The sequence below is a fragment of the Gadus chalcogrammus genome, chromosome 7 (genome assembly GCF_026213295.1).
Source record: "Gadus chalcogrammus isolate NIFS_2021 chromosome 7, NIFS_Gcha_1.0, whole genome shotgun sequence".
Lineage (NCBI taxonomy): Eukaryota > Metazoa > Chordata > Actinopteri > Gadiformes > Gadidae > Gadus > Gadus chalcogrammus.
In genome coordinates, this window is record NC_079418.1 from 28,896,263 (window position 1) to 28,951,262 (window position 55,000).

The window sequence follows — 55,000 nt, forward strand, 5'->3', positions numbered from 1 at the left end:
TCCTAACCTATTTGCTTACTCAGGCTTCTGTTTATGATCAGCAGAGCTCTGGACTCAATATTTCGACCATGTTTAAACAATGAATGCTTTGAATGTTTGGATTTTATATTTGACAGTAAAAGGACACGATATTGAATGTGAAAGAGTCTGTTGTCATTGGCGCAATTATTCTTTTTACAAAACATTATTGCCAACAGTTTCCCATTGGATCCTTCCTTTATGAACATAAACTTCATAAACTCTGTCTCACTTATAAAAACATAAGACCTGAGTAACTCAGGTGTCCACCTCCCCAGAAAATAATACTATACTTGCTTATACAGCACACTTTTACAACATGCTTTGGCAGTCAGAGTGAACAAATGAATAAAACACAAATACGCAAATAGAATCAAATATACAATGTAATAAAAAAAGACAATATGAGATTGGGACATATGGATGCTCCTCCTTCCTTCCTTGCGTGTCCCTGGATGTTCCTCTGAGCTCCTGGCACACTGGCCGGGTATAATCCCTCTGGCCTGCCCCTACTCCAGCCCCTCCACCCCCTCCACCCTGCAGAGCCTGCCTGCCTTGGCACCCCTCCAGCGAGGAGAATCCTGAGCTGACCCCCACCCAGCCCGGCTGCTATCAGGCTGACGGAGCAGGCTCTCCTAGAACCACCCACAGGATCAGAATGCACACACACACCTCACCAGACAGCCTGAGAGGTTCTGGCTCCTCTTCTGTTGACCCCGAAGACCAACGGAGCCGGGGTTGACCTCGGATCGCCTTGAGGCTGGCTGTCCTTTGCGTGTTTCACTCTTATTGTTTAAATGTCACCGCAGCCCAGGATCATCTGTTCCTGTTAAGCTCGGCGACCGTTCCACGACCCATCATGAAGTGTGTTCCCTCAACCAACCAACCAATCAACCAATCAACCAATCAACCAATCAACCAATCAACCAATCAATCAATCAATCAATCAATCAATCAATCAATCAATCAAAACCTTTATTAATTCAGGGAAAAATACGCATTGACATAATCTACATCTCTCCCTCTCTCTCTCTCTCTCTGTCTCTCTCTCTCTCTCTCTCTCTCTCTCTCTCTCTCTCTCTCTCTCCCTCTCTCTCTCTCTCTCTCTCTCTCTCCATCTGTCTATCTCTCTCTTATTTGGGTGTGTATATATGTAAAAAATGATATATTCCCCCCCCCCCCCCCCCCCCCCCCCCCTCCCCTTTTCATTACAGTCCTTCTCTGACCTAGTTTTTCCGAAACAACACACTTTTTCTGAGTGTGGCGTTTCCACAGGCTGCCAGTCAGTAATCCTGTAAGCCGGTAGCCCGGTACTAGCTGGCGCTGCTGTGCTCTGCGTGTGACATTTGATCCAGCTGTCTCAGCCCACCTCCTGTTGTCCTTCCCCAATGTCTGTCTGCTCCTCTTTTGTCCATCATCCTGTCTGATTTTCCTTTCTCATGGCCTCCGACCCCTGCAACGGGTTTCTGAGAAGGTGCTGTCCTCACTTCTGTGGAGCTCATCCACTTCCTGTCATGTGATCCAAGGCCTAATTTTTCCCGCTCTTATATATTGGCTAAATCTTTAAGGGTTGTTTGCAGGTTCTGTTCAATGGTATCGGTGTAGCTTTCGCACCAACCGACAGCGTGCAGTATTCCTGCATCCAGTTTGTAATTTTTATGCTTCATTTCAGGGCAGTCAATGGATATGTACCATCATGTCGCTGATCCCCCAACATTCAGCACATTAATAAACATTAAGCGATGAGATCTCATTCAAACTGTCGCGCAATACCGGACAGCATTGTTCCTGCAACGGCGGCTGCTTGTTCTTTAGTCTCATTTGTGAGATGCTTTAAATAAAGACAAGTAAAAACAAGGAAATATTAAAAAATTAACACCCATCTTTTCATCATGGCATACGTTTCTGTGCCCTATTTAAACATATTTAATCAGATATCGGGAGGTCAAAGCAGGAGAGAAAAGAAAAAGAATGTGTTATGTAACCATCCTTCCCTCATCGCTGTTCTTGCTCGCTATAAAGCCTCTAGGCGGGGCCGGCCAAAGCAGAAAGCTCTTGGCCAGCGGTCTTATCTCGTTAGGGCGTTATACTGTCCTGTGTCAACAGTGTCCTGGTGGAATTAAGAGGGTTAGCGACTCCTGAGTCCTGCTCTTTGCTTCGCTGTGCAGCCTGAACACGGGCCAGCTCGACAAACCAGATGACGTCCGCGTCCATGCACCGGCCTTTGCCTCCTGTCCTCTTTGTTCTGTACCTGATATTCTTCTTCTTCATGTTCTGCGTCCTTTCTTTTTACTCCATCACCGCCAGGCTGAAGTAGACAGCCGTCCGCTAAACCAGTTGACCCAGAGGTCGGCTCCGAACGGGGGGCCGTCCTAAGAAGATCCACGGGCTTCCGCTTCCACCGAGCGGAGAAGAAGCCTGACCGACCGCTGAGCCGATTTTGGACCCGATTTTGGACACTTTTGGGCGGCAGGGTGTGACACCTCCCTCCCTCTTTGTGAGCCTGCTCTGTCTCTCCACCCCTTTTGAGGTTGAGCCATGGGGAACCACGGCTCTAACCTGGACGATATCCTGGCGGAGGACATGCACCACTGGTACAACAAGTTCATGAGGGAGTCTCCGTCAGGGCTCATCACCCTGTTCGAGCTGAAGGCCATCCTGGGGCTCAAGCGCATGACTGAAGACGCCAACGGCTACGTGGACCAGGTGTTCATGACCTTCGACATGGACGGGGTGCGTACAGTAAACCCCTCACATGCACGTGCACATGTGAGGGCACATGCATTGAGTGCATTTGTATGCATTGTGTTTTCTGTGGTAAAGAAAAAGCCATTGACCATAGACCATAGACCTAAAAAGCCATAGACCATAGTTTTACCACAAAGTCTTCCCTTTGTGGTAAAACTATTGTCTATACATTTTTAGGAGACCTTTTCATGCTAGAGCCTACATATGATCACTATGTAGGCTCTAGGATGAAAGGGTCTCCTATCTCATGCATCTTCTTCAGGAAACCTTGTGGGGACTCTGGTCCAATATATGCGTACCTTCTCTTAGTAACTATTTCCGTGGTTAAGTAGCGCTGAGGTGGCCAGGTTAGGAGCCGTGGGCTGTATAAGTTTAGCTCCGGAGGGGGTATTCATGTAGCGCAAGATCTGTGAAGGACAATGCATGGGAAGTCATGACCATGACCATGTATGTATAGAATAAGGTTAGGAGTCCCAAAGCCAATTTAAGGTCACCTTCCTCTAAGGACTCTGTGTCATTTAATTGTTTCTTAATTGTGTTGTTGGTTGGGTTCTTAGCCGATTGCAATCTATCGTTCATGCAGGATGCACAGCTGGTTGATTGCATGTGAAAGTTAGAGGGAAACAGAAGAATGGCAGATGTGAACAAACTAAGGCTCTCAGAGAGGGGGACTGATATTGGCTAAATGGTTGATTGGCTTACGGCACAGATAGCAAATCCTGGAGCCTGCTGGGCCACAAGAGTAAGTCGATTTTTTGCTGTCAGCATGTGTACGCCCCCCCCCCCCCACACACACACACACACACACACACACACACACACACACACACACACACACACACACACACACACACACACACACACACACACACACACACACACACACACACACACACACACACACACACACACACACACACAAACTTGCAGTACTAGCCAAAGGGCAGTGATGTACATGCCCGGTTCATACTTGGTGAACCACAGTGTCCATCGCACAAAATCATAGCAGAAGTGTTGCTGCATTTTGCATATTGAAGGACAGACAGACATACAGGCCAGCAAAGGCATCAGTTGACAGTAAGGCTGGACCAGGTTACATTAATACTTTTTATACTTTCTTTTAATACAGTTTTGTTGGGGTGAATCTTAGATTAATATTTAATTATGGGTTAATTACTACACGTTAATTGTGATGATCCGGGAAACTATTCATACAAACGCAAAGGAAACAAATCATAATTTAAAATTATAAATAACAAAAATACTCCCCGAAATATTGTACATGGCATGTTATGTTTCATGAGTTGTGGTAAGGGCTGGTTGGTTGTTGGTTGCTAGGGGAGAGAGCTGTTGCCACGGGTCAGGTCAGTGACCCTGACCCTCTCTCCGGGACGAGCAAGAGCTTTATCATATTATAATACATTCCATTCGGTTGGAGCTTTCATACAAAGTCCAAGCCTTCCAATATGATGTCCTCAGCATCCCTCGGGAATGGAAGCCCTAACCCGGGCAGTGCCAGTCTCCAGTCTTCAATAGAAGATTTGCAACACCCAAGAGGACCTTCACCGCCTCTGGCAGACATTTGAGCAGTGGGAATGTTTAAGCAATCTAGGAAAAAGTCAACGGTGTAACCTGCTGTAATCCTCCATTCTGCTAAAAAATCCATCTCCAACATACCATGTAGCCACTCCGCCCTCACCAGCGTTTGTGCCTACCTGCAGGCATCTGTGACTAAGATCCTTAATCTCAACCGCCTAATCTGCATTCACTGTTAAACGCTTTAGAATACAGCGTCTGATGAATGAGTCGATAGAAGATCTTTGCTGCTATACAGGGGGGGGGGGGGGGGGGGCAAACCGGGAATCCAGATGTTATAAAAGAAAAATAGTAATTATGTATATTTTATACTGATATCATTTTTATTATCAACTAACCTCTTTATTGCTTTCTTCTCCATCTCTCCTCCTCTCTCTCTCTCTCTCTCTCTCTCTCTCTCTCTCTCTCTCCCTCCCATCCACTGTCTCTCCTCCACTGTCTCTCTTCCCCCCTACTGTCTCTCTCCCCCACCCTCTCACTCTCTCCCTTCGCCTACTGTCTCTCCCCCACCCTCTCACTCTCTCCCTTCGCCTACTGTCTCTCTCCCCCACTCCTCACTCTCTCCCTTCGCCTACTGTCCCTCTCCTCTACTCTCTCACCCTCACCTCCCCCCCTATGATCTCTCTCCTCCCCCCTACTCTCCCTCCCCCTCCCCCTCTGCAGGATGGGTACATAGACTTTGTGGAGTACATAGCAGCCATCAGCCTGATGCTGAAAGGAGAGATCAACCAGAAACTCAAGTGGTACTTCAAACTGTTTGACCAGGACGGCAACGGAAAGATCGACAGAGATGAATTAGAAACCATCTTCTCGGTAATAGCCTCATAACATCAAAAGCAGTCTACAAACTGAATACAGCCGCACACATGAGTGGCTGTCTAGACACAGATCATGATATTTATAGCCCTTAAATCACGTGGTCATGATGAACACATCAAATAATTCAATATACATATATATATATATATATACATATATATATATATATATATTGTTGTTGTTTTTTTTGGATACATAATTTAATCTATTAATGGACAGCAAATCATCATTCAGTCAGATGTTTGATCAATCAGGTTGGGTAACACACAGAAGGTGGTCATTTAGAGATTTTTCAAGAATGGTAAATTCCGTATGTTCTCTTTGTCTAGATCTAGATTAGTTTAGATCCAGAATCTCAAACAGAACTCCCCTGCCCTGACCCTTCAAGATCAAATCGGACCGGGCTAAACTGAATTAAAGGAACTCTTATAACCTGGATGAGCTTATCCAATCAAACAGCAGGAAAGGCCTCTGCCTAACACTTCCTTATGGGCGGGTTAACCCCATTGGTTTGGATGTCATTTCAGGATAGCGTCTCCATGGTAATAAGATAACATGTTTCTCTGTTTACCCCACCTGGAGTCTTCCCAGCCTTTGCTCAAATTCTGTCCCTTTGTCGGTCTGTCTGACTGACTGTCTCTCTGTCTCTCCCTCTCTCTCTCCAGGCCATCCAGGACATCACACGGAACCGGGATATTGACCCGGAGCAGATTGTTTCTGTGATATACGAGAGGATCGACACGAGAGGAGAAGGTGAGAACCAATCACTTCCATCACAGACACTCAGCTCTTCCTATCACTTCACTGACACACCAGAGACTCATCGATCCAAGTCTTTGAATAGTTCACCAACAATTCACAACAATGCTGCTGCAATTGGCAGTTCTAAATAAGCAAAAAAAAAAAATCATTGTTTTATCATGACATTAGCAATTGGACACTTCCGCACACTTTTTATCGTTCCATACAACCAATTACTGAGTTATGCCAAAATGAGTTGTAAATGGCTGGGTGGCTCATAACCCCATCTCCCCCCCCCCGCCCCCATCAGGTGAGCTGACCCTGGAGGAGTTCATTGACGGAGCCAAGAACCACCCTGACATCATGGAGACGCTGAAGACCATGATGGACCTGACGCCCGTCCTCATCATCATCATTGAAGGACTCTAGAAGAGGTGAGAAGGCTGCTGGGTGCACCGGCGGAGGCAGGCTGAGGCAGGGCACGAACACAGAACACTAACCAGAAGTTCCCTCTCCCATCAACCTTCCCAAGGGACTTCGAAGCCCCCCCCCCCCACCCTATGTCTAGTCAGTCCCTTCCATGAGGAAGCCTGACTTTTGGTGTTTAGAAGGAGGCCTGGGGACATCGTAAAGGACTGGGGTTGACGTCGGAAGAGGTTTGAGGAAAAAGACCAGAAGAAACCTGGAAAACTGGCGACGTCAAAGGCAAATAACAACAAATTCAACAGTGACTGGCTTCAGACCTACTGTCCTGCAAGTTGAAGAATTTCCCCATGCTACTCTCTCAGAGCAAGCCAAACAATCAAAGGGGGTCATACCAGTGTTTTGAATTAGCGATCACAAAGTCCTAGTGAAAAGACCTAGTCTGGCCTCCCTCTTTTTGTTATGCTTTTTCTTAATGCTTGTTTCCAGACGATGTATTTTGTTGTCCTATTCAGTATACAAACCCATTTTCAATTGATAGCTAAATGTCATTCGATTGTCTGAATCCGACCAATCCAAGGGCTGCTTCCCATCAAGAGCACAGCATTCAGAGGCAAACTGTGCCCCGTCATACAAGGTGACCAGGCTGGTGTTGTCCCTTATCCTCCTAACGCTGTAATAGCCTTAGCAGACTGAGCCAATAGACTTCCCTCCTAGCAACGCGGGGAGCTTTTTATAGGCAGGACTTCTCACCACACAGCTCAGGGGAGACGGAACGTGAGCGGTACTCACAAACGTGCAAAATCAAAGAGACTGGGAAGGACAACGAAGTGAACTCACTTGTAAAGAAAGAGCGCGAGCACACTGGCAAACTGAATCCAAAGCTCAAATCAATACGCAAAAAGAAAAAGAAGCCGATTCAAATGAGTCACTTGAGTTGCTGTTACTTTCCCCTTGTCCGTTCCATAGAGCTGACTTGCACGGGATGGGCTGATTATGTAACCTAACACTACGGTTAGGCAGACTAATCCCTCCAAAGGGATTAGGCTTCTTCAGCGGGCAGCAGTGATCCTGTGTGGGGCGGGTCACGGTGGAACGACTCCTTGAGGTGCTTCCCTTATCTGCTGGAACTGTAGCCTTCAACCATTCAGTGTCAACCAATATGCTTGGATGATTTTGCTGTCAATTCTATGGACGTTTTTCTCACATCAACAACGTATGCTCTTAAAGCATTCAAACACTCGACACAACTATGCTCTGATTGCTCAAGCAGTAAATACGCTGTATGCAGTTGTACAGACCGATAGAGGTCAAACGCTGTGACTCTGACATGCTAGACCGGGGGCTGGCTTGCAGAGGTGGAATCATGTCAAAAATCGGAAAATAAGAGCACAAGAATTTATATTAATCAGTAATAACCGTGCTTGAACCAAGCTTTAAACTAGCACTAATAAAAAACTCTTCCTCTATCTAACTTAGCTCCCTTTTTATCGATCAGATTATTGATTGATATTACCCTGCCCTCACTTCTCTCTGTGGATTGCCTGGTGCACATAGTTTCATGTTACATATTACATTACGGGAACTTGTTTGACATGGACTAGTGGCTTCTGTAGAGGATGAGTCAACGCATGCATTTTCTGTCTCTTGCGCTTAGTTACTGAAGGGGAAATGAGCCGTGTCGAATACTGAAGGACATGCAGACGGAACACGAGAGATTGAGTCGTACGTCACCCAGATGTGGGGCAGCCAACCAGCTTAACCTAATGGTTAAGCGCTACGCACAAGAGTCAAAAAGCTTCTTTTTTTTTTTACAATGCAGCCTTTGTACCGCTTGAGAGGAGAAAGGAGAAATGAGAAAAGGGAGTTATTTGTATGTTTAAAAACTGCGACGTCAGAGATTGTCCAAGGAAGATGGACTGTGTTGTTTAAAACTCTGCGCATTAGGTTCATAGTAGTCATTTTAATGGTGGATTTTAATGAATCATGCTCTGTGTTGCCTTACCAATAAAGTTCATCAAGAATCTTCCAATGTGTCGGGTTATTTCCTTGAGAACAGCTCTAACCCCATGGTCTGTCCACATTTTGAATGTGCAAATGTGTATGTATCCCCCTCCTCACCCCTTCTCCAATCTCAAGTCACAACACAGCAAATAACTGTATTGATAAAAAAAATACTCACAAGAAACTGTATCAAATAGCATATTTAATCACAAAATTGCAAATATAAAATAGATTCTTAGAAATGGCAAATAATTCTAATTGCCTATCATTGATCCATCGTCAACCACTGGTCCTTGATATGCTTGAGGATTTGGTTGCTACAGCAACGAGTCCCAAAGGATTCATGAGAATTCTATACAAATGATGTACAACACTACACAAGGCATGTATGTTTTTTAAAGAGAACTAGATATTTTCGCTCACAGCAGCATTGTTAAAGACGTTTGGTTTTTTCAGTAACTTCCTGTGTCAGAAGGGAGACGTAAAGTCGGACAAACGAATAGGAGACGCCCAGGGCGCAGTACACGGATGTCACCAGCAGGGGGACGAAGGGCAGGGTCTGCTGCCACGGCGACAGAGGAAAGACGACCTCGCAGAGGACCTCCACGGCGACCAGGCCCAGAAGGTAGAGGGCTTCCAGAGGATGAAGCAAAGAACCCTCTCCACTGAGGTGAGACGAAGCAGTAGTAAACCATCAGATGTACGTCTCATAAAGAAGGGACTCTTTCATTTCTTTCTAAACGATTTCATTTTAGCAATGAGTTCCCATATAAAGGATATTTATTAATCTATTTATTTATTTATTCAGTACCCTCACCTGTATATGAAAATTAAAACAAAAGTAATCATATAAATATTAACTGACTTTGTATACATCCATTCAAAATAAACTTATAATAATAAAGTGTGACTCACCTGAAAAGGTTTCTCAAAGCACTGAAGGAGTAGATGGTGAACAACAGCATCAGCAGGACCTTAATGGGAAACTCTAGAGAAGGACAGCACCAGCTTGTTCAGTAACTGATCACTAATATATCATGTAACATTTGAATACTCAATTCGAGTGTGGTTTGACAGGCCCAATGTTTGAAACAGGTTGAAACGGGGGGAAAGGTCTTCCCCACTAGCCGTTGTTTAATGGAGCCACGATGGCAGCAGCAGCAGCAGCAGTAGCCAGGTGGCAGAGGGACGTACCTGCGGGGGTGAACAGCAGTGGGAACAGGGAGTAATGGCCTGTAGTGGCCAGCATCAGGAATATCCCAGCATCCCGTCTGCTTTCAACAGCCAGGATACTGGAGGAAGAGAAAGACAGTTATATTCCCGATCCCATATAGTCTTGCGGGTTTTAGTGAGTGGACCAATCACAGCCCTTGCTGCTGCCTCGCCTCGACGGAAGGTTCCAATTTTTGGGAGGCGTACGTGGACGCAAGAAGGGTCCGTAAGGACGTAAGGGGTCCGCAAGGACGTGGAACCATAACTAACACTGTTCTAGAGCAGGTCGAATATGGAGAAATCAAAATCACGATTATTTTGGTCAATATTGAAATCCCGATTATTCAAACTATTTTTTTTTGAGTTTGAAAACATGATCAGCACGTCTATCTCAAAAACACTTTGTTACGGAGAACTTAGAAATTTCGTCCGAAAATTTCGAACACAAAATCGTCCGAAAGAAATTGTTCAAATCTAAATCAAATTCTATAAAACCCAAAAGAAAAAAACTCGATTAGGTTAATTTTGTGATAGTTTGACGCTAAAATCGCTGTACACTGATGCCCTGGGTGTTATCCATGTTGTAGGGTGGGTGTGGAAGGTGACCCTCCGACCCCCCCTGTGGACGCCCGTGTTCCCCTGAGGCCGGAGCCTACCTGAGGGGCAGGACGGCCAGCAGCACGGCCTTCTCGTGAACGTGCCAGCTGAACATGAAGGAGGCCAGGGCGCACTGCACCAGGCAGCGCAGGAAGCCCCGCCCACCACAGGGCCGCCGCCACACGCACCACAGGGCCGGCTGGAGGGGGAGGGCGAGGGCGAGGGCGAGGGCGAGAGAGAGAGAGAGAGAGAGAGAGAGAGAGAGAGAGAGAGAGACAGAAAGAAAGAAAGAGACACAAATATATGATAAACGATAACTATCCCTGCAGCAGAGCATCAAAGCTGTCTCCAAAGCATAACCCTCCTACCTCGGATCATAAAAGAGAAACTATACCACTTTGAATGCTCTACCAACACCCTCTCTCCCTCCCCTCTACCTGTCTCCCCCCACCCCGCAGCTCACCAGTATGGCCAGCAGGGTGCAGAGCAGCGCTGTGGGGGGGGACACCGAGGGCAGCACCGCGTGCTGGAACTCCTGCACCAGGCCGCCCGTCATGGACGCCTTGGGGAGACCGGCCACGTCCAGCAGCCCCAGACGCACACCTGACAGACAGACAGACAGACAGAGAGACAGACAGAGAGACAGAGAGACAGACAGAGAGAGACAGAGACAGAGACACAGACAGAGAGAGAGAGAGAGAGAGAGAGACAGAGAGAGAGACAGAGACAGAGACAGAGACACAGACACAGACACAGACAGAGACAGAGAGAGAGAGAGAGAGAGACAGAGACAGAGAGAGACAGAGAGAGAGAGAGACACAGACAGAGACACAGACAGAGAGAGAGACAGAGACAGAGACAGAGACAGAGACAGAGACAGAGACAGAGAGAGAGAGAGAGAGAGAGAGAGAGAGAGATACAGACAAAGAGTGAAAAAGACAGAGACAGAGAGGGACAGCAAGACAGAGAGAGAGACCGAGGGACATAAAGAGAGCGAGAGAACAGAGAGAGACCAACAGAGAGACATAGACAAAGACAGATAAGTAGAGATAGAGACACAGACAGAGAGAGGACAGAGAGAGAGAGGACAGAGAGAGAGAGACAGAGAGAGAGAGGACAGAGAGAGAGGACAGAGAGAGAGACACAGACAGAGAGAGGACAGAGAGAGAGGACAGAGAGAGAGACACAGACAGAGAGAGGACAGAGAGAGAGAGGACAGAGAGAGAGAGACACAGACAGAGAGAGGACAGAGAGAGAGGACAGAGAGAGAGACACAGACAGAGAGAGGACAGAGAGAGAGATACAGACAGAGAGAGGACGAGAGAGAGAGAGAGAGTGAAAGAGGGACAGAGAGAGACCAGCGACAGAGAGAGACAGACAGAGACAAAGAGGGACAAATACAGTGAAGGAGATTTAAAAAAAGGGCAAGTGTCTGGTTTTGTATAAGCTGTTACGAAAAGTTGTCAGGATACAGCTGAACCATAGCCTCACCCAACATGGACAGGGCCTTGTCCAGGACGTTGTAGAGGGCCCAGAAGTTGGGGGCCCAGTAGGCGTGGCAGAGGCCCCTCTTGAAGGGGAAGAGCCTGGACAGGACCTGGGGGAGCTGGCCCTGGAGAGTCGGGGGGGTAAAACAGCCCACCGCTGGTAAACCACACCGTGTCGCCACGTGCCTGAACGCATTTCGATTACCGTTATCTGGTTACCATGGCAACGAAGGGCCCGAAGGACGCCGCGGTGACGGAGAGGACGACGGCCCCCAGGGACACGAGACGGACGGGGCTGAAGCTCCTCCATCTCAAAGAGCCGTCTGGAAAGGACGGGCCGGGGTCGCAACATTACGATAACGAACAACGGGAAAAACAATTTCCTGACAACAACAAAAAAGGAAAAACCTAACCTTGAACTAGAAGTCAAGGCTTTGGTATACATGTGTGCGCTCGTTGGAGGTTAGCGCTCGTCCTACCCGTGTTGTCCTGGGTGAAACAGAAGCATCTCAGCAGGTAGACGCCGTAGGCCGGAGCCACATACAGGTTGATGTGCTTCAAGTTGAGCACGATGGAGAACCACAGCGCCCCCTCCAGGTGCCTGGCCTGCAGTACAGGTACGGGTGAAGTTAAAAACCAGAGTACGCTACTTACAGGAAGTATTCATTTGTAAGAAAGCCTGTATCGCAAGCTTTCACGACATAGCCGAAGTATCAATCTCAATGGGCACGGTTAAAGTAAGTTAAAGTTAAGGTTGGTGACACTACTAATTTGTCTCTGTAGGCCAAGGCTACAACTTATTAAAATATCAGATTGATTCAATATTACTAAGGCATGCCCCAAGGCCTTTGTGAACAATGCAGTGTCATGACACCCACCTGTAGATGCCGCGCCACTGAGAGAAGCAGGAAGCCGAACAAGAACCCGTTGTACTGGAAATGGATATCTGTGGGAAACGTTAAAGCTACCAACATTATACCTGGGGACACCATCAAGATGACATGTATCTTCAGCTAGTTGTATTCAAGGTTCACCTCTCTGATCGGGTCATTTAACAAATTAACACAATGGGCCTGCCATGACATTTGGTCACTTTTAACAATGAGTAACTATTGACAACAGACTGCATGTTGTAGGCTGTTTTAAGTTGTTTTTGTGTTTTGATGTGTAATTATAACACATCAAAAAGTTATAATAAAACACCATCAAATTGATGGACAACAGGAGTCCTTATTTGACTTCTAATTATGTATTAAGGGTTATAAGGTGTGCATTATAAATGTATGTTCCATGAAATCCATTTTAAACAGCAAAGTGGGGAGGGGGGAGGGGGACTAGCTATGAGATGTTATTATTTTCCTGACAAGATATTCGGTAGGTGTGTCCCTCTGTGAATTGTTATGAGTATTTCACATTTATAGACAAGGCTGTCCGTCCCTTAAGAAACAGGAGGTTCCAGCTCCTATGGCCGTGTGTGTGTGTGTGTGTGTGTGTGTGTGTGTCTGTGTCTGTGTCTGTGTCTGTGTCTGTGTCTGTGTCTGTGTGTGTGTGTGTGTGTGTGTGCGTGCGCGTGTGCTGGTCTATGGGGGTTTAGGATACGATCAACGATGAAGAGGCCGAAGTTCCACAGCAGAAGCACAGCCAGTACGAAACACGGACGCCTTAGCAGGTCCTTGGCGGCTTTCTCTTCTCTGACAGTAGTGCAGCACCTGGGGAGAGAGGCAAGAGTCTGAACAATGGTCCCTGATCCCGGTCCATGAACATTTTTGGATTCCTCAATGGGATATCTTTCTATCGGAGCAGCACATATAAACAAACCCACTGTAAGTAACAGCCACTGGTTGAGTTGGTCCCTCAAAATACACGTTCTAAGACTCACTCTTTCACAGCGTAGATGAACACCAGGTCGGCAAAGACGACGGACAGCCTCTGGAAGAGAATGGTGGCGGGGCTGGCGTAGTTCAGGTTCTCCACCACCAGCATTCCCCGGTCGAAGTGCACCGCAGCCTGTGAGAGGCCGTACTCGAACCAAGCGAACAGCGGAGGATAGTCCAGCGTCCATTCAGAGGTGTTCTGGAAGAAGGGAAACAAGGCCAACAATGCTTCTCTAACATAGAATGGCTCCACTGGCCACAGTGGGCATCTATAGTATGCAGCTCACAGATGTGTCTTGTTCACAGGTTCGGAAAACACCGCTGAATAGACAATCTCAAGTATTATCTCCTGAAGAGCTCATGAACTGCTTCTGTTGTTGTACATAGTGTGTCACAGAGAATATGCTATTCCATATATGACCTGTCCTATTAAATAATTGTTTTTTCCTGAGTGATTTCCTGTGCATAAATAAATGGGACATAGTATTAAGCCGGATTCAGAGTTGTTGAATGGTGTGACTGACTGCCTACATTTCTTGAGCTGCATATATCATACGATAGCAGATGCATATCAAGTTGGGTTGTCCTGTATGTCTTTGTGTATCCCAAACTAACCTCGTAGTACCACCTGGATACAGGTAAGCTATGCGTGATGGCCAGCCAGTTCCTGTGTACTTCGAAGTCCGTCGAATGACTGGAAGACAGGGTAAAGTCATGGGTAAATACATAAAGAGACATAATGACGTTTGGAACAATTAAACAACAACATTGACATCTTATTCGGCCACAGTTACACCAGAATGTATGCACAACAAGTTGTAAAACACATTGAACAGAATGAAGGCGGTAACCAGGTCTTGTTGACGTGCTAAAAACACTGTTAACTGTCAGGCAAACTGCATTGACTACATCTCAATCCACCCTTACAAGAAACAAATACAAGGGTTGAATATGCGAAGAAATAATTTAACTCACTATGCGTTGATAAAAAGACACTTTAGCAGAGAAACTGCGATTGCTAGAGCAGGAAACCAGCCGGAGCTTTCCACGGGCGCCGCCATGACAGCTACGTCATCATAGACAAACACAACTTTATTGTTCGTTGTCGTCGTCTCCGATGACCTAGCGATAAAGCTCACTATTACCTTCTTTCATTTGGATTTGAGGCATTATTGTGTTCTAAAACACACCCGTCTCCGTACCGAATAACAGCGTAGGCCACCCTTTACTACGATACGAGACACGTGTGTTACTAGTCTGTTATTACCTGATTTTGAAGTTATTATTTTAGTTAGTTATTCGTTTTTTTATCAAGTCAAAATCGCACTTTGCGGCGACAGCTTCACCAGTACTGTCTGGGATTGTCCCAAGACAAGAGACCATGATCCCCATGAATACAATACTGCGATCCCTGGCCCGTCTGCCATTGAGGAGACCGGTGGCACTTATGACGAGGAGTAAGTTGAGTTTTAAATACTATCTGTCTTCCAATTCTAACCACAAAAATGTATTGTTGAAATAGTTTTAAAACCCTGTGTGTGTGTGTGTGTGTGTGTGTGTGTGTGTGTGTGTGTGTGTGTGTGTGTGTGTGTGTGTGTGTGTGTGTGTGTGTGTGTGTGTGTGTGTGTGTTTATGTGTCTGACTCGTCCTTGTCTGACAGACTTTGAAGTTGGATGTCCCATGGCAACTCACACACAGAGGAACGTGGAGTTAACTCCTTTGGAGCAGAGGAAACTTACGTTCGACTCACACGGCGTGGTCAAGGACCTGGTGATAAGTGGTTTGTGACTTTGTCAAGATTAATCTTTATTGTTCATGTCTTTTCTTTAAAACAAACCTGCCCCTAATTTCTATCTAGAATTTAAATAAGTACACTTTAAATGCAATATAGGCCTACATAATAAACATATCGCAATGGGGTTAGATTCAATGCATGCAATCAAGGCCAATGTTTTCATGAGGGTCCTCCATTAATATCTGCACACAAACATCTCCATATTGTCCCCCAGGCTTTGAAAAGAACCAAGCTGAGATCATCGTGTCGGCTCTGGTGACTCTGACCACCGCAAACTTGGACATCGTCTACAAGGACATGGTGACGTCATCGCATCAGGTAGGACGCCAAACTATGGCTGTAATACATACATTCACCCTGTCACACCTCCCCCAGTCAGACATGATCTCCTCCATCCTGTTTCCTCTCCTCACCCCTCGTCTTGTCTCCTCTCCTGTCCCCTTACCTGCGCTGGCAGGAGGTGGCGCTCCAGCAGATCCTGGCTCACCTTGACGCCGTCAGGAAGGACATGGTGATCTTGGAGAAGAGCGAGTTTGCCAACCTGCGCTCTGAAAACGAGGTAGACACAAACGTCCTTGGTAGCACTTTACAATCGATGAGGGTTTGTTGATTAACCGTTCATTAAAACGCTGTGATAAGGGTTAATGGATTAGTGTCACCCTAACCGTATTAAATTATGTACAAATTATTAGTAGATGATTTCTAGACAATTAGTTTACTGTTAGTTATTGCTTGTTACTACATTTACTACTGTTAATTAATGGTTCATTAACTCTCATTGTAAAGTGTTACCAGGTCATCTCACAGAAGATCACGGCAAACAATGGCCTGTGAGAAAACCCACCTTGCTCACTATAAAACAAACCTAATAATTGAATCATGGTGTAGCCATGCAAATGTATTATAGGTCCATATATAAATGAAACAAACCCAAGCTTAAAGCAGCATAATCACCTGAGATTGGATTATAACATCGACATTGAATCCATCCCAACCCTACATACGTAAATGACTCAGATCTGAATCCCTTCAACTAAACACAAAAGGTCTGTCTCGTCTTCCTCTACAGAAAATGAAGAGAGAGCTGAATCAGCTGAAGTCGAGCTTGACGGTGAGGCAAACACCATTGGTCCTTCGCATCTCATATGTTGGCGATAAAATGGGAACAAAACCCATCTTGTGAGGTGTATCCAACTAGTGACACCTCCATACGCATCATTGTGTTGCTTCCCACTTCTTTCTTTCGTTCGGTTTTAATGTAGGCTCACTTCCTCACCGTCTAAAGCAGCTACAAAGTGCTCTGTTGCAAAATGGCCGCCTGATTAACGCCGTGTGTTTGTGCTCCTTCGCCACAGGAGGAGAGCCAGAGGGTCCGAGCAGAGGCCAAGCTGGACATCAACCTGGAGAGAAGCAGGGTCTCAGACATGGTACGGAGAGAGAGAGAGAGAGAGAGAGAGAGAGAGAGAGAGAGAGAGAGAGAGAGAGAGAGAGAGAGAGAGAGAGAGAGACAGAGAGAGAGAGAGGGAGAGACAGGCAGAGAGAGAGAAAGGAAAAAGAGAGAGAGGGAGACATAGGCAGAGAGAGAGAGAGAGAGAGAGAAAGAGAGAGAGAGACAGAGAGACAGAGACAGAGAGAGAGAGAGAGAGAGAGAGAGAGAGAGAGAGAGAGAGAGAGAGAGAGGTTGAGTGAGTCAGTGAGTGAGACACAGAAAATGCATAGTATAACAGATACTCATGATTACAGTGTTTACTGCAGTGGTAGGGTGTGTGTGTGTGTGTGTGTGTGTGTGTGTGTGTGTGTGTGTGTGTGTGTGTGTGTGTGTGTTTCCCTATTGAAGCCCCCTGTTCCTATGGCCTTGTGTTTCTACTAGTTTACTGAACAGGAGAAAAAGCTGTTGGAAGCCAACACAGAGTTTCACAGGAAGGTAAACAACAGCCACTGCCATCCACCCTTTTATTCCTGGCTTTTCTCTTCTTTCTCTCCGTCTTTGCCGTACTTTAGTTAACTTTGAGTCATTGGATATCCCAAGGTAATCTCCGAGTGCCCTGTAAAGGAGTCTTGTCTGTTGTTGTTGTTAAAGCGGACTGTATTGATGTGTTTTACAGAAAGCAGACCTTGACCACGACGCCATGGAGACCAACAAGAAGATCGACCTCGATGTAGCCTCGCTAAAAACCCTGCTGGAGTCTCTGAAACTCGAGACCGTGCGCTACCTTGCAGGTAGGCCTTTTGTGTGTGTGTGTCTGTAAATACATGCAAAAGTAAACCACATGACTTGAATCATGCGTGTCATATCCTGTCGTGCTCTGCTCGTCGTTACACTTGGGATGATATGACCTCTGAAGATGATCATGATGAACGTGTACAGTCGAGAGATGATCGTCTACCATTGCCCTACTCCTTTAGATGATTGTTGTGACCCATGCACAATAAGTGAGAGAAGTGATATAACCACTAACACATTGAAAAGACCAGTGTCAGATAAGATCAGAAATTTGATTATCTAGCGCCATGTTACCCCACTGACTGGCAGTGCAGTTCTTCATGTTAGTCTGTTCTTTCTGCCCCTGCAGCCTCTGTGTTTTCTTGTCTGACCATCGCGTTGGGCTTCTACTGGCTATGGAAGTGAAGAGGACTACCTACACAAGTCTCCAGAAGTATTTGTTTGAAGATTGTTTTAAATCAAGAGCATTAATTTATAATTGGGATGTGTCACAATTTTATCATTGAAATACATATTTGTTGCGTGTCATTTATTGAAGTTCTATTGTATAAGCTAATCAAAATGTATATTTCCATTGTACCTCTGTTCAAAGATAGCCTTTGACCAAGATCAACTGTCACCAAGTGATTAATGTTCAGTAAAACCTTTTCCTGAAAACATGTCAATCTTTTTTTCTTTGATTTAAAATTCCATGAAGTTTAATGAATTGAATGAATAAACCATCTGCAACTTTTTATTTGCAGTCTAATTTAAATTTTAAGCAGTTTATTTAGCAGAGTATTAACCGTTAATATTGTGAAATACCAACCTGGTTAAGTGTGCTCACCAATTTGCTCAAATGTAAAGTCACTCAGTTGCCGGAAAAAGGAAACATCAGTACGCAAAGAAAACCCAGAATACCAGCATTTAATACATCAAACCTTTATTGACTATAGCATAGCTAACAAGGAAAACCCAACACCACACCAATCACTGTTCACACAAAGATCTACTTTTCAGACTTGCTTTATTAGATAAGAAAAAACGGATCAGGCCAAAAATAATTAGTTGTCAAACCTCTGCAAAAAAATAATCATCCACTGTCATCTTACGACTGTTAAACATGACAAAACGTGTTTAATTGTAGAAACCACTGAATCCCAATACTGAACTTAAACCACTGCAAGATCAATGCAGTATATTCTTACCATAAATTTTACGTAGACGTTAATTTTTTACTTAAATACATTTCAGCTGTGGTCCACAAAAAAAAAATACAGACTGCGATTTTTATTATTTTGCCTCTGCAAAACTACACCATGTGGGAAAAATGTCCATCTGAGTTTTTCTGTGTATTCATTTACCATGAATACCACCATTTACCATTTAACGTGAAATCAACATCAACACAAATACCAAAAAAATATTTTAATTCATAAATAAAATTCTGTACATACATTTCCAACCCCCCCCCCCCCCCCACAAGCCCCCCTTCTCCCAAAAAAAACAAATTCCTACAATAAACTTCGCAGTTCACAGATTTGAACCTGAAATTTGACAGGTGGAATCCAAATACAAAAATGTATTCAAATGACGGCGATCTGAAGGCCCAGCCTCAGCGGTGAATAAAAAAATATCTTTCCTTATAAAAAAAGAAAAAAGAGACTGAGAAACAGCAGCAGTGTGTAATGTCGAACCGAGGAATTCCCCGACGCACTTCCTACGAAACCGCACTCGGAGTGACGTCCTCCGTCATAGTCGGAGCCTCCGCTTTCACATCGTCAACCTCACCGCCGCCGCCGCCTTCAGCCTCCGGTTCCTGCTTGACGGACGCGACCGCGCAGGAAGTGCCAGCCTCGTCTTCCTCCCCGGGCTCCGTCTTTATGAAGGCACTGAGGGGGTGCTCGGTGAGAACCTTGTTGGGGGACGGGGTGGTGTCCAGGAACGAGGACGTCTGTCGGACGGAAGGAGGGGGCAGCGGTGTCAACGGGGGTTGGCATACATCAACCGTGGGTAACTCGTTCTTTGTTAAAATGCGCACGTCCTGTCGTGTCCTGGGCGAGTTGGCCAGTGGGTTCTTAAGGTTGGGCGGTTACTGGTTTTACGGGTGTGGTGGACGAGTTAATACCGTTTAAGTTTATGTAAACCAAGCGTACCGGCATTTGGCATTATGAGACGTTCTGGCAAATGGAACTGTAGCCCATTGCTCAACATAACTTAGTACTTTAGAAATGGGCAACGTATATATACAAATAATATGTTTAGATACAGTGCTACACAGTGATGTCATACATAACGACTCAAACCGTTATCTTCATCTACCTTGTGTTGTGTGTGTGTTGCCTCAACTCATTATGTTCAACTATGTACCACATAATTACCGGTATGAGAAGGTATTTGACTCGTTACCAAACTGGTTTGAAAAATGAAACACCGGTCCAACGAAAAGTTTGACTTTCCCACCCACAAAGCTTTAATCATCAGTGAGAAGATAACCCTAATGACTTTAATTACTAGACATGCAATCATTATTCAATCATTATTCATGCAAATAAACCCGTCAAACTGATTTTCGAATATTGGATCGTTAGGGATAATTATCCCTTAAAAGGTTACTTACATTCTTGTAATCCTCGAAACACGAAGGATGATATGTCTGCGAAAGAAAGAAAGAAAAAAATCATCAAAATGCATTTCATGACAAGGTCACCTAAACAAGGAGGTTCACCTTCAACAGTTAGGTAGTGGAGCGCTGGTTTTACCTTCCCCTCCACGCGGAGGGCGTCTCTCAGGTGCCACTCCTCCTCCTCTTCCTCCCAGTACATCTCAAACGCCTCCTGGCAGATCTCACACGACTGGACATGAAATAAAAAAGAAACGCACCCAGTCAGAAAGACACAGGGCGGTCTACACAACGTGACCACGACACACTTTCCCATGAGGCACGTCTAAGGCCCCGTATAAGCGTTTCCCCCCCCCTGCCGTCTCACCTCTCCGACCACGTCGGCCGTGGCCCGGACGCTCCGGTACTCATGCTCTTTGGCGGCCTCCTGGGTCTTCTGGACCACCTCCTCGTTCACCTTCTCAAAGAACAGGCTCTTTGCTCGCTCCTCCAGGTCCGCGATCTCCTCGAACTCGATCCAGTCCTGAGGACGCCAGCGGGAGAGCTTTACTCATGCACCTCGACGCCCGCGTTAGGGCTCGATCTTGATTCAGACCAGTGTGTGTGTTCGTGTATGTTCCCCAGTGTCCGTGTACCCCCCGTGTCCGTGTACCCCCCGTGTCCGTGCACCCCCGTGTCCGTGTACCCCCGTGTCCGTGTACCCCCCGTGTCCGTGTACCCCCCGTGTCCGTGTACCCCCCGTGTCCGTGTACCCCCCGTGTCCGTGTACCCCCCGTGTCCGTGTACCCCCCGTGTCCGTGTACCCCCGTGTCCGTGTACCCCCGTGTCCGTGTACCCCCGTGTCCGTGTACCCCCGTGTCCGTGTACCCCCCGTGTCCGTGTACCCCCCGTGTCCGTGTACCCCCCGTGTCCGTGTACCCCCCGTGTCCGTGTACCCCCCGTGTCCGTGTACCCCCGTGTGTGCGTGTACGTTGATAAGTTAGTTTGTGTGTCCGTCTTTTTGTGTCCCTGTGTGTGCTCGTTCGTGTGTGTGCGTGCGTTGGTGAGTCAGTTTGTGTGCGTGCGTGTGTTCCTGTGCGCGCTCCTCCGTACCGTCAGCGTGTAGTACCACCGGCGGTGGGTGACCTTGCGGCTGACGTCCTTCTCCGAGCGGTTCAGGCGGTAGTGCCAGTCCAGGTGGTCGGCGTAGACGTCCGTCTGGGAGGAGGTGAAGCGCATGCCGCAGGAGTAGCACTGGATGCCCGTGAAGAGCTTCGTCACCACGCTCTCATAGCGCCTGTGGGGAAAGAGAACCCGTACAGGCTTGAACACATCCAGGGTGTGGTGTGACGGTGTGACGTTTTGCAAGATGTTCATCACTTTGGTTGGCGTTAGTTGTCGGATATGATCAAAGAATTGTACAACACTATTGTGTCGTAATTGACACGCGATAATCTGGTTCGCCTTGGTCACCTAGTCATGGCCAGGGTACGCGCCAAAGCAGTAGCCAGCCAGACGAAGCAAGGTTTTGAAAGTATCAAGCCGAAAACTAGAGAGTTCAGCGACGGCTTCTAAAATAAATCACCTACTCTAGCTTAAATCACCATCGACCTCCCTAGAGAAAGCTCTCTACATCCAGCAGACATCCCTAATCCCCTGCTCCCCAACCAACAGCCTACCCAGAACCATGGTCTCCCCCTCCACACGAGAACAGCTCCCCTGTGCCATGTGGTACGCGCAGCGGGGAGAACAAAGTGGAAGCACTCACTGTTTCATGGTGTCGATGAGGAAGCCGGTGAGGTCTGGGACGTCGTCATCGATCTCCTGCTCATCTTCCTCTTCCTCCTCGGGCCCTGGGGCCACTGGAGGCACAGGAGGAAGCTCTGGAAGAAGGACACAATCACCTCAGCAACACAGCGACAAAAAGGTGTGGATTAACAATCTACCGTCCTACACGCGCGCACACACACACACGCACACCACCCTCAAGCAACTTAGTCGGGGCTCTAGCGGTGAGTATACCACAAAACATATGCTATCTGTGCTGTTAAAATGTATGTCGTTCGTAGCTCTGGCCAAAACGATGGCCGTCTTAAATTGACGCGCGAGTCCGTATTAGAGCCCAGTTCTGACTTGCGGTATGAGTGTGGTGAGACAGACAAACAGACAGACAGACATGTAGAGGCGCTCACCTTTCCCAGCCGCTTTGCTATCTTCCGGCTGTACGGGGGCGGCGCCGGCGATGATGCCGGTGGAGATGAGTTTGGACAGGAGGTCGTTGACGTCCACCTGGCCAAAGTGGCTCTCCGGGGCGCCGAACTGGGCGCCGGGCTGGCCGAAAGGCCCTGGGGTCTGGGGGTGGAAGGGCTGAGCGGACATCATGTTCCCCTGCAGAACGGGAGAGACGGTCGGTCAAACCCACAGAGAAACACAAGCACCCTGCTGCACGTCAGGCCTCCTCATGCACCCACGGTGTGCACTAGGGATCGACCCATATGGATTTTTTAGGGCCGGTACAGATTTCTTTTTCATCAACCGTAGCCGATGACCGATACCGATTTTCTTGAGGCCGATATTTGGAGCCGATACTGCTTTTGCTCCCTCAATTTACATCATAAAAATTACACAATGATGATAACAAATGTTACTAGCTCAATTAAAAAAAAGGAACATTTATTGAACCGTCTGTAAATCATGCCTGGAAAAAATTACACTAAATCGGTGATATATCGCGACTGTACACCCTATATCGGCGAGCACCTGGATTAGAGCACAAAGTTCTTACCGGCTGGTGCATGTTGCCAGCGGGCCCCGCGGGGTTGTAGAACTGGGGCCCGCCGGCCTGGTTGAAGGGCCCCGGCTGCATGTTGAAGTTCCCCCCGCCCTGGGGCAGGCCCTGCTGGGCCGGGAAGGGGATCGGCCCGCCGGGGAACTGCGGCCCGTCGGGGAAGCAGTGGTTGGCCATGTTGAAGTTCTGCTGCTGGGGGCCCGCGCTGTCGCACCCTTGGGGCCCCACGGGCCTCAGCTGGGGCTGCATCTGGGGGCCGAACCTCTGCGGGCCGTCGAAGCGGGGGTGTCCCTGGTCGTACATCGGCCCGGGCCCGTCGAAGCGCATCTGGCCGGGTCCGTCGAAGCGCATGGGGCCCATCTGGTTCTGGGGCCCGTCGAAACGCATCTGGGGCCGCTGCTGGAAGCCCATGGGCCCGGGGCCGCCGCCGCCGCCTGGTCCCATGCCGTCGAACCTCTGCGGCCCGTCAAAGTGCGGCATGGGCCCCTGTCCGTCGAACCTCCCCTGGGGGTGCGGACCCATGGGCCCGTCAAAGCGGCCGGGGCCCTGCGGACGCGGCGGCCCGTCGAACCGCCCCATGCCCTCCCCTCCTCCCCCTCCTCCTCTCATTGGGCCGTGGGGGCCGGGCGGGCCGTCGTAGCGACCCTGTCCGTCAAACCGCTCCCCCATGTTGTGCGGCAGGGGCCCCCCGCTCTCGAAGCGGCCGTCGTAACAGCCGGGCTCGTCGTAGCGCCCGGGGTCGTCGTAGCGACCCGGTCGAGGGGGCCCGTCGTAGCGCCCCGGCGGGTGGGGGCCGGCGGGTTGGGGCCTGGGGGGGCCCTTCATCGGGCCGTCGTACCGCGGGGCGTGGTAGCCCCCGTCGTGGGGAGGCGTGTGTCCCGGGGAGGCGGCGTGCTGGCGGGCCACGGCGAGGGGTCCACCCGGGGGGAGGGGCTTCAGGATGGGCCTGGGGGGAGGGGCAGGGTGGCGGGGGAGGTGGGCGGCGGCCGGGTCCAGGAGGAGCGGCCCGTCGTCCGAGTGCACGCTGTTGGGGCTCTCGAAGCGGGGCACGGGGCTCGACCCCACCGGCTCCGCCTGGGGGAGGGGCGAGAGGCGCTCGCGCTCGAACGCCGGAGCCGGGAGGGCCCGCGCCGGCGCCTCGGCCCCCGCCGGGCTGGGGCAGTTCCTGAGGACCACCGTGGAGGAGGCGGGGAGGCGCTCAGGCCTGCGGGGGTCCAGGTGGGGGGCGAACTTCCGGGCGGGGGCGTCGTAGCCGCTCTTGTGCTCTTCCCGCTGCCTCTCGGTGAGCGGGGAGGTCCACTCTCGCTCGCCTACAACGACAAAGTGAACAAGGACTGAGCAGAGCTCTTTATCGAACCCAACGTCCTCCTAATGATTGCATCTTTGGCCGAACGATTTTGGGACATAATCAAGACGTGATTAATTCGATCAATAATGAGAGGGCTTAAGCTCCTTTCCTTACGTTCTGTATCATTCACTAAACAAGCAATAAATCCTTCTATAGTATGACCAACACAACGTTGGTGGCAGTCAACATTTAAACTGCCCTTTCCTTTAGGCCAGACCTATATGTTGAGCTGAATTGATGCATGAATTGATATTTTAACATCATTAACTATCGAATGGTAAAAGAAAAAGAAATACTTGCTGATCTCCAGTCTGTAAAAGTAACAAACACATTGCAGCCTTCGCGATTTGCGTATCGCGTTCCATTACATCGCGACGTCGGTTTGAATTCGGTTAATCGTTCAGCCCTGATTACATCTCCACGCTGGCCATCCTCCGTCAGGTCAGACAGACCAACCCCGGGGAGACCCTGTTATCAACAGAACCAAGAGTGGGACTTACTGGAGTCCCGGGGATCTGCTCTCCTCCTGAAGCGCAGGCCGGGCAGGGCCTTGAGCGGGGGGAACTCCTTGCCGTGGTTGTACTCCTCGATCATGGGTGCCGGCGGCTGCGGAGGAGGAGGAGGAGGGAGCGGCTCTTCTCGCTCTTTGCTGCGTCTCTCCCCTAGGAGTGCAAACACTACATTAATATCACAGAGCAATCTCCAAATGCATGGGGCCCCAAGGCCCGGTTTGTCCTTAGAGTCAACCCTAGTCTGTAACCACTAGCAACCACGACCTCAGAGTAGGGCTGCTCGATTATGAGAAAAATCATAATCACGATTATTGAAACGATTCTTTTTTAGTTTGAAAACATGTTGTATTTATTCAGAATCTCTCCCAAAAAAAACGTTGTAACTGAGGACTTAAAAAAAATCCACCAAATGGTCAAAGAGAAAATGTTCGAATCTTAAATGATATACAGATATGTATTCAGATATTCTTCCCTTTCAATAAAACATGTAAAAAAAAATATATATACATAAAAATAAACGCGATTATGTTAATTTTGAGTAGTTAACGCTAAAATCGAAATCGAAAATTCGAATAATCGCCCAGCCCTACCTCAGAGTACAACACACAGTCTGAACCGAGCGCAACACCCAATCTGAACCGAGCGCAACACCCAATCTGAACCGAGCGCAACACCCAATCTGAACCGAGCGAAACACCCAATCTGAACCGAGCGAAACACCCAATCTGAACCGAGCGCAACACCCAATCTGAACCGAGCGAAACACCCAATCTGAACCGAGTGCAACGGGCCTGAACCAGGCCTGAACCTACCTGGTCGAATCGGGGGCGAGCGGCTATACTTCCGCGCCAGGGTCCCGGGTCCCCCCTCCGACATCGGCCCCTCGAAGTCTCCGTCCTCGGAGCCCATGTCCCCGTCCCAGTCGTCTCCGCCGGGGGGCCGGCGGTTGACGCGGGTCCGCCGCAGCTTGGACTTGTGCTCGTAGTACGTGAGCTCGGCGTCGTCCATGGGGTCGCGGGCCCGGCCCCGAGGGGACCCGGGTGTGGACAGCAGGGGCTTCTTCTTGGAGGGGAACTGGCCGTGGGGGCCGGAGCCGTCCTCGTTGGGGGCCTCCCAGGAGTCGGAGCGCTGCAGCTTCTCCTCCTGGTACTGGAAGAGCTGGTTGATCTGGTGGGCCACGGCGAGGAACTCATCGTGGCTGATCTCTTTGCTCTCGAATCTCTTGGTGGCCTGTGGATCGCGAGAGTGGAGACCCGGTGAATTAAAAACACCCTTCTCACCACAGGTCTACAGAAACGTGTCGAACGCAGAGCACACGTCGGGACGACGGGGTTGCGTCTCAGACTCACCCTCCTGAGCAGGTCTCCTTTGCTGGCCGAGTTGAGGGCCTCCGGTATCTGGATGTTGGCGTCCACACTGAGGCGGTGTTTGGGGGCCCGCGGCGTGGGGGGCCGGGAGCTGTTGTACGGCTTGTGGCGCTGGGGGCCCGGCTTACCGTGGGGCTCCTCCGAAGGCTTCTGGTTGCTGTGAGGCACGACGAGAACACTTAACCGTTGAACCGAGACTAAACTCTATGAAGCAGGACCTAACAAGTGCGAGTTATTTTTTTAAGTCTTGTGAAATATTGCGAATGTACAATAACCCAGTGTATATTATATCCTGTTAATGGTACGCCTGACGTTTTTCATAATCATGCCATGAAATTCTGGTTGGGATTGCGGTGTTCCTCGTCCCAAAGTGGGCTTCAGAACCACTGCTTTAGTGTTGATTTGCATAAACTACGTTGTTTTGTTTGTCCTCGATTTAAAAAAACGGCAGACATGTAGAACCCGAACCTCGGCGTTAAACCGTGTTAAAGATAACGTCACCGACAAAATAGTATCTCTATATAATACAGAATACCAATACACGGGCATCTCGGCAGATCCCTGTCCCTACTATCAAGTCACATCATGGCTCAAGGTAGATTTCCTGTCAGGAAAAGATAATATTAATAAAAAAAAGTTTTTTATAGCGCTTTTCTAAATACTCAAAAGACGCTTTACAAATAAGAAGGGAATACATACAATCAAACAAACGGGAAAAAAAAAAACACCACCACAACAACAATAGGCAATACATCAAGAGAGCGGGAGATGCACCCATATTCCCGTTACTCACTGTTTGTTCTCCTCCCAGCCGCTCCACGAGCGGTGAGCGTTCTCCTTGGCCTCCATGTGGACCCGCGGGGAGTGGGACTCCCTGCCCTCGCTGTGCCTCTCCTCCGGCGGCCTCTTGCCCCTCTTGGGGTCCGACGGGCTCTTTTTGGGCGGTGCCCGGTCCTCTCGGCCGGGCTTGCCGTGCAGGGCCTCCGCCGTGTGGGACCTCCTCGGCTTGAACGCTTTGTGCGCGGGGCTCGGGGAGGAGGAGGTGCTCCTGGCCCGGCCCTTCGGCGACCTCCTGTCCTTCCTCTTGGGCGAGGAGGAGCGAGACCGGGAGCGCGTGCGCTTCCTGGCGTTGGTGCGCGCGTTGCCGCCACTCTTGAAGTCGGACGCGTCCGTGGAGTCGACCATCTCGTGCTTGCTCAGGGAGCCGTTTGGCAGCTTGCTCTTGGCGGGCCGTGTGGGATCCAACACCCGCGGGTTCTCCTCTTTCTCCTTCTTTTCACCGAATCTCTTCTTCTCTTTTTGGTCGTCCTCCTTGGCCTCGCCGGGCTTTTCACGCGGACGCTTTTGCAGCCTGGGATCCTTCTTGCCCGTCTCTGGAGTCTTGGGGCCGTCGGCCTCAGAGTGCTTGCCCCTGCCCGGCACGCCCTTGGGCATCGGAGAGGGAGACTTTGAGGGAGACTTGGGCTTTTCCTCCGGTGTGCCTTTTTTAGGCATCCTCATCTTTTCCCCCTTGCTGGACTTCTCCGCATGTCGTTTCTCTGGCGTGAGAGACGGACCGTTGCCGTCTTTATTCACAGTCGAGTGTTCTTTAGACGCGGGGGGTCCGCAACGGTTTAACCGGGGGTCTCTGGTGGGCGGCTTGACCTCGACGGGGTTAGGAGCGGTCCACGGTCGGACGGCGGGGGAGGGCTGGATGGTCGCCTTTGGCACTGTGGTGCAAACCGCCGGAACAGAGGGCTGGGGAACCGCGGGAGTCAGGACAAACCCCCCAGCCTGACGACACAGCAACAAGAAAATACTTTAGATCACGGAAAACCACGACAAAGACGTTCGATGTGAAGCAAGACAATCTCTACTTGGCAGTTGGCTAGAGCCACCATCTCTATCTCCACCCCTACCAGCTGGGCTTTGGTCTGTTCGAGCTCCAGCTCAATCTTCTTCTGCTGCAGCTCCAGTAACTGTTTCTGCTTGGCCAGCAGCTGCTGGCGGATGAGCTGCTCCTGAGTCAGGCTGGCCTCGCTGACAGCAGGGGCGGCCGGGGCTGGAGCCGCCACCACAGGAGCAGGCAGCGGCTGGGGCGTTTTGGGCCTCGCCGCGGCATCCTCGGCCTGGAGAGGCGGGTTCAAGACAAGTCAGTACATACGCAAAGTCCAACCAGGCAAAGTGTCCCGTTCAGTATACCTCAAGTGTTGGATCAATACAAATAAAAATGGGTGCCCGTTTCCATGGTGGTCAGCTCGTGTTCCAAAATTGTCATGTGAAATGTTAGAATATTTTTTCCGCAAGAGGCATAGACCTCTGCCTATTGTTACTTACTTTAGCATTCCATAAAAAGGTACAAAGGGTTAGAATAGTTGACATGAATTTTGAGTGGCTTTACACACCTGCTTTAAAAACTTTGGGTTGACATGAATGCTGGCTGGCAGAGGTTTGGCTGGCAGAGGTTTGACTGGCCAGGCAGTGTCCTGAGAGTTGACCCGGAGGTCCAGAGCATATAGCTTTTGCAACGGGAATACATCGTCCCACGTCGAGCGCAACTTGAACAGACTTTTTCTAATGTTCTCATCCACCTACAAAGAGAGGACATAACTTGGTCCACAGCGCTCAGGAAACATTTCAACTACATCAATCACAGCACAAAGTAAATAGTTGACACTAAGTAGGAATTTTAATTAACATATCAGTGGTGATGCATTTTAAGTGTATTTGGGTTAAGGAATACAGGGTTTTAGTGCCAGACATGGTTTTTACAATGTTCAATGCATGTGTTTAAGTGCAATAGTAATACATTAAACCCTCCCATTGCTCTTTTTATTAGTAAAAACGATACATTAAGCAGAATGCAAGAGTCTACACATAAGCAAGCGACAGTGATCAGGAAGGCAGAAGCAGACATCTAGATCACTTTGTGCTTAAGCAAACGAAGGGAATTCAGTGTGTACCTTTTCAAAGACACATATAAATGAAGTGACTAGGTTTTTAGCAAACACTGCAAGGTATTCTCCTCCAACGTTCTTCACTATGGAATCCACTAAGTACAAAACTGGAAGCTTCTCGGACGATGGTGCCTGGAGCAATAGAAAACTCACAAGTTTAGAAAAACAGGTAAAAACAACATTTCAGTACATTGCTATGAGTAATAAGTACTATCACTAATGCTACGGTACAGACAATAAGAATGGGCTGCTTTATGGTGCATCAACTGTGGGGGGGGGGGGGGGGGGCTAGATCATCCTTCATCCACACCCAATTAGAAAGGTAAAAAAAAAAAAGAAATAAAATAGTAATCCAAATACACAGCATCAGGGGGAAAAGTTCACTGCATGGTTCCGCGTTGAGGTCAAGAATAAGACCTTCGGAAAAAAATAGAAGGTCATGAAAAGGGGCAATACATATTTAACGTTCAGGGAATTGTGTTACCGGGAGATTTTAATGAAAAACAAAACATCTCTTCTTGCAAAAGAGAAGGCAGGCAATCTCGCATTTAAAAAAAAATTAAATGTCCGGAACTCTGGCCTCCAAAAAAATATCCACACTTTGAAAATGTCCACAAAAAACAGCAGGAAAAAAAAAAATCCAGTTGACTTCTTCGGTATAAAATTGGGGGATAAAAAATTATTCTGCGTCGTCGTCGAGTCTTTTAAGATATATTTTTTGAGGTTACCTCCAAAGAGGGCTTCCAACCGGAATCCCTCTTTGTACCTTACAATTTTAGTTAATTAGCCAATGAATGGCATTGTTCCATTCCTTTTTTAAGCATCATGTATTTCAAAAAAAAAATGAAAGAAAAGAAACGACCCATTAGAAAAAAGGTATTAGGGATTTTTAAAAGGGGTTTAAGTGCATAGGCAACAAACTGCAGTAAACTCAAGGTTGGTGACACTATTATCAAGAGTACTTGATAATGTAGCAGTTGGCATTGTCCTGACCAGTACTTCATGTTTGTTTTAAAACCACATGACCACAACAAAAGGGACCAAATCCAGTGATTCTGACCATTGAAAGGTGTATACCAGACAAGAAATGGAACCAGAGTCATACCAATAAATACACTGGGAAATAAAAAATGACAAAAAGCACAGTTCATATTTTTTATTACAACAACTTATTTTTTTTAACCATTCATTGACATTTCAATAAATTCAGGGATTAAATTAAGGCAGTTATATGCATGTTGCCTGTATGGTGTATAATTTGCCAGGTGTCAAAACGCACGACTACACTGAAGCTATGTGCTGACTGTGACAACTCTCATAGGAGGGACCTCAAATTATCGAGGGGAGAAAGCTGGCATAAACATGTTATGACAACGGACTCGACGTGAGTACACAGCAACGATATTCCCTGGCCCTAAATACGTTATTATTAATCTATTAATTGTTAGTTGGTAAGTAAATAACCTACGGCGGTGAGGATTAGTTTTTGGCCTCCTAGACTGTTCTGATAAACTGAGTCACTCAACCACCACTAAAATACGTTTAACTCATTGTTAATAATCAACGTTTGACCTCAATAGTAGCCACTACACTCTCCCTTTGTATCACAAGGTGGTGACCTCGCTCACTACTACGCTGTAGGTTTTCACGTCAATTTATTCGAATATAAATATATACACACAAAAGTGTGTGCGCAAATAGTGGTGTGGATCAACCACAAGACTACGTGGTTTCTACTTGAACACAAAGCGAGGACTCTTTCTAAAAAAGGCGGCCTTCGTAACTAAAGCACTAACGTACGCCAAGAGGCCGCGTGGATCCAAGCGCTGTTTACATCGCTATTAACGTGTTTCTGATCTACAAAATTGACAGAAGCAACCACAGCTGCCATTAGTCTAAAAAGATGTGTCTAACGTGAGCTAGTTTCGACCACAAGGAGAGCGGGTTGACATGTCGTGGAGCGTCCGCCATGTTTACCAGCAGACGGGCCTCGCACCATAGACCTATGTTTAAAAAAGGACAGCTTAAATTGGAAAATTCTATATTTATAAAAACCTTGCTGATTTGTGCTTCAATAATTGCGACGATATCCTTGGCGAAGTGTAGGTTCTCCTCGGCCAGGATGGTCAGCATGTTGATGTGGGGCTTGCTGTTGAAAGTTAGGTCTTCGAGCGACGACTGGTACTCTCGGCGGGCGTCTTCCCTCGCCGCGTCGTCGTCACCCATCTTTGAGTTTCGCGGACGGGGAAAATCTAACGGACACGCACCGGTACGCGGACCATGGATCACTAAGCAGTCCATGAACACATTGAGCTAGCTTATTCTTTCTTATTACCGTGTCAAAACGTATCTTTCACGGGATATATACACGACGCAGATTGCGAGCTGTACGGCTTTGTGAAGAGAAGATGGCGACTGAAGCTAGCATGGTGTTACGTCACGCAAATGTCCTTATTTTTCGCGTGACGAACGTACCCAACGATTGGCTGGTTGGGAGGGCTGGTGGGCGGGTTCACTGTGTTCATTGGTACAAACTTTAACCACTGAACACGTCAACCAATCAAATGCGACATATTGCGTAATATTGTACAAAGGGTTCTGTAACCTAAACAACGAATAACCTTTGGAACCAACCAGTTGAGGATTGTCTTTGCGTAGTGATTGTAGAACAGCTAGGGGGCGTTGGTAACCCCCCGTTGACTACCTTAATTGTGTTTCACAAAACAAACACACAGAAACATACGTGATACTTTATTCCAAACAAATCATAATTCTTACGGCATGCAAAATAGTTATTCAAGACAGCAAAATGGTCGCTAAGCAACACAGGCTAGCATAAGCATGAGAGTGGCGGCTAAAAATGAATTATAATGTGGTCAAAGGTGAACGGGTGGAGTATAGGCCAGTACAGGCCGTCGTTTCTTCCCCTAACTCTTAATTGAGATGTTAGAGGGACTCACCTCTCCATTGAACTCCCTCAGCTCGAACCAACCAGGAGTATGTTGTGTGTGTGTGTGTGTGTGTGTGTGTGCGCGTGTCTGTTTGTGTGCCTGTTTTCACAATGATTAGGGGCTAGGGGCCTGGTTAGAGGCCTTTTTGTGATTGTTTCTTCCAAAGTGGGGCAACGAGAAAACATTTCAAAACATTTGAAGGGATTGTGTAATTCTATTCCAACTCTGAATACTTTCCATGTCAGTCCTGGTTACTCAAAACACTATGCATAAATATTTGAATGCCAGTGTAGTTCATTTGCAGGTTACATTATTATGCAGCTATACACAACGTGCTTACATTCTATAATAGTGCTAACGTTTAGTAACCTGTTGTTGTTTTTCTCACCTGAATGCTATCTCTCAACAATGTGTTCCAATACAGGATATATACAAATGAGGACAAAGGGGGCAAGGGCTTAGGCATGACCCATATCCTAATAAGACTGAGGATATTGGCCAGATCTGGATTGGAGATTATCTTTTGGTATGCACTCGCGTTACACTGCTTCCTCTTCTGGCATGTAATGATGAGAGGTGGATCAGACTTGTTGCTGCCATTTATGACCTCGGAGCCAGGCGTTTGTTTGCTTACAACAATAATTAGGGTAGGGCAACTGGCCCTCGAAGAGCCGGAAAAGATCCATTCAGCAAAAACATTAACTATGTGAGCTATTTGAAATGATCTGTTGCAAACCAATAGTCATCCTGTCATCCTGGACAACACCCTCTCATTCGCACCCCATATTCACAACATCACCCGGACTGCATTCTTCCACCTCCGCAACATCGCCAGACTCCGCCCATCACTGACCCAATCCAGCACTGAAATCCTAGTTCACTCATTTGTCACATCACGCATAGACTACTGCAACGCCCTCCTCACCGGACTCCCCACCAAACTCATCAACAGACTGCAGATCATTCAGAACTCAGCCGCCCGGATCATCACCCGCACCAAATCATCTGACCACATCACCCCTGTCCTCATTCAACTTCACTGGCTCCCAGTACACTACCGCATCCAATACAAAACCCTACTCCTCACCTACAAAGCTCTCCACAACCTAGCCCCCAGTTATCTCTGCGACCTCCTCCAAGAATACACTCCCTCCCGCTCCCTCCGCTCAACCTCTGCTGGACTACTATGTATCCCCACATCACGACTCACTACAATGGGTGCCCGGTCATTCAGCTGTTCAGCACCCAGGCTCTGGAACTCCCTCCCTCCACACATAAAACAGTCAGACACCATTACAACCTTCAAGTCACAACTCAAAACTCACCTGTTCAAACTCGCACACAACGTCTAACTGATCACTGTTTTGATTGTTTTTTTGTTTTGTTTTGTCTTGTTTTTGTTTTATTTATTTCTTATTGCTTGTTTATTTATTTATTTATTTATTTTTTCCACAATGTCTTGTTTTTTTTTTTTTAAATATGTATGATGACTATATGCTCTGTAAGGTGACCTTGGGTGTTTTGAAAGGCGCCTCTAAATTAAATGTATTATTATTTATTATTAATAGTTCCCCTACGTCATGTTAACCACCACTCATAACTTTACAATATCCAATGTGTTTTCTTAATCACGCCCAGATATTGAATTGCTGTTTTGATTGGCTAAATGTTTTTCAAGAGCATATTTCTTCTGATTGTTTAGTATTTTAACACTGTTCATATTTCTTGTAAAAAAATATTGTTTTTGTGTAGGTCTACAAAAAACTGAAAGTTCCTTCTTACTCCTGTTATGAAATGAGGCATCAGCAAACTTTTCAGTTTGTCTTAGTTTAAGCAAACTGATAAACTGCATAATTGTGTTGACTTGTTTAATAATCTCATAAGACATCATGGGACAGCCCATGTGAATTGTGCTTAATTACCTATAAGTGTAAAAAGAAATGAAGAAAAGTAAGCCACCATTAGAAAAAGACAACTTTTTATTTCTGGTGATAATAAAGTCTGTCAGTATGTCAGAACAGAGAAAGACAGATACGATACATTGGATACCAAACACAGACCTATGTCTTGTCTTTCATACCACCTGCAAGCACGTCTTCCAACAGCTTTTAGATGCATCTTGCTTTGTGTACTGTAGAAATGTTCTGATAAAGATGGACACTTTGTTTTTCTTGTTTTGGCCATTAGTAAATATCAATGCGGAATAAAGGCTATCCCATGTGGAATGATATAAAAACTCAAAATGGCCAACAGCATAAACTAAACAAATACAAAATCATCACTGATGATTCTTGTTGTTGTTGTCTTCTATACATACGTAGGTATGCACATGTTTACACTGCTAGTACTTATTTGGAGTAATAAATACAAATGCATTTAGATCCTCCATTAGAATCCTAAACCTAACTAGCGTTATAGAAATCCAAGCTACCGTAATACCAAATAGCAGATGAATAGTCTGATGGGCATCTTTTTCATTAGAACACCAAATGCAACTTAAAATAGATGGGACAGAAAAAAGATAAAGAATTATGGGATCCAATACAATCAGGGTTAGTTTGTTTAACTGTAAATCATATCTCGATATTTATGGCCAGAACTGTTACGAAGGCAAGGCCCTGACCTCCCAACATGGCGTGAATAAAATACAAAGTCGTCAACATGGGTCTTGTTTTGTTTTCATCTTTCATTTACAGTATACCCCAACACGTCTTTCTAATGTTTTATTTACAGACACTTATCCATGAGCTCCACGAGTCCAGTATCTGTTACACCGCCACACATCTCTTTAGCAGGAATGTAAGTGGATGAAACGACTGCTAGTACGTTTAGTACGACGAAAACGCTAGTAAAACCATTTCTCACTCCACCCAATGCGCCAGACTCCAACAGACAATAGAGAAGGCCCTACGCTAGAGAGCGGCGATCGGACAAAGGGACACGCCACCGAAAGGACAAAATGGGATGGGACTGCTTGTGTGGTTTTGTTGCGTAACACTTTTAGGGTTACGGGGTTGTATTCACTGCATGGTGAGGTCTGTCAATGACGCTACAAGGAGAGCCAGGGAATAACGCACATGTTTGGGTGGCCAGAGGCACTGGGGTGACGCTTCAACCCTCGAGAGAATTCTCGTGACGATGGGTGTCAGCGGGTGAGGCCGTCTGGGGCGGCCTGTGCCCAGCAGAGAGTAACACAGCGTCCAGCTCCACTGGCTGGGATCGTGGGGGCCGTTTTTAGGATGCGTCGCAATAAAAGTTGACCGATTTTTATCAAAAGTAAAAACAAAAAACGAAACAGAAACAAAAAACGTGTAAATAACAGAGATTCCGTCTTTTACCCTCCTTCCCCGCCCACCCTTCATGAGTCAGAATCGGAGCCCTGGCTGTCGCTGTCGCGGCTGATCTCGATCTGCAGCGAGGGCAGGTTCTCCAGGCGGCTCTTCTTGCCCCTGTGGTTCTGCTGCTGGTCCTGCTTCTGCTTGATCAGGGCGCCCCACACCTGCTGCAGGGCCTGGTCGTCCTCCTCTTCAGGCTCGCCTGGCTCCCTGGCGGCAGTGGCCTTCCGCCCCCCGTTGCCACTGCTCCGCCTGGAACTTCTGCTGCCGCCGCCGCCGCCGCCGCCGCCGCCGCCGCCATCGTCGTCCGGCAGGGAGCCCAGCCGGGAGGAGCTGAACACGCCGGTGCCCTCTCGTCTGCTGCTGCTGCTGCTCTTTCTTCTGCTGCTGCTGCTGCTGCTCCTGCCTCCTTCCTTCTTCTCTTCCTTCTCTTCCTCCTCTTCGTCGTCCTTGGCTTTGTCCCGGGGGCCTGCTTGGGACGGGCCAAGCCTGCTCCAGAGACGACCTGGGGAAAGCGGAGGCGATGGAGAATGAGTGACGATTAAGGTAAGTGAATTTGTGCATGCAGAAAGAGAATCAGAAAAATAGGGAATTAGAGAGTGAGGGAAATAGAAAGTAAGTGAGGGAAGAAAGTGCAGTGAAGACAAAAATGAAATCGGGTTAAACAAATCATTTCAGGTCAATATTTTCTTACTTGTTTTCCTGTCTTTGGGCGACGTGGAGAACCGCGCCCTGGCGTCCGGGCCGGTGACGCCCAGCCTGCTGTGGATGTCTCTGACCGGCTCTCGTGAGGGCGGGGAGTCTCTCGGGGAGACCGGGGATGGAGAGCGACGCCTCTTCCCCAGACGCTGCCTCACATCTGGGGACACACACACACACACACACACACACACACACACACACACACACACACACACACACACACACACACACACACACACACACACACACACACACACACACACACACACACACACACACACACACACACATTAGCCCCTTCGTCGTTCATCTAGACAGCAGTCCCCCTTAAGGCAGTGATATGAAGGTCCGGTCTTACCCATCTTCCCTGGGGACGTCTGGCGTGCCGGGGCTCTGTGGCCCTGCCTCTTCTCCTCCAGAAGCTGCCGGACGTCCGTCACCTTGCTGACGGACGGCGCTTTGGTTTCGCTCAGAGCGCCGCCGCCGTCGCCGATGCGGTTCTGCACACTGCTACCGGACCCGCTGTCGCTGCTCACAGAGTGTCTTGGACACAACGGAAAGAAGCAAACAGGGCATAAGATTACGTTAAACACGCACACATACACGGGAAGCAAGAGAATAAGAAACACTAAAAGAGATCGATGACAAAGTTGCACTATAATATCTTTTAAAAAAAGAACACCAAGATTCTAGCAAGGCAACCCTTCCTTCTAATCCCTTGACACATAACTAAAACCAGGCATGTCTAACTCTGGCAGAGATGATGAGGGACCAACATAGTGGGGGACATCTTTCTGTTTTGTGGGGCTATGGAGTAGAACAGACTGCCCTCGGCAGCTCAAAACCACTGCACCAGAAGCAAATTAAAAGAATGGCTGAAGAATAGTGTCCCACAAAAATGGTGTCTGTATCCACAAGTTCCATGTGTTTTACCAGTTCTAGTGCTGTACGATTTCTGTTTAAAGAGTTACTGGTTCTGGTAGGGCTGCCCGATTATGGGGCAAATCATAATCACGATTATTTTGGTCAATATTGAAATCACGATTATTCAAACGATTATTTTTGAGTTTGAAAACATGTTGTATTTATTCAGCATGTCTCTCTCCAAAAAAAACTTTGTTACTGAGAACTTTAAAATTTCGCTTTAAAACAATACACAATGGTCAAAAAAATACAAATGGCCAAAAGAAAATGTTCCAATCTAAAATAATATTCAGATATGTATTCAGCTGTTCTGCCCTTTCTATAAAACATGTAATAAAAAATAAATATAAAAGAAAAACGAAAAACTAAATTATGTTAATTTTGTGCTCATTTTAACGCTAAAATCTAAATCGCGATCAAAATTCGATTAATCGCCCAGCCCTAGGTTCTGGCAGTTTTATTTCATTGCTGCCGAGCTTTGCAAGAAGAACACAATGGGAATACCTTCCTCACTTGACCGTGATCATCCTTACTCAAGGTCTCTTGACGTTTCCGGTTGTACCTTGAAAAGGGAAATCGACCGAACCAAACTAAAGGGGCTCACCGGATGGTCTTCAGCTCCGTCTCCAGCTCGTCCGCGTACATGGTCATCTTCATGCTCTTCTTGGGCGACGGCGTGGAGATCATCTTCAGCTCCAGGTCGTAGTCCATCTCGTCGGAGTCCGACGAGCCCCCCGCCGCCGCCGCCGCCACCGCCGCCGGGGATCCCCTGCGCACCCCGATCCGCGCCCGCACCCCTCCGCCGCCTGCCGCCGGCCCCGCCCGGCCACCGGCCCGGTCGCGGTACTCCACCACCCTGTCGTCGGCCTCCATGTCCTCCTCGCCCACCAGGTCGTCCTCCTCCTCCTCCTCCTCCTCTTCCTCCTCCTTGATGGGCTCCTCTGGAAGGTTGACCAGGTCAGCTAGTAGCGGCGGAGGAGTCATAGCGGGGAAGGGTTAACCCCCGTCGGCTGATGCCAGGATCAGACAACGCAAGGTCTTTGTCTCTTAACGTCAAATTTGGCCTCACCATTCAGATTTAAGATTAATATTAAAGCGTTTTAAAATAGATTAATAATTTCAAGTCTGTTCCAATTATCCAACGTTTATAATTGCCCGCGATACTGAAAGACGGTCTGGTACAGAAGAATCGGGGAGAGTTTGTGCAGCCTCCATGCGGTTTTGGGGTTTGTCTTCGACACTGATGCATGCACGTTTGACGTGATTCTCCAGGGCTCCATGGGACTCCTACTGGAGTGTGTGTGTGTGTGTGTGTGTTAGGCAGAGTGTGTCCCATGCTGTCCCTGATAATATGCTTCTTACTTTTAATAACGTCCCGCTGAATCCGACGCGTGTGGAACCTCCTCTTCCTTCAGAACAACAATGGTGGAAAGTCATACAAGTGATATTATTGGTTGATTGCATTTAACGATGTATTCGTCGACGCTACTGTATTTACCAGGAGTTGCTGAGGATTCCCTTCATCCCTCCGTAGTTGGGGTTACCGTACTTCATGTAGTAGCGGCTCCTCCTGGCAGCACCCAGTTCCTTCTTGTCATCTGGGAACCAAACCAGGAAGACAGCGCTTGAGGAACATGTGCTTCTACGCAGAGCAACGCCGTAGGGAGTCAGACTACAGCTCTGGTGGCTCCGGCTGACATCTCGATGTTAACGTTACCGTCGCTCTCCTCGCACCAGATGCCATTGTTTCTGCAGATTTTTATTTTGAATTATAACTAGGTTGTAGTACAGAAGTACAGTCCATATTGATGCTGCACCCTTTCCTCATACCTTCATTAGGGCTGCTCGATTATGGAAAAAATCATAATCACGAATATTTTGGTCAATATTGAAATTACCATTATTCAAATTATTATTTTTGAGTTTGAAAACATGTTGTATTTATTCAGCATGTCTCTCCCAAAAAAAACTTTGCTACTGAGAACTTTGAAATTTCACCTTAAAAAAATACACAAAATGGTCAAAAAGAAAATGTTCCAATCGAAAATAACGTACAGATATGTATCCAGCTCATTTGCCCTTTCTATACATTAACATTAAATAAAAAAATAAATAACATAAAAATCGAAAAACTTGATCGTTTGACACTAAAATCGCAATCAAAATGTGATGAATCGCCCAGCCCTAACCTTCAAGTTTTGCATTGGATTGCGTATGTGCGTGTGTGTGCGTGTGCTGCTCACCATGTGTGGCGATGCGCAGCAGGAGTTTGTTTCCTTTGAAGGGCTTGGTGGCGGGACGCAGGTCGTTCCTCAGCAGTGACTCCCTCTCGTCTTCAGACAACTGGTCGACCTGAAGAGGGCACACACACACACTTGAACGGATGCTCTTGTTTTCAAGATCAGTGGCAGCAGATTCATCATGCGATCCGAAAACGACAGGATGGTGCTGATGGCATCGGTTCATGCAAGTCAGCCGTTCGTTTAGAGATGAGATGCTCCGCCTGGTTACCTGCCGGTCCACAACTTCGGTTTTCTTCTCCGGCTCGCCAGGGACCTCCACGCTGTCGACCTTTACAGGCGCCTTCTCCCCTTCGTTGACCTCGCCTTCCTCCTCTTCACCCACCTCCTCTTCCTCAGCTTCACCGGCACCAGGGCTCTTAACCCCTGAAATGTGGGGGGAAGAAATAATTTGAATTGGCTACAGAGAGAGATGTTATGCCTGTTCATGCCTACTCCAATAATAATAGCATAATGCGGAACCCTTCAGTTTCCGCACAAAATACAATAGAGCCTCACACACATTACACGGCATCGTTTACGTTAGCTCTAACCTTTGATTAGGCTACCTACTGAAAGAAAGCTAGGCTGATGTCAATGATAATAATATTGTCATTGGCACAAAGTACAGTTCTTCTCCTCACCACAAAGTAATAAAACTGATTGCGAGAGTCTCAAAAATACTAATATAGTAATTTGGACAAATGTTTGCCTCACCTTTGCTCTGTGTCTGGGCTGGTTTGTCGGACTGCGCTTCTGCCTCTGTTTCCGTGGCAACCGCCTCCGGGTCAGGCATGACGCTGGTGTTTATTAGCACCCGGAAGGAGGTGACGTCATCAAGCCAGACGACGTTACCTGGAACACCGTGGAAACACCGGGTGAGAGGTTGTTACGGTGTCGCCGCACACTGACATAAAGTCACATGGGCCATGAGTCATGGGCCCAGGAAAACGAAGGCTAGACTATTATTCACGGCCCAAGCGATAATGTGAAACGGATAACAGCTTCTGTAATTTCTCCCGGGTGATAACACTTTGAAGAGCCATTTGAAAGTCGACAACAAAGACTACCAAAAAAAGAGATTACATTACTGCTTCAAATCAGTGCATTTTCAACAGACGGTACTTCCGCTCTTTCTATCGCGCGTGCGTGCGTGTGCGCGCGTGCGTGCGCGCGCGTGCGTGCGTGCGTGTGTGCGTGTGTGTGTGTGTGTGTGTGGTCTCACAGGAGGTGTCATCGATCCACTCGATGTGGGCTGGTGGGTATTCTCTGAAGTAACCGAAGATGTCCTGTGTGCTCATGTCGTCCACACCGATCATGTAGATGGCTTCCAGGCGCGCTGTGGGGATGGCTGGTGACAGGACAGGGAAGAACCACAGAGGGAACGCTTTAGAACCACAGAGAAAACGCTTTAGAACCCCAGAGAGAACGCTTTAGAACCCCAGAGAGAACGCTTTAGAACCAGGGATGGGACGCCTTAGAACCACAGAGGTGGAACGCTTTAGGACCACAGAGAGAACGCTTTAGAACCACAGAGAGAACGCTTTAGAACCATAGAGGGAACGCTTTAGAACCACAGAGGTGGAACGCCTTAGAACCACAGAGGGAACGCTTTAGAACCATAGAGGGAACGCTTGAGAACCAGAGTGGAACGCCTTAGAACCACAGAGGGAACGCTTTAGAACCAAAGAGAACGCTTTAGAACCAAGAGAGAACACTTTAGAACCACAGAGAGAACGCTTTAGAACCAGGGATGGAACGCTTTGGAACCACAGAGGTGGAACGCTTTAGAACCACAGAGGGAACGCTTTAGAACCACAGAGAGAACACTTTAGAACCAGAGATTGAATGCTTGGGAACCATAGAGGGAACGCTTGAGAACCAGAGGGAACGCTTGGGAACCATAGAGGGAACGATTCAGAACCAGAGGGAACACCTTAGAACTACAGAGGGAACGCTTTAGAACCAAAGAGGGAATGCTTTAGAACCACAGGGATTGAACGCTTTAGAACATGATCATTTGTGACAACAACAATATCCTAAAACACAAGGTTGTGAATAAATGAAACATCACTAGTGTTTTCTTAGGGGGCATTCTGAGGCATTCTGTATTGATTTAAGCATGCATTACAATTATTCTGTTGATCACAAAAGCTTAGAGGAATAGTGTGATTCAAATTAATTAGGGCGAAAAAAAGAAAGTGAATACCAACATTAAAAAACAACAACTCTGAATCTCCTGTGCTGTTGATAATTAAAATGAGGCTCCAGGTTTGTAGTCCTGTTCCCTGATCTTATTAGCCGCTGTGGGCCGTATCAAATGGGCAGTGAACGACTATTGGCCGGGTCATCATAACCACATGACTCAGGCCTTCTCAAGTTTCGGGTCTGAAAGTTAAAAACTGACTGGACAGAGTGAGGCCGAAAAAGCCATAGAGAGCAGCCATAATAAATTGCAATATTTGCTTCGCATTGGGATTAAATCATAAAATACTCTTTGAATACTGGGTCAAAATACCAGTGGCGCCGGGCACCACATCAATAATAAAATACATTTCAACAATCTAGTTTTATAACAGTAATACAGGCATATTTTTATCACAGTGTCTCCAAGACAAGAACGCACACTAGTTAAAAACGCAACAAAGGAATGTTATTTCAAATATTAAGAGCACCAAAAAGCACCTTTCATGACGCTTTCCATGTCCAGGACCACATTTCTCTGGCCCTGGATAACCTCAGGACTGAAGCGGAACCGTTGGGCACGCTTCTCCTTCGCCTCAATCGCCTCCTGTTACCCCACACACACACACACACACACACACACACACACACACACACACACACACACACACACACACACACACACACACACACACACACACACACACACACACACACATTTAAATGCTTTTATTTGGATCCAAATTTTACAAAGAAGGGGAACAAGAGATCCAAATATTTTGGGAAGAATGATTGATAATGTTCACCATAACAGGTTAATCTCACACACACTTAAGTGATCAAGGTTTAGCGATATTATGTCTCCCATGACGACCCTATGGCTCAGGTATATGAGATGCTTCTATTGGTGACCACAGTCACAACATGACGGCGTGCATGCACGGCATGTGTGTGTTTTAGAAGGGAAGACCCCCTGAGGTAAAGGTCACGGTCATATAGCAGAGTTTCAGAGAGGCACTGACCTTTGAGTTGACGTCGATCCCGGTGATGAAGGTACCAGCCTTGTTCTCATATCGTCGGGTTGTGTCCTTAAGGTAATGCAAAAAATAATTTATTTAGATATGACCACGTTTAAAAGAAAATCAAAGGAAGTCTATTCAATGAGTCAGTTTCAATTTTACCATGAGATTAGCAATATAGTGTGTCATTTATATGAGTTTAATACTCAATGTATACTATACTACAATTCTTTTAAATCACTAAAACTGATTGATAATAGTACTCAATTGATAACACTATGAATAATGATAATCATAATTTCGGGTCAAAATTGTATTGCATTGCATGCTGTATATATGTATACAAACACACATGTATTTTCAATGCACAATATTATAAATATATATATATTGTATATGGTTAGTGCCGTGCACAGCTGGTGGGTGCAGTATGCTCTATTCGTCAATGAATGGTAGGACTTAATAACATTGGTCTAGTGCCCGGAGGTAAACATGCATTTTTTAATCCACAAAAATCAAAACATAGCAAAACAAAAAAACAAATGCAGAGCCAAATACAGGCACAGCTTTCAATGAAATACTTTATTGCTAAACTACACTTCAACAAGTCCCCAAACACAACCTGTGACGCGATTGTTGGCCAGCAAACAAAACAGCGTTTCGTCATACCGTCGTTAGTTCGCAGGTTATTTGTGTCAATTGTGTGTCTAAAATACTATTATATTTATAATATAAAGCTACCAGGAGACCATGCACCAAGTGATTGGTCACCGTTAGCAAGCGCCTTCCATGACCGCCATGGAAACACTGCAGTGTGGGGTGAGACCCGGGCCTAGGCGGGCACTCACCGGTATCAGTTCTTTCAAAGATCGGTTAACGGTGATGTCGTCCGTATCCAGTTCCCCCTCCTCTACCTCCATCGGTTCCGACTCGCGGGCATCTCTATCCGAGCTGGAGTCCGAGCCGGAGTCGGAGTGCTCAGAGCCACAGTCGGACTTTACGGACACCCGCAAACTATGCACAGCCGCCATGGTGGAGAACGACCGTGATAGCGATCGTGGTTTGGTTGTTTCCTCTGCTGGAGGGCTCGGCCGCGCTTCTGCGTGCGCTTCTGCTTCCGCTTCGGCCGTGACGTCAAACGGTGGGCGTAGCCCACCAGGCTGCCGTCAACGTTGCGCTGCTCTAGTCCGTCCAATAGATGTCAGTGTAGAGTGGTGTGATGTGCTCGGTGCGGTAATACATATAGGTAACGAGCTGATACCATTTAATTGACTAAATAGTCCTAATGTATGGTCTGTAATTTAATACTTTAATGGTCATTTAATAGTAAAAAAAAAAGTATTCAAGTGAGTCAGAGGCAAAGAAGAAGAGGCGGTTGGACACAAAATACATAACTTTTATTCAGCAGATATCGATTCAACAATAACTGATGTAGCCTATTATGCGCATAATTAACAAAAAACGTGGAAGAGATTTTGCTACTCTCCGAAAGAGAGAAACGTTGTAAAGAAATAACAAAAAGCGAAATACATATGCTGCCAAGAACAGTTACAGTGCTTAATTGTATTTCATTCAGCAATAGAACGGTGAAGCAGATAGACCTTTATTGGACTAAAGAGTTCCTGTAAAGGAACATGATGTCTAATGGCATATATGTATAGGTTCCACCAAGCCTCAGGTGTATACGCAGCCAATCATCAGCCATAGGTATCTGGAGGCACATTTTATACACTGTTCAACAATGCACAGCTACTGATTAACTGGAGCTGTCAAGAACACGACGTCCCTTCATCATCCAAATCACGTGGACAGTAGCCTAAATGCATAAGTCAATTTCGATAATTAATGCTACATCATAGAGTTTTAAGATTTAGATTAAAATATAATTCATAATTTGCAAAAACAATGTACACATGACATCAGATAACTTACACAAAAAGGTGTAATTACGAAGGAAATATATATTCAATATTTTTTTTTGTGCTTTCAGTGCAACTGAGACAATATGCATAATACATCTCTCGAGGGAGCATCCTGTTTATATATGTACAAAGGGCTTTTCAGAGGAATATATACAGTCATCGTACTCATTCAGTGCAGTTCAATTCACACCCCTTACCTTCTCGCACCAGACGGCAGTTATGCTACTTTTTGCTCAAAACTATTTCCAACAGGGCGCATTCTTTAAAAAATATGAATCTAAAGTAATCATATAGCTCTTGTTTGGAAACGACCACAATTATTTCAATGTCACAATTTGTTAGATGGAAACAGATGAATTATACATTACGTGGTCAAGAAGCCACAGGACTGAACGGACAGTTTGGCTGAAGTCACACCTGTGACCTGTGTGTATTTGGTCCTCCGAGCTGTAGATCAAATGGTCGTGACGGTGTACACTGTCACGACCCCTGAACCAACAACATTTAGAAAAAACTCAAAGGAATTGATTTGACACTCGAAAATGTTGGTCCAATGGACTGAATGATCAATGGAGATTTGTTTGCAGAGTCCTTATAAATGAATTAATACAGTCTATGGTGGAAGTTTGAAGTTTAACCCCCGGACAAAATTATGACCAATATAGTGCAAAAACAATATCAGGTTAATGAGAACAGTTTTCAGAAGGGATTGAGAGGTCAAACTCCTAAAGTATATCCTAACATGTCTAGAGAAGTATTTGAGTGCAAAGAGAACGCAAAATAATGGGCAAATTGTGACATATTCCATGAGATGTACACTGATAAGCAAGGGGAAAAGCATAGAAATAGGGATAGGGTTGGTTTGTAACATAGCTTAGCATTACAGAGAGAATTAAAACAGTAGCCTACAGCTCAGGTTCCTATGGAAAAAAGGAGACACAACTACTTTTATCTTACTGCACTTTAACAGAATTAGGCTCCATTCCACTATGTATAGAGAGGTAGTCAGTTACTGGGCTGAAAATACATGGGTAAAATAGCATATGTAAGCCCTGCCATTCCTTGTCAACGGTATCAGCTCAGGCTTTGCTCAATCGAATAATGTCTGCGGCTAATATTAAATGAAAAATGAAGAATTGTATAATTTTGATGAATAATATTAACGTGCGTACGATTTTTTTTTACCATTTAACAAGCTCTAGTTGCTCACCAATTACTGAATGAATGTGTTCCAACGTTACTGACTCATCGAATAACCAACACAAATATTAAATATTAATAACATCAAAATCACAACAAAGTGCGTTGCCTGTTTATAACAATAGAGGGGACACCTACACGACTCTACGTTTTTTCAAGTAATGTACTCCAAAATCATGAATTTGCTATAAAACAAAAGGGGGGGGGGGGATTTGCAACAAAGGCAACAGAATATCAAATATGCTGTACTATAAAATGCTAGCCACGTTCACCCTTTCTTTCATTGCAGCATCGAAAACCGAAATGTGTTCAGCAGAGTAGACACTGTCAGACTCAATGGAGTTTCCCATTAGTGTAGAACTGCCCGTCCCTTATTTGGCAGGAAACGTACGTCACACACTGGTTGTCTCTAATGAAGATGTCCTTTGATCAATGGGGGAGAAGCAAATGACCTGAGACGAATGGGATACCTTCATATGGTTTCAGGGAGGAATGGACGAAATTAAATTAATTCATCTTTCAACGTCACATGACCATCGCTGGCAGACAGAGAGTCACAGCTGTGCAAAGTTCATTCTCTTCCCAGGTGTGTTTGTCTATGTGTGTGTATGTGTGTCTGTGTGTGTGTGTGTGTGTGTGTGTGTGTGTGTGTGTGTGTGTGTGTGTGTGTGTGTGTGTGTGTGTGTGTGTGTGTGTGTGTGTGTGTGTGTGTGTGTGTGTGTGTGTGTGTGTGCATGCGTGAGTGTGTGTGTGTAAGTGCCTGTGTGTGTGTGTGTGTATGTGTGAGAGGGCAATGTACAATTGCTCTTGGGAGACACTAGATCACATATAAATAAACATTGACTGTACTTCTTGAGATGTGGGTGACGTTTCTTGAATGAAAATGGTCCAGTCCCAAGTCTTCCTCATCCTCTTCCTCACCCGCACCGTCCTCAGGACCCTCGCGTCATTCCGTGTTATCGTCGAGTTGGTGTCCGTCACTGAGGAAGGCCAGGAAAGGAGAGGAGGCTGAACAACGATAATGAATACAAAACTGAAACCAACACATCGACGCCAATAGTGTTAGCCATAACAAAAGATATACGTTCACGTATTATAAATAGCCACCACAAATTAGCCTAATGTTAGGCTGAATACAAATAAAGTGTACGGTCACAAAACCACACAACAGTTCTGGAAAGAGCCACACACACGCACACAGACTCCCCCGCACACACACACACACACACACACACACACACACACACACACACACACACACACACACACACACACACACACACACACACACACACACACACACACACACACACACACAAACACACGCCCTGTAGTGTACATAGTGTGGCACTTACCATCAAGAATAGTACCAGAGGCTTCTAATGTCCCTGTCGGTGACAGAGAGAGGTCTTTCACTGAGAGTGCTGACGCACAGAATTGTTCAGCACAACAAGAGCCATTTTGAATAGCTGTTCAAAAGCTTTCGAAGAAAAAAAAGACACTGACAGGTGAGTTTGTATATATACACAAACGTAAAACGTCTTCAATAGTGGTTCCAGTTATACACAGCGGGACGTTTTATTGTTGGATAGATCTGACCGCACACACACACACACACACACACACACACACACACACACACACACACACACACACACACACACACACACACACACACACACTAGTGTTGGGTCGGTCGTGACCTATTCAATGCTTTTGAACTCTTGAATTATTTCGTAGCAACTAAGAGAACCATGCGCCGTTGGTGATAAAACTTTCTTATTTTTATTTATTGTTCGCCATCAAATTCTGTTCCCCTCAAGGAGCCATCATTTCCATCAATGCCAAACACGCACATCACACCATACTAAGGCTCACTAATGGTGGCCCCTTACTGAGTTTTGCGGCAGTGTAAAGCTGCAGGTTCTTGGGAGTCAAAGACAGATGGCCTGTGGAGCCCCTTGGCAAGGCTGCCAATCAAATCAGAGCAAGTAGTGGAATCCAGGGCAGTGATTGGCTGTAGTACCCTTGGGGGAGTTTATTGTAGCACCCTTTACATTTATTTTCATCATGCCTAAGTGCACATGCACACACGCATGCGCACGCACACATGCACACGCACACGCACACGCACACACACACACACACACACACACACACACACACACGAACACACACACACACACACACACACACACACACACACACACACACACACACACACACACACACACACACACACACACACACACACACACACACACACACACACACACACACTCATGGTAATACTTACAGCTGAAGAGTGGCTTAGCTTGTCAAAACGGAACTTCAAGTTGGACCTGGGGGAGGTTTTCTTCAGCTCTTGAAGGACGAAACAGAGCAGAAAATAAACATTAGATCAGACAGGCGTCTGGACGCCAGCCGCTGTCTCGGCGACTTTACTGGTCGAGTGACTGAGTGACTGAGTGACTGAGTGACCGAGAGACTTGGTAAAAAAAACCCTGCATGTCTGGATCAATGCACAACACACACAGTAGAAGGGCTACAGCGGACGGAGAGCCCTATGAAGCTCTCTGGTCTCGCTTGTGTCGGGTGTGAGGCCGTGGTGTGAAGCCGAGGTGTGAGAGCCCCGCCGGTCTGAGGGCCCAGCCGGTCTGAGGGCCCAGCCGGTCTGAGGGCCCCGCCCTACCTGTGGGACTACGACACATGATGACCGGAGCCGGGGATCCGTCCACCGTCAGACAGGAGGAGTGGCTCTGCCCCGATGCATGATGGGAGACCGGCAGAGCGTTCTGGAGAGAGGACAGACGGGAGTGAGTAAAATAAGAGCGGAGGTAGAGATAGAGAGTCCGAGAGGAATAAAAGCGTGTGTGAGACAATAGAGAAAGAAATAGAGAGCATATATTTAGATATAGACAAACGGACACGTTAAGTGTGATGTAGAGGCACAGAGCAACGAGCAGGCAGAGAGGTAGACACGAAAGCAGAATTTAAAGTCGGCATGAAGTGCTGTTCGTGAAGTTTCGGGGACAGTCCACGTACGAGCACAGCGTTTATTGTCGCCGTGATGCCATAACGTTGTCGGGAAGCACAGTTTGCACACGGCGACTATAAATTAGGGTTATGAGTGTAGAGAGAGGGGAGAAGACACACACACACACACACACACACACACACACACACACACACACACACACACACACACACACACACACACACACACACACACACACACACACACACACACACAGACCTCTGCCTCTGCCATGTGGTGGCTGTTGAAGTCCTCCAGGGTCGACGAGGACGGGGAAAATCTGTTGCCGTCTTTGGGTTTGACATGGAGCCTGGAGAGATGGAAAGCCCTGAGTACATACATTGTATACACAGTATGTCTGTGATTCGTCTCTCCGTTTGTATTCTGTGCTTTGTCTGTTTGCCTTGTAGTCGTGCAGTCCTTGTGCCTACAATCATTGTGTGTAATTACTGCGTGGCTCATCATTATCAGGGATAACTCATAGACAGTATTGCATATGTGAGTCAACTAAAATTGGATGACGGGGATGATGTTGATAATGATGATTGTGGTAATGATGATGATGCCAATTATGATGATGATGATGATGATAATGATGATGATGATGATGATGATGATGATGATGATGATGATGATGATGATGCCTTCATGACTCTTCGGTTTGTTATACTTCTAATAGGCTCTCATTCGGAAATACTAACAAGAGATTGGAAAAAAACTGAAAATGGTAAATTAAGACAGCCAGACACTCAACCAGAAGGAGTCCTGCTCTGGAGACACAGACACAAACAGAGGATAAGGCTCGGGGACGGAGTACAGTGACAGTGCGTAGGGGTCTCGTACCTGTCCCGGTTGTGGTGGGCTTCTGGGGAGCCGGGACTAGGAGGCGTCTCCAGCCTGGCTTCCTGGGCCAGGTGGCAGCTGTCAAAGCTGCGCTGCTCGCTCAGGTGGCTGGAGATGAGCGAATATGACACGCCATCATTCACCTGTACCGTAGCCATTAGCTCGGATTACCACGGACGGTACGCAAATGTTTTGAGTCACCTTCGGTGTAACTTATGAATCTGTGAGTCTACCTTTTGAATCGTAGAAGAAGTGTGGAACAAACTGACGTCTTAACTACTTAATTATTTTAATTCACCTACACAAAGCTGGAGATGAGATACAGTCTAACCTACATATCTCTGGTCTGAATCGTTGAAGAAAGCGTCTTAGAAGCAAGAGGAGAATCTCCCAGAAAGTAATCAAAATCTCTAGGGGGGAACTTGATTCACTTCCACAGTTACGAAGACTCGTCTAAATGAATATAACAACGTTCTCAAGGTACGAGTACAGTAACCTGGCAGAGGGTTTGCAGTACCTGCGATAGGTCTGTTTATCCGTCTGGCTGTCGACGCTGAGCAGACGTGGGAACAGACCAGAGCGTCTTTTGACTGGAGACTTCACACCAGACGCCTGTGAGGGACAGGAAACGACCAACACAGGAGTACATACATACAGTCGCAACATTGGTTTTATCGGCATAGAGTTTTTGTTAGTACTCAAAGTCAATTGACATCAGTCATTAAAAAAAAAATCGTAGAATAAATATCTTTGATGAAAGATCCCTTTAAAAATATAAAAGGTGTTCTAGTTGGGATATAAGGCAGTACTGCTTCAGAGGCGTGATGCGAAAATAGGCTGCCTGCAATAAACTTGAAGATGTTCTACCATTGATTTTTTCCAAAGCGGACCAATGGGTTAGCAAATCTCCGACCAATAAAGTCAACGGTCCAACTGTTCAACAATTGTTTTCGCTGGAAGCACTGTCTGAAAGAGTTCTCCATTATATTAGAAAATATCGACGATAAGTAGCAAACCTTAAATTGAAAATGTGCGAAATGTAACGCACCTTCTTAAATTACTTTGCAGTAAACTATACGGCATACTGAACACATTTATCCTCCATTTGGGTTCCGACAAAGAGCATTGCATGACATATATTCTGCACCATACTTTAACACCCAAACACTCTAACTTATTGATTTCCCCCCCGCCCCCCTCCAACCCACCATTCTCACCTCTGTGCCAACGTGAGCCAGACCCCCGCCACTCAGACTGGTGGGCAACGCACCGCCCCCCCTCGCCATGGTCTCCATGGAAACACTGCGCCCTCGCATGGCCCTCTGGGTGTGGCGGGCGGTGGGGGGGGGGAGATGTTGGAGCACAGATTAAAAGCATATCAGGAGATAAGCCAGAGGTAAATTGAGCTGTCTCTCCAGGACTGTAATTGTTTCAAGGGAAGGATTAGAATATTCAATATGGTCTGAACTCTGTGTGCGCGTCTGTTAGTGGCTCCATTGGGGTGATTCAGCTGCCCCCCCCCCCCCCCCCCCCCCCATATCACTTTGTTCAAGTAGGCTGCAGAGAGAGCAGGAGACTCACGTCATCAGCACCAGTGTTACCCAATAACCCCATAAAAGACTGACAATAAATAAATAGATGAAAAGTATAAAACCACTCACACATGGTTTTGCCTGTAAATACACACACACACCCACTTACATGCACACACACACACACATGCAGTCACACACACACACACACACACACACACACACACACACACACACACACACACACACACACACACACACACACACACACACACACACACACACACATGCAGTCAGACACACACACATACAAGCACATACACACACTAATGCAGGCACAGACAGATGCACACACACACACACACACACACACACACACACACACACACACACACACACACACACACACTAACACACACACACACACACACACACACGTACAAGCACATACACGCACTCATGCATACGTACACATATACATCCACAAACACACGCACTTGCACTAACACACACACACACACACACACACACACACACACACACACACACACACACACATACATAAACAAGCACTTGCGCACACACACACACACACACACACACACACACACACACACACACACACACACACACACACACACACACACACACACAAACACAAACACAAACACACACACACACACACATACAAGCACATACACGCACTCATGCAGACACACACATATACATACATAAACAAGCACTTGCGCACACACACACACACACACACACACACACACACACACACACACACACACACACACACACACACACACACACACACACACACACACACACACACACACACACACACACACACAAACAAACCTTAATGGACTCCAGCAGCCCTCCATGGGCGTGGCCGTTTTCTCCACGCTCTTCCTCTGGACCCACGCTCAGTCCCAGCATGCACTGGGTGCGCCTGTGCAGCTCGTCATGGAGAACATCCAGCAGAGCTGCCCGCGTTCGCTCCTACGCACACACACACACACACACACACACACACACACACACACACACACACACACACACACACACACACACACACACACACACACACACACACACACACACACACACACACACACACAAAAACACACACGCACACACAGGCAGTGCATGAACACATCAGCTGGGGAAGGGCATTCTGCCAGGGTTGGAGAGTTGAACTATTCTTGTCTTACCTCTAGTCGGGCAAAGCGCTCGCTCTTGTAGCACGCCGTCTCTGCGTTGATGAGCTTGGTGAGAAGGAACTCTCTGAACTCTGGGCCCTGGAGAAAAGGCAGTGGCGCGTGAGCGAGGTCAAGCCTCTGTACAAGGAGCTTCAGATAGCAGAGCGTGTTGGTCAGACACCGGGCACAGAGGACTGAGGACCCAAAGAAAGGTAGACTTCGGCAATCCGAACAGGGCCCCCTACCACGATTAGTTCCCGACAAGGTCCCGCACACACAAACAGATCATCAGCTGTATAATGGTTGTATAGATTTAAAGTGGCCCCTTGCAGTCTATGAATCAGATGGCGCGATTCTGGAAAATGCACCTAATGTTTGTGAATCGAAAATTTTGAGATCGGCCACTCCCTTACCTTCCTGAAGACTGCCGGGTTGGGGAGGGGCGGGCCAAACGATGGTACATCCTCCCTGGCTGTGACGGACACCTGCCAATCAAACACAGTGAAATATCAATTACAATTACAGTCGCTTTTATCCAAAGCGTCTTACATCGGTTAATGTACACACATTGACACACCGACGGCAGAGTCAACCATGCAAGGCGACAGCCAGCTCGTCAGGAGCAGTTAGGGTTAAGTGTCTTGCTCAGGGAGCTGGGGATCGAACTAGCAACCTATCGGTTACAAGACAACTGCTCTACCTCCTAAGCCGACCCAAATATCCAAACATTAACGCTTTGATAAAGAATAAATGCATTACACTAGTATTGCGTTGTTGTTATTATAACAGTGAGTTAAACTCTGATAACCCTAATCCTAACCCTTTCTCAGAATTTGGAAAATTCCTAACAAAAGAAAAACTTTTCTTAAAAAAGCCTTTGCCAGACATTTATTCGGCTACGAAGTTCTCAAAACACCCTCAGGAGAAATGCACTTCGTTCTTCCTCGCATTACACCACCAGAGGAAGGTTTGATCTCTCATCTGTCTTTGACCCGTCCTAAGAAAATGCGTCATGGCTGGATCTGGCCAGACTTTTTGTTGGTCTTTTTTTGGTGAGCGCAGGTCTGTCTGTGGGAGATAACCAAAGCCCTCTCCACATCGAAACGCCTACCTTATAGGTGGTGTCATCACCGCAGGGCTTCTCTGCCTGCACCAGGATGAAGGCATGGAGAAAGTTGGAGGCAATCATGTCCGGCACGAAAGGTGTAGCCTCTTCCTGGAACACCAGCCCCACGATGTCGTTTCCTATGTGGCGTTTCCTCTGCAGCTGCACGGGTGTTATAGGGGTCGAGGCAGAGCAGATAGGCAGAGTGAGACACCAGCCATTGGATTTAAGTGCGCTTCAATAAAATTCGCTACGATAAATGCTACGATTTGCTGCGGTAGACGTCACAGATGAAACATGTCACCGGGCTCAGTGGGGGGTCCTAATTGGCTAAAGTGCTCTTTGGCCAAAAGAAGAGAAATACATCTTTCAACTTTTTTCATCATAATAAGTTTATCGTTGTAGTTTCTGCTACTCTCATGTGCTGTCGTTGATATGAGTATAATTTTTAAACGTATCGGATCAAACTGAATCGGTCACAAAATAACAGCATTCTCGCTGGTTGACTCATCGGAAAAAAATCGTGTGGGGGGAAAAGCTGGAGCCAGTGGCCTCACGATGTCTGCCGGAGCGCTGTGCATGCAGCATACGTTGACGGGCTGTTATCGTTCTATGTCCCATGTCAGGGACACAGCTTGGTTCTGTTACCATGCGGGGGCAGGTTGGGTTTCTCTGCGAGGAGTGGAGCGCATTTCGGAGCCAAAATGGCAGGAGACCCATTTTGAGGTTCTAATGGTATCGGAGTGCGGTAGGATTGGAACATATTCCAATGGAACTGTATCCATCCACCCAAAGGCGTTGTTGAGTTTGAACCGAGCCACCGCCACCCTGTCCCATGCGATCCCCCCCGGTGTCGGGTGCTGGGTCTGGGTCAGCACCTGTTGCTGGTCCCCTTCGGTGTACGGCAGCTTGGTGGACACGTGGAACATGATCTCCTGGCCCCTGTGCGCCGTGTAGACGGACTGGGTGCCCGTCTGGCCGTGAGACACGTCCAGACCCCCGCGGAACCTACCGGAAAGAGGAGGAGACAGAGGAGGAGCAGAGGAAAGGGAGGAAGGGAGAGGGGTTAAATGAGCATGTGTGTGTGTGTGTGTTTGTGTGTGCGTGTGTGTGTCTCTTTCTCGCCCCATCTATCTATCTCCCTCTCCCCCTCTCTCTCCATTTTCTCTCTCTCTCTCTCTCTCTCTCTCCCTCTCTCTCTCTCTCTCTCTCTCTCTCCCTCTCTCTCTCTCTCTCTCTCTCTCTCTCTCTCTCTCTCTCTCTCTCTCTCTCTCTCTCTCTCCCTCTCTCTCTCTCTCTCTCTCCCTCCCTCCCCCTCTCTCTCTCTCTTTTCCTCCCTCCCCCCATCCCCTCTCCCTCTCTTGCGGTGCATGCTGGGACGCCAGTGAAAGGCACGGTGACGGGTCAGGGTGTGAGTCTCCTCCCTGACGCTCGGGATGGCTTTCAGGACATTTCTCTCCTGCTTTGGTCCCGGAGGGGCCAGAGTGCAGTGATCATGCAGCAGTTCTAACGGCTGCCGCAGTGGAAGCTGGAGAGACACAGGCAAGAGGAGGCTCTCACCGTGTCCGGCGCACCATATCAAAGATACGGGTTATAAATGGAAAAACCCCCTCCCTGAAAAGAGCTCACGATTAAACACAGCAACACATTGGTGTTGGAGGAGATGGAGGAGAACCGCGGATGCTG

The 55,000-nt window shown here is 47.2% G+C and overlaps 6 protein-coding genes across 8 annotated transcripts in view; 2 read left to right on the forward strand and 4 right to left on the reverse strand.

Moving 5' to 3' along the window:
• The first annotated feature begins 2,094 nt into the window (after positions 1 to 2,094).
• On the forward strand, positions 2,095 to 8,417 carry guca1d (guanylate cyclase activator 1d). 2 transcript variants are annotated; one of them, XM_056595099.1, is made up of 5 exons: positions 2,095 to 2,751; positions 5,026 to 5,175; positions 5,847 to 5,934; positions 6,233 to 6,356; positions 6,455 to 6,473. In XM_056595099.1, the coding sequence occupies exons 1-4, from the start codon at positions 2,557 to 2,559 to the stop codon at positions 6,349 to 6,351; spliced, it is 552 nt and encodes a 183-aa protein (XP_056451074.1). In that variant the 5' UTR covers positions 2,095 to 2,556; the 3' UTR covers positions 6,352 to 6,356; positions 6,455 to 6,473. The 2 variants fall into 2 exon arrangements, with proteins under 2 accessions (XP_056451074.1, XP_056451073.1); XM_056595098.1 differs by having other exon boundaries at positions 6,233 to 8,417.
• Positions 8,145 to 14,736, reverse strand: alg8 (ALG8 alpha-1,3-glucosyltransferase). Its single transcript, XM_056595080.1, has 13 exons — positions 14,495 to 14,736; positions 14,135 to 14,213; positions 13,525 to 13,718; positions 13,245 to 13,354; positions 12,524 to 12,591; positions 12,125 to 12,251; positions 11,865 to 11,968; positions 11,650 to 11,770; positions 10,622 to 10,761; positions 10,218 to 10,357; positions 9,544 to 9,641; positions 9,265 to 9,337; positions 8,145 to 9,014 (listed from the first exon to the last, which is right to left on the reverse strand). Exons 1-13 carry the CDS (start codon positions 14,578 to 14,580, stop codon positions 8,783 to 8,785), a joined length of 1,572 nt encoding a protein of 523 aa, XP_056451055.1. The 5' UTR covers positions 14,581 to 14,736; the 3' UTR covers positions 8,145 to 8,782.
• Positions 14,584 to 18,415, forward strand: ccdc90b (coiled-coil domain containing 90B). Its single transcript, XM_056595096.1, has 9 exons — positions 14,584 to 14,976; positions 15,180 to 15,299; positions 15,529 to 15,632; positions 15,772 to 15,873; positions 16,384 to 16,425; positions 16,670 to 16,741; positions 17,185 to 17,238; positions 17,420 to 17,534; positions 17,888 to 18,415. The coding sequence occupies exons 1-9, from the start codon at positions 14,901 to 14,903 to the stop codon at positions 17,941 to 17,943; spliced, it is 741 nt and encodes a 246-aa protein (XP_056451071.1). The 5' UTR covers positions 14,584 to 14,900; the 3' UTR covers positions 17,944 to 18,415.
• Positions 18,416 to 19,010: 595 nt separating this feature from the next.
• pcf11 (PCF11 cleavage and polyadenylation factor subunit) lies at positions 19,011 to 31,494 on the reverse strand. The gene is made up of 16 exons (XM_056595066.1): positions 31,126 to 31,494; positions 29,077 to 29,202; positions 28,519 to 28,704; positions 28,033 to 28,242; positions 26,928 to 27,907; positions 26,117 to 26,291; positions 25,580 to 25,997; positions 24,756 to 24,917; positions 22,905 to 24,217; positions 22,312 to 22,507; positions 21,888 to 22,002; positions 21,233 to 21,416; positions 20,508 to 20,663; positions 20,280 to 20,372; positions 20,138 to 20,173; positions 19,011 to 19,471 (listed from the first exon to the last, which is right to left on the reverse strand). The coding sequence occupies exons 1-16, from the start codon at positions 31,369 to 31,371 to the stop codon at positions 19,238 to 19,240; spliced, it is 4,830 nt and encodes a 1,609-aa protein (XP_056451041.1). The 5' UTR covers positions 31,372 to 31,494; the 3' UTR covers positions 19,011 to 19,237.
• Positions 31,495 to 33,958: 2,464 nt separating this feature from the next.
• Positions 33,959 to 43,581, reverse strand: ncbp3 (nuclear cap binding subunit 3). Its single transcript, XM_056595073.1, has 13 exons — positions 43,313 to 43,581; positions 42,468 to 42,533; positions 41,947 to 42,052; positions 40,487 to 40,612; positions 39,979 to 40,116; positions 39,494 to 39,648; positions 39,226 to 39,334; positions 38,481 to 38,580; positions 38,345 to 38,391; positions 37,587 to 37,944; positions 36,417 to 36,601; positions 36,051 to 36,215; positions 33,959 to 35,861 (listed from the first exon to the last, which is right to left on the reverse strand). The coding sequence occupies exons 1-13, from the start codon at positions 43,493 to 43,495 to the stop codon at positions 35,380 to 35,382; spliced, it is 2,220 nt and encodes a 739-aa protein (XP_056451048.1). The 5' UTR covers positions 43,496 to 43,581; the 3' UTR covers positions 33,959 to 35,379.
• Positions 43,582 to 43,786: 205 nt separating this feature from the next.
• LOC130386263 (rap1 GTPase-activating protein 2-like) overlaps positions 43,787 to 55,000 on the reverse strand; it is a 21,979-nt gene continuing 10,765 nt past the window's right edge. The window contains exons 9-21 of one of the 2 annotated variants that reach the window (XM_056595078.1): positions 54,193 to 54,322; positions 53,321 to 53,476; positions 52,623 to 52,694; positions 52,222 to 52,308; positions 51,866 to 52,009; positions 50,684 to 50,788; positions 49,984 to 50,078; positions 49,467 to 49,574; positions 48,843 to 48,933; positions 48,279 to 48,381; positions 47,883 to 47,950; positions 46,942 to 46,965; positions 43,787 to 46,566 (exon numbers count right to left, since the gene is read on the reverse strand). In XM_056595078.1, coding sequence (XP_056451053.1) covers positions 46,564 to 46,566; positions 46,942 to 46,965; positions 47,883 to 47,950; positions 48,279 to 48,381; positions 48,843 to 48,933; positions 49,467 to 49,574; positions 49,984 to 50,078; positions 50,684 to 50,788; positions 51,866 to 52,009; positions 52,222 to 52,308; positions 52,623 to 52,694; positions 53,321 to 53,476; positions 54,193 to 54,322 — 1,186 coding nt within the window. In that variant the 3' untranslated portion in view covers positions 43,787 to 46,563. Of the gene's footprint in view, positions 46,567 to 46,941; positions 46,975 to 47,882; positions 47,951 to 48,278; positions 48,382 to 48,842; positions 48,934 to 49,466; positions 49,575 to 49,983; positions 50,079 to 50,683; positions 50,789 to 51,865; positions 52,010 to 52,221; positions 52,309 to 52,622; positions 52,695 to 53,320; positions 53,477 to 54,192; positions 54,323 to 55,000 lie in introns of both variants that reach the window. The other variant, XM_056595079.1, reaches the window with a different exon arrangement.

What these genes read in the sequence shown, in the direction of transcription:
- pcf11 (XM_056595066.1), bottom strand. Translation starts at nt 31,371, where the DNA reads ATGGACTGCTTAGTGATCCATGGTCCGCGTACCGGTGCGTGTCCGTTA. An exon ending in TTGAAGCACAAATCAGCAAG is followed by an intron (nt 29,203 to 31,125) that starts GTTTTTATAAAT and finishes CTATTGCTCCAG; the next exon opens with GCACCATCGTCCGAGAAGCT. An exon ending in ACCCAAAGTTTTTAAAGCAG is followed by an intron (nt 28,243 to 28,518) that starts GTGTGTAAAGCC and finishes CCGCCTCTCCAG; the next exon opens with GCCGAGGATGCCGCGGCGAG.
- alg8 (XM_056595080.1), bottom strand. Translation starts at nt 14,580, where the DNA reads ATGGCGGCGCCCGTGGAAAGCTCCGGCTGGTTTCCTGCTCTAGCAATC. An exon ending in TATCCAGGTGGTACTACGAG is followed by an intron (nt 13,719 to 14,134) that starts GTTAGTTTGGGA and finishes CCCTTCTTCCAG; the next exon opens with AACACCTCTGAATGGACGCT. An exon ending in TCGGGCCCTTCGTTGCCATG is followed by an intron (nt 11,771 to 11,864) that starts GTAACCAGATAA and finishes CCGACTCTCCAG; the next exon opens with GGCCAGCTCCCCCAGGTCCT.
- ccdc90b (XM_056595096.1), top strand. Translation starts at nt 14,901, where the DNA reads ATGATCCCCATGAATACAATACTGCGATCCCTGGCCCGTCTGCCATTG. An exon ending in GAAGCAGGGTCTCAGACATG is followed by an intron (nt 16,742 to 17,184) that starts GTACGGAGAGAG and finishes TGTTTCTACTAG; the next exon opens with TTTACTGAACAGGAGAAAAA. An exon ending in ACACAGAGTTTCACAGGAAG is followed by an intron (nt 17,239 to 17,419) that starts GTAAACAACAGC and finishes TGTGTTTTACAG; the next exon opens with AAAGCAGACCTTGACCACGA.
- ncbp3 (XM_056595073.1), bottom strand. Translation starts at nt 43,495, where the DNA reads ATGGCGGCTGTGCATAGTTTGCGGGTGTCCGTAAAGTCCGACTGTGGC. An exon ending in CATGGAAAGCGTCATGAAAG is followed by an intron (nt 40,613 to 41,946) that starts GTGCTTTTTGGT and finishes TCCTGTCACCAG; the next exon opens with CCATCCCCACAGCGCGCCTG. An exon ending in GACGTCCCCAGGGAAGATGG is followed by an intron (nt 36,216 to 36,416) that starts GTAAGACCGGAC and finishes GTGTGTCCCCAG; the next exon opens with ATGTGAGGCAGCGTCTGGGG.
- guca1d (XM_056595098.1), top strand. Translation starts at nt 2,557, where the DNA reads ATGGGGAACCACGGCTCTAACCTGGACGATATCCTGGCGGAGGACATG. An exon ending in TGACCTTCGACATGGACGGG is followed by an intron (nt 2,752 to 5,025) that starts GTGCGTACAGTA and finishes CCCCCTCTGCAG; the next exon opens with GATGGGTACATAGACTTTGT. An exon ending in GATCGACACGAGAGGAGAAG is followed by an intron (nt 5,935 to 6,232) that starts GTGAGAACCAAT and finishes CGCCCCCATCAG; the next exon opens with GTGAGCTGACCCTGGAGGAG.